General features: G+C 41.2%; 1 long non-coding RNA gene and 3 pseudogenes across 1 annotated transcript; 1 reads left to right on the top strand and 3 right to left on the bottom strand.

Moving 5' to 3' along the window:
* The first annotated feature begins 3,858 nt into the window (after nucleotides 1-3,858).
* Nucleotides 3,859-4,692, top strand: LOC147628380 (uncharacterized). Its single transcript, XR_015268192.1, has 2 exons — nucleotides 3,859-4,027; nucleotides 4,131-4,692. It is a non-coding gene; the product is annotated as an uncharacterized LOC147628380 (long non-coding RNA).
* Nucleotides 4,693-49,366: 44,674 nt separating this feature from the next.
* Nucleotides 49,367-51,435, bottom strand: LOC147628379 (serine/threonine-protein phosphatase PP1 isozyme 3 pseudogene; annotated as a pseudogene).
* A 272-nt stretch (nucleotides 51,436-51,707) lies between these two features.
* On the bottom strand, nucleotides 51,708-52,310 carry LOC147628378 (pentatricopeptide repeat-containing protein At5g15300 pseudogene; annotated as a pseudogene).
* A 2,512-nt stretch (nucleotides 52,311-54,822) lies between these two features.
* On the bottom strand, nucleotides 54,823-55,925 carry LOC147628377 (serine/threonine-protein phosphatase PP1 pseudogene; annotated as a pseudogene).
* Nucleotides 55,926-72,089: the final 16,164 nt, after the last annotated feature.

The following is a 72,089-nucleotide window of genomic DNA, read 5'->3' as shown; positions in this document are numbered from 1 at the left end:
CTCGGATTTCCTTTCGATCCAAGCGGTTACATAGATGCCCTCATCATCGACGGGATCCCTTTATCCTTTCCATTTGACCCTAGGGGTCATATGATTCATGTATGAGTTTCTGCTACATTGACATTCAGTCTCATGGATGTGATTTTTGGTTTTTGTACGTAGCCACTTGTATATGTCTTTTCTTTGGGCATGACCACCCTTTGATTTCGAGGATGAAATCATGTTAGGAGAGGATAGTTTGTAACAAAGTGTTCTTAGGATGCACATGCACATTGGATGGGCCTAGGCACATGGGCTTAGGGTCATTTACATGTGGGATTAGTGCACATGGACCTTGGGACTATAAATGGCATGTGCTCTAGGAGTATTGTACCTTTTTGACATCTTGTGATACTCATTACATTTTACTTTCCATGTTCCTTAGTGCTAATCTCTCTTACTTTTCCTAATCCAAGATAATTAAGATAATCCTAGGCTAATCTAGATGCACCTTTCTTTCAAAAGATTTACCCCATGATGTAGATTTGCTTAAAGAGCCATTGAAGGAGACAACACACATTATTGGTTCCCATCTTAAAGAAACAAATATATTAGAGGAGGAAGCAAGGATAAGAAGTCTAGTGTCAACGCCTTTATATGAAGGAGAAAAAATATCAAAGTTTAAGGAGAATTCATGGGAAGAGGGAGCTTGAATTCAAGCAAACATACATACACACAAGAGAGAGCAAGACATAATAGAGAGGTGGATGGTTGAATTTTCTTCCATCTTCTTCTTTTCTCTACAACCATTTAAAAATAAAGAGATAAGAGTATATATTCTAAGGAAAAGTGTATACTAAAGAATATATACTATAATATATAATGGTCAGTCCATAGTGTGAGCCCCATTATATGAGCTAGCACTATAACTATGCCTTATTGTAGTAATCCAAATATGGCTGTCACACAGTCTATCATCCACCACTGGCGGCATATCAACCATATCTCACCAATCGTGCCAGTGGTATAAGTGTGAAAGCTATAACATATAATAGTCAGTCCATAGTGTGAACCCAATAATATTAGCTAGCACTATAACTATGCCTTATTGTAGTAATTCAAATATGGCTGTCACACAGCCTATAAGAGTATATACTATAATATATAATGGTCAGTCCATAGTGTGAACCCAATTATATGAGCTAGTACTATAACTATGCCTTATTATAGTAATCCAAATATGGCTGTCACACAGCCTATAATCCACCACTGGCAGCATATCAACCATATCTCACTAATCGTGCCAGTGGTATAAGTGTGAAAGCTATCACCTAAGGAGGTCATTAATGTCCACACACTAGTTGAGCTCAATATGTCAACATTACCCCTCGAGCTCAACTCTACACATTCCACTCAAAATCACTCCAAGTAGACTTCTAAACCTATGGAGCTTCTCTATACTAAGTGTCTTCGTGAAGATGTCTACCACCTAATGCTCTATGCTAACACATACCAAATCTACATCACCTACTAGACTTTCTCCCTCACAAAGTGATAATGCACCTCAATGTGCTTCGTCTAGCATGGTTAGTAGCCAAATATATGCTATTCATATTGCCATAATCAATGACAATAGACCTATTGATGAGCTTACCCATATGAGCAAAGTAGCTTCTGAAACTAAGGTACCGCACAAGCTGCCATTAGCAGTGTCCTTGTTGTACTTTGTGCTATACTCAACAAGGCAACTATCGGCTATTTCTTGCTACTCCGACTCACAATAGTACCTCTTTAAAAAACATAAAGCCATTGGTAGATTTCATTTTGGGACACTACCAACCCAATCAGTATCTGTGTACCCATGTAGTTGTACCTCTATGCCAGCCTCATGGAAAAGTCCATAATCAACTGTGAAGTTTATGTCCCTGAGAATCCATCTAGCCATATCCAAGTGTGGCTTCCTAGGGACTTGCATAAACTGGCTCATAAGTCCAACAGCATAGCCTAAATCTGGCCTAGTAATAATCATGTCGATCAAGCTATCCACTATGCACCTATACATAGTGGGGTCCTCCAAAAGCTCACATGTATTTGCAAAAAACTTTGTGTTCTACTCTAATGGCACTGAAATAGGATTATAGCCCGTCATACCATACTTCAACAATCTGGAAGTGATCCAGGTGTACATAGGTCTATGAGGATTAGATACCCTATTGATAGGTTGAGATATGAGAGATATACAGCCCATCATTATGCGTGCATGGTTAAAGAAATATAGAAGATATAGCCCACTTGTATCGAGTAATATGCTCATAGGGTTGCTGTCAGTTTATGTTCCCCGTCCGTTCGACTTTCTTCCAAGGTTTTTGTCAAGATAGTACACACAAAATTTTGTTTGTACTCTCTGCTTGACCATTAGCCTGTGAGAGTAATAAGGTGATATTTCCAATGGACCACTAAGAACCTAGCAAGTAAATGTTCAATCACCTCATTAATAAAATGTGAGCCGCGATCACTAACTAATTCTAATGGGCAGTCGAACCTTGAGATAATTTACTTGTATAAGAATTCTGCTGTTGTTCGTGCATCAGCTCGCTTTGAGGCTCTGGTTCTACCCATTTTGTGAAATAGTCCGTGGCCCCACGATCACATATCGGGCTTGTGATGGATGTGTTGCGAGACTAATAGGTCTAACAAAATCTACTCCCCATTTTTCCAAGGGTTACAAAATAATAGGGATGAGCGGCATCTTGTCTTTTTGTTGTGGGATAGCAAAACGCTGGCATTCTTCGTATCTTTTGACAAATTCTATGGCGTCTCCGAATAACATAGGCCACCATAATCGTGCTTGAAGTACCTTTGCGAGTCGTGATCTCTCCGGCAAAATGCCTACCCTGCTATCCCTGAATGAGCTTCATCCAATATCATGAGACGAACTCATCTTCTCTCACACATCTTCTTAGCACATTATCTTTACCTAGCTTATATAGTTCTCCTGCAATCAATTGATAACATGCAGCAAGCTTGATAAGCCGCCGCATTTTATCTTTGTTCAAGGGTATTCCTTGTGTGGAAAACCATGAGCTAGATAATCAGATATCTCCTTGCTCCATTTGGGTACCATGTCCAGTTTGAACAAACAAGCATCAGGGAGATCATCTTTGACACCAACATTAGGGAAAAAGGGAGCTCATTTTGGGGCCTTTTACGGTTTGGAAAAATAAGCTCTCAACCAATGAACAGAGGGCCAACGTAACGTTGGAAATTCACAAAAATAAAAGAAAATAGATAAAAGAAACAATATTTTATGTAGGTACAAGCGTGCTACATTAATGTGGAGATTGGTTTTTTATTCTCACAAGATCTTTGGACATGAAGATAGAATCTAGTCTGACATTTTCTCTGACAAGGGCCTTCCCGCTTCCACCTCCCTTTGAACTTTGAATTGTTGTGCTGCCTTTCCTTCGAAAGGTCTACCATTCTACACCACTACCTCATTGTGCAGTAACCTCTTCTTTTCCAAAACTGCTCCCTTGATCCAGTTTGGCTTAGAGTAAGATGTTTCTTGTCAACTATCTATCTGCCTACTTTCTCTTACTTGAAACTTCACTTTGTTATCTTGTTTACATTACTTTGCTGTGGTTACAGATTCACAAGGTATCCATGGTGAATAAAAACTATGGTCGTTCTTGTGGAAGACGCTCTGTGGATGATAATGCTATGAAGGCAGAATTATACCACACATCCTTACCCCGTCGACCTGCTTCTTCTATTTCTTCGGTAGAGAATTCAAGTACAGTCAAAACGGAAGGAACTTGGGAAAGGTTTACTGTTTCGAAAGGAGCATGGGTGCTCATGCAACCTAGTAAAAGAAAGAGACCCCAGACAAAAAATATTTTCTTGGCATCATGGAAGGGAAGAGTACGAGATTTTAAAATCACCAGAGGAAAGATATCGGTGAAAGAAGTTTTGATTCAGCATGTGTACATGCATAAAGAACTTGTCTTGCGAGACTATCCAAATGATCTTCCGCAACACAGGCCTAATTGTATATTTTTCTATTGTGGTTTTGTTTTTTATGAGGTGCATGGATTTTTAAGACAAAGCTTTCTTTCTTTGCTTATTGATATTCTTGTGTTATTTTATTCCAGATTTATACCCTTCATCGTATGAGACATGGCAAAACATCGATTGTATTCTGGGATTTATAGATGTTTTGCATGGATCGATAGGAGAACAACAATACGAAGGTCGATGTGCAACAGAGCTAGCTCAATCCGGTATATTTTTTACTGATCATTTTTATCAGTTTTGCTGGACAATGCAAACACACATGGTGTGTTAAGAAAACAAGACCTTCCAGCATGGAATTCAGTGGATTGGCCTCTCCCACATTTTAGTGTTACAGAGGCATATAGAGCCAAGCTTTTCAAAGAAGTACAGAAAGCTCTTAGGCCCAATATTGCCACAAGGATAATAAAAATTTCTTTGTGCATGCCTCTCACAGTTTTTGTAGACTTGTTTAATACCTTTCCAGTGAAGGTTTCAAAAACAATGTTCACAGTTAAAGCAACAAGTCTGGCATGCATGCCACAATTTTTGGATAAAGGTTGGGATAAGAAGACATGTAGTTCAGTGTTTTGTGAGGTTGTCCAACCTTCTATGCAACTGAAGTACATGGTTGCATCACAAAATTTCATTTTTTCTTTTTATTATAAGCGCAGTCGAATTCTAGGTACAAAACTAGTCCCTATGGATCAAGATGAAGATTCTTTTGGTGTAGAAAATAAACTTCTTGATATTGATGTTGTTGAGAATGGTGATGTGCTAGTCAATATCACATTAAGACAATGCTGCTCCCTAGCTCAATTGCGCAATGACATTCTATTTGAGACAGAAGGTTCTATTTCAAAGGACTTTTTATTTATCTACAACAATAAGAAGGTATACCATGTGACTTATCCTAGTCTCATTAAGCACTGCTATTAGTTTACTTTACCCTATTGTTTCATATTGCTTTTTTGCAGGTGCTCAAAAGAAGAGAGAGATCAATAAAATGCAAAGACATTGAAAATTTTAAAATTGAGATAACACAGACTCCATAAACAAAGGTATTATATTCAAAAATGTAAAATTCTGTACAGAAGTGTTTAATTACATATGTAGAACATATTCTTGACAACAATTTTCTATTTATCTACAGGTTGATCTAGAGGCTGCTCTACATGGTCCAAGCTCACCGTATCATCTTTATTTGGAGAATCTACTTTCTGTTGCTCCATCTTGTCGTGTACAGTCTCTTGGTGCTGCTCCATTGTCTCCTCTACTACCCTTGGAGCATCTGTTTGCTGTTGCTCCATCATTTCCTCAATAACATCAGCAGCAACAGGTCCTTGTTCTTGTGGCTTCTCCTCATCAGCACTAGGTCTTTGTTCTTGTGGCACCACATCTGCATCATCTGTGTCATCAAGGTGTATGACACCTTCTCGGACTTTAGAGCTCTCACCTAACTCGACAGTGTAGCTGGTACAATAGGTTTGGGGAAGGCATACTTCAAAAACTTCCAAATTATATCAGCTCTGAAACTATACACATAGCTCGAGTTGAAGCTATCTTCTCTCATCTGCAATGAGATATGATGATTTAGAACACTTTGTACCAATATCAAATTTTTTGAAGCTAAATGAAAATTATTTTTTCTTACAAGCTCTGGCTGTCCTATCTCAAAATAGCTTGAAAGTATATATTTGGCACTAATCAGCACTCTCCAGCCACAGCTACTTGAATCATCTTGTTGTGGTGTCTGGATAGTTGGAAAGATATGTTAGAAACTGTTAATGTCTGAACAAAATAAAAATATTCAATAAGTTCAAAGGCATAGCATGAAATAGACATCAGTAGAGGGAGCAACTTTCTACCTCTAAATCTATTGGCTCTATTGAATCCAAAAGATTGACATTAGGAGGACACTGATCCAATGCATCTAGAAGTCTTCTAATACAACTGCAATACATATAATTCAGTTAGTGTGCATTAAATCCAAATAATGAAGTTTAAAGTTAAAAATAGCACACAAACCACTTACAATTTAACCTCTCTGTGTGTGTTTCTAAGAGAGTTGAATAAAAAGCATTGCTTCTGCTGGATGTCAATAGAAGCAAAGCTCCAGTGGTCACTGCATAAGGAAAAAAGCATTAAAAAATCAAAGGCTACAAGAGTACTCAATCTTGAAGGAAAATCCCAAAAGAAGCAGCCACACACATACTTGTTATGGTATGGAAGTAGCAAAATATCAACATGATCAAAATCACAGTGTCTGAACCAATTGGAAATATCCATGGGAGTTTCCTTTGGATCTCTCAACTTGAAGGAAATTGCAGGATCAATAATATAAACTGTATGCTGTACAGCATGGTTCAGCCAGCTTCTCATCATGCTACATTGGACAAAACAATAATTAAGGTAAGGTGTAAGGGAGGAGGTACAATAAGGATTGTTTTGCAAACAAATGTAAAATAAAAGACACTTACTAGAGCATTGCAAGAATGATAGTATCTGAGCAATACTCATTCTTATGAGCCAATGCTGCCAAGCATGCTCTTGTCAAGTCAAAATTATTCTCTGAAAAATCATCTTCAATATGGACAACTATGTTAGGGCCCAGCTCCTGCAACCTTCTCTGTATCTGTAGCTCCATCTGTACAGTCTCCACATTTATAGCAGACTTGGATTCCTCTATTTGCTGCTTCAGTGACTCCTCATAAGCAGCTTTCCCTCTGGTGCTCATTGAGTGGGTCACTTCAACAACCTTCACCTTGTCTGCCTTCAATTTCCTTGTAGGTGGAATTAATAATATGTCTCTCATTTTTATGTCCTGCCATTCCACAGGATGGACCAGCTTGTCATACCTCCACCTCACTCTGGACAATGTGTTGAAGTCCTTGGCCATCAGAGTTACCCTGTGAGCATGGGCTGCTACAAGCATTGCATCTTCAAAGTACTTCTCCAGGTAATCCTCTGCCATTTCCTGTAAGGAAAGAATGGCAGTCCTGTTCCACCTGAAACCAAGGTGCCAGCTATCACAAATTTCTCTGACTAGCCTCTGGAAAGGTGCCTTGGGGATTGCAAAGCCTATAGCTTTTTGCTGTTTCCTGATCTCCTTTAGCACACCAGCAGAATGCTTTAACCTCTTGGAATTCTGCTGTAGCATGCTCATTGGCTTCCCCTTCCTGCCATGTGCAACTCTTCCTTTTGTAGGCACACTAGATTCCTTGACATCAGGCCCAGCTGCTGCTGCTGCAAGCCCTGGCCCCTTGCCAGTCCTCCTTGCAGTTGCCTTGGTTCTTGCCATCACTCTGAAAAGGTCCATATAAAACAATAGTAAAAGATTAGAAACATAGAGAACATAGAATGATTAAAGAAGGTGATGACAACTTGGATGAAGCAAAATTGAACAATTTGCAACAAAAGGCGATTATGAACATTTGAAATTTGTAACAGCTCAAAATCACGTTTTTCTGCAAATGCTTGAAACAACATGCTTTTGCATTCATATGATGAATTCTCTATCTTTCCAACTATAAACTATATGTATTGTGTCTATAGAAGAACTATGCAGGCTTGAAATGGGTGGATGAAGAAGATTTTTGAAATTTGCAACAAAATGCGATTTGCACTATTTTGAGATTTCTAAAATACCCTCCTCGCGTTTTGCTGCAAATCCTAGAGACAACATACTTTATCATGCATTTAGTCATTTCAGTGTGTATGCAGCTTGGTGCAACATGGATTGAGCATATAGACATCAAGAAGTGATCAAACTCTCATTCAACAGGGCCAAATAAAAAGTCTTCCTACTTCTACATGCAGTGGAGAAAATCTAAAAAATGCATATAGTATTTATCATAATATGTAACCTACATCACATCAATCAATTCCTTTCCCTAATATACTATTAAACAAGAAGAAGAGGAAAAAGATTTTCTTACTAACCTGGAAGCTATCTGCAAGTGTTCTGTGCTGATGATGAGTATCCTGTGCTGGGTATGAATCTCTGCTGCTGGTCTGGATGCTGATGCTGTGGAGTAGAGAGGTAGAGATGCAAGAGAACTGAGTTAGGAGAGTAGATTATTACCAAATACAAATAATGGAGTTATTAATACCACACGTGTGAGATATAGTCGTTTTTTAACACGTGTGGGTCCCACCAAATCTTTTGGGATTTTAAATTTGTGGGTCACTTTTTGCCTTGGAAATTGTGCCAATCATGATTTCATAATTAGATCCATTAACACTTTTCCCTCCCCGTATTCCATCCCTGCCAGCACCCTCCCATCATCCTCTTCTCTCCCACCTTGACCACTTTCTACCCAACACACTCCATCCACTCTGCAACCTGTCTGAAGACTACTACCATTACCAGATCTCCAGGTTACCAGTGCTACAGCTCAGTTTTGGAAGAGAGCAGGACAATCTCCAGGGCTATTTCATCAGTATGGAAGAGGAAAAGAAAGGTCAGAGATATATACCATTTCCAATGTTTTCTGACATATGTTTCTTCCATCTGTAGAATTCTTAAATCTCAGTGCCTAGAAATCTGGCAGATCACCCTAGGATTTGATTAGAGATGGATATGAGTAGGACATAGAATTTTGCAACAAAATGCGATTAGACAGGTTTATATTTTCCAAATGCTCCAAATCGCGTTTTGCTACAAATTCTGATACTTGTTCTAGTTTTTCTTTTTTCTCCTTCTTTTAATCTCTTTTGCACTGGGGAATAGCTCCTTGCATCATTTACTGTCCTGAACATTGTGAGATATCCCTAGCATTAGATTGGAAATGGATGTCAGTAGAAATTCAGAATTTGTAATAAAATGCGAGGAGAACACTTTACATTTTTCAAATGGATCTGCATCGCGTTTTGTTGCAAAGTCTTGTGTCTCTTTTGGTTTTTACTGTTTGCTCATTGTTTTGCTTTCTATGTCCATGGAGATGTCTTTCTTGATGATGAGAAATGTTTCTGCTTTGGAATAGTTGATCCTCAGGCCCATCCTTTCAAGAGGAAGTTGGACTTCTCTGCTGTTGTACTCAGACCACAGCAATCACCAGGTGATTCATGTGTGCTAATGAAGAGTTTTGTTTGGTGATATCCTATACATTATCTGATTGCATATGTGAGCATATAGAATTCATGTTATATAAATTTTGCTTCAGGCAAAAGCAAGAGACTAGAGCAGAAAGCTGAGTCTTCCCTTTCAAAACAAAGGGAACCAGAAGAGGACAAATCTCCAGATTTGCTCCTATTTGACTTTCTTCACAAGTGCAAGGCTCAAAGGAACTTCCACATATACCACAGTATTTTCAACAGGGAGTTCACTATGAGCTCTCTTTTGGACCATCACAGAGATTTCCTTTCAGACCATTGGGATACCTTCAAACAACTGACAGAGGCAGGAAGGATTGTGGAAGGTGAAAAGGTTTTTGTGCATTTAAATCATATTGTCTCCATTGACAAGCTGAGGTACCATGTGAATAGAAGGTTTGACAGCCTGCCTGAGGAATATAAATTCAGTTGTAACTTGCACACCAGAAAGTGTAGAGTGCTTGAGGAAAACATGGCATTCCTTATGTACATTGTCTTCCAACAGCAATCTCTAGAAGAGCAAGGGCAGGAGACTGAAGAAGAAGATATATCTATAGCAGAGGTAAAAGAGGATATTCCTATGGCAACAGATATAGCAGAGCAGGAAGAAGATATCAACCTCGAGGATGAGGGGCTGCAAGTGGCTGCTCTTGACCTTGTTCAGCTAAGGACTGAGACTCTTAGGGCAGCACAGCCAGTTGAAGACTTTGATGTTCAGAGCAGCAACTATGCAGTGCCCATGCTTCCAGGTGTCTTGATTGGTGGTAAAGATTATGTTTTCCTCCATGATATAGAGTGTATGTTCAATTTGAGGGAGGACTATGCCATTTCCCTTATTGCCTAGGCTTCAAGGCTTGACAAGGAGGTTGGCATAGAGGATGACCATTCACTGCTAGCTTTGGAAACAACCTTTGATCCTGCAGAGGCCCTTACTATTTGTTTCAAAGAGGCTGAAAGTTTCCAAGAGCCAGATGAAGCTGCCTTCCAGCTCACCCAGGAAGCTATGAATCTCTCATCACTTCATAAGGAAAAACTTAAAGAAGAGGCTGGACTGGAGGGGAGAGGAATAAATCTTTGGAAAGATGAACTTCTTGTTGCTGATGAAAATGAGAGGGTATGATATTATTACTTCAAATCAAATACTTTATGTTGTGTTTAAATGTTTTGTAGTTATGTATCATTGTCTCACTATAATCTTTTGATACATGGCAGCTACAAATTGAGGATGACACATTCCTCCAGAGATCAAGTGGAAGCAGGCCAGCTGGGTTTGGCAAAATGTCAAGCCTAGCTCATTATATTCATGATCTAGGTAGTGCTAAGATCTTGATTTACCATAGGCAGTTGAGCAACAATGGAGAAGCCATTGTTTACTTCTTTAAATGTTTGTCTAGGGTATTAGGTGGACATGATCTTCCATGGCAAAAGGAAAAGATCATTTTAATAGAGAGGTTGTCCGCCATAGATATATTTGGGGATTATGTGAATAAGCAGGCCTCTCGGGCCTCTTACTTTTTGTCTTACACTTCTTATGCATTAGCATGTGGTGTTAAGGAGCCCAAATGTCTAGAGGGCTATGGAAAACACAAGCTCATAAGGTTTCGAGAGCCACCCATGATTGCATCAGGCCACACAATCCAAGAAGAAGAACATGTGGAGATAGCTGAAGACAAGGATACCCCTCTCAGACAAGCAACAGAGGCAAGCATTGATAAACAGAAAGTCGACATCAAGCCAATAAGGAAGAAAAAGAGTCCAATCAAGTTCAAAAAGAGAGTTCCGACTCGCAAGCCTTGGGAGTAATAGGATTTAGTCATCAAATATAGCACAAACATTATGTTGAAGTTGAACTGATTTGTACAAAGTCTTTGATCCTCATCAGTTCCTTGTCCTTAGACACTTCAGTACTCTTCCCACACTCAAAAGCTTCTAAAAGTGTTTGACACTCAGTATTTTATTGGTAAGGATCAACAGTATGTCTAGCATAATTAAGTAGTATTGATTGAATTTTTTGTGTGTTAATATATGGATGTATTGATGCTTGTTAATATAGATCACATGTTTCACAAAAGACTTACTTTTGATGGAGTCTCAAAACATATAGGCATTACACCAAGAGTCACTTGTTCCACAGAATAAAAATCTATTGATTGAGTTTGAAAACATGTGGACATAACACCAATAAGTTACAAACTGCTATTCATGTTTACTTGTCCATTTATGGTTTCTAAATATCTTCGAATCCCTCCACTGTCTATGTCTCTCTGCTGCCATTGAATTGTCCAAAGTTTGTCTTCGTCTTTGCTTTTGGGCTAGAATAAAAGCAAGCTTGACTTTGGAGCTAGCAACTTTTCTTTTAGCATGCAGCCTTTGTAGAATGCCTCGGTAAAACCATTGGAAGACTTCCTTCAGACTATTTGCCTTTTGACTCCCTCCATAGTGTTGTGTGTGTCTGAAAAATGCATTACGTGCCATGTAGTGAGACTTCTCCATGCCTTGGGTAGACCAAATTGCTGGGCATCCATACTTTTTGACAAAATAGGGAAGGTGGTTGTAGATGATATGCTGTTTTCACAAAGACATAAGAATGCATAGTAAGTTATAAAAGAAAAGAGGATCACACTTAAGTAAAAAAAAGAAGACATCACTTTACCATGTAGTGAGTTATATTGCAGGCTGTCCATGCGTCTTTCATTGACTTCCCAAAATGTTTTATTGCCTCTTCAAAGTTCTTGTAATCACTCTTTGTCCATGTTACATTGTCACAGAACATGAAGAGTTGATCAAGAGACCTCCACACCTCTGCCTTCACATTTCGTGCTTCCCCATCTGCCTCATGATCTTTCACGGCATTATGGACTTGCTTCCACAATCCATAACTAATCCTTGAAACTGTTTTACCTTGCCTTACTTGCTTACTATTGTGTTTGGGTCGAGACAAGAATCTTCTTGCCTTAACACCACCAATAGAGGGCTTGATTGGTACCTCCTTGCCATTGCTAGACTTTTTAAAATCCTTTGTGATATGAACATCACCTCCATGCAGACCTATATCGGATAACACTTTTTCCAATGCATGAAGAGCATCCTTTCTATTTCTTTCGGGACGGAGTTTCCAAGCAAATCCAATATACAAAAATACCAATTTCTCAATAATTCGACATAGAGCGTGCAATGTGCATATGTGAACATTACATAGTGGAATGTCAAGAATGGCCTTGAAGTCAGGGTCAACTTTATCTCTATTAGGTGCTCTCTTCCACCATTTAGAATCCATTACTTGCGCTGATTCTTTGCAGTAAAGACAAGGAGACTTTGAGTTACCTCCTTTACTAACGTTATACATGCACTTAAGTGTTTTAAGATCCCCCGCCATGTGCCACTCTACTTGAAAATCACCTTTTCCTGCAACATGGAGATTCTCTCCCTGCACCTGTCTTTTAATTATTCTTGGTATTTCCGTGTGGTGAAACACCCAATCCAGTGTTTCATGGTCTTCTGTCTTTACCTGTGGTTATACAAAACAAAAGTCTTACTATAAAAGATTTGAAAACATTGACTAAAATCAAGTACGAAATAAAAAATGATCATACCTGGAATGAGCCCAACCACCATATGTGTTTCTCCGACTGCACACTAAAATACTTCGAACTCGCTTCATTCAATGATGTATCAAGTGCTCCATTCATCAATGTGATAGTAATCCTTTCCATTTTCTTTTCCTTTACAACCTCACACTCATCCAGTTTGATAACAAATTTCAAAATGCCTTTGCACTCTTCAAATGTTATTCCATAAAACTCGACCATTCTTCTTTGAAGTTGTTGTAGATCTACAAATATATTGTTCCAAGGGTCATACACGGTGGTTCCTTTAGCACCATGAAATATATCTTCAATATGGATATATGGTCCAATAAACTCATCTATACTTTCATTCAAATGACCTCTTATCTTCCACACTGTTGCTGGATTTGGCAGTAAAACTCGTTTAATCCTTTGATCTCTCAAAGTTGAGGATATCGCATGGAAAATCGAACTATATCCCTTCCTGCTAACTCCACTAACATCAAGAGCCTCTTGGATTGTAGTACCATCAACTTGATTATTGGATATAAAGTCCTCTACAACATTGCGTTTGATTGTTTTGTATTTTTTTTCTTCAATCAAACCTTTTGCTACACCACAAGAAAGCAATCCTTTCATTTGTTTAATTGGAAGAAGGTTGGGATCCATATTTTCTTTTGCAGGCTCCAATAATTTCCTATAGTAACAATATAGTAACAACACAATATGCCTATATTATTCAACACTTCCAATCCTGTTTTGCATTAATGGACAAAATACATAGTCATTTGAGAGTATTTTTGAGTTTAAAAAATAAAAAATTACAAACTAACCTTGCTTCCTGAATTCTTCGCTTGCATCCACCAGTCCCAGCCTTCAAATTTGCAATGTTTTTAATCTTCCTACTTCGTTGTCTGTCTCCAAGCATGGTTCTCTTCCTTCTTGATCTTGTTAACTCTTTTTTACTCTTTGAATGCTCCTCAATTTCATTCTGCAACTGCTGCTCCAATTTTGCACGAATAGCTATCTCTTGAATCCTGGCTCCCTTTTCTTGTAGATACATTGTTTTATATGTTTCTGCAAATGCAGACTGTGCTGAAATATAACCAAGAAGTCCATTTTGTCCATCGCCCGCAAACCTCAATAGTGTGGTTGGATTGACAAATGGAGGTGTAGAGTTTACTACTAGACATTTTGGATATATACTTCCATCACACCATAAGTCAATATGTTGGAGCCCTTCTCTTCTCATATTTTCCTGTTGTTGAGCATTTAGCACCGTATCCTTTCGTCTTTTTTGTGCTGGAGCATATTGTTCTTCTAAGTCGATGTGAAGATGATATAATCGCTTCTTCTGAGATTGTACTTCACTAGTATCGGCCATTTTTGTGCTTCTGAGGTTGCAAAGTTGGCTTGTCAATCTCATAGTCTTTTTGTAACATGAATTGTGGAAGTGTGGCGGTATCCATACAATCATTAAGTTCAGTGATGGATTCTTTATGAGAGGCCTGCACACGTCGTCAAAAGAGATGCGAAATCTTCGAGAAACAAAAAAAATTAAGGAGATATTTAATGCAAAATCGTGTTAGTTAGATAAAAGATTATCTTATTCTTTTCTGAACTGACAGTTCAGTGGTCCTTACTGACAGTTCTGAGCCACGTTTCCATATTTTATTATTTTTGAGATCTTTTAGGAGAGAAATAAATCGAGAAATAGTGAATTTCTTACAGGGCCCCAAAATGAGCTCCGTTTTTCCCTAATGTTACTGGTTCCCCATTTGGAATTCTTGACATATGATCGGCTAACACATGCTGTGTCCCTTTTCTTAGCGTAATTGTAAAGTCAAATTCCAGCAATTAATAGCAACCATTGTGTGATTCTTCCCATGGTGCAAGGCTTATTCACAAGTATAATAAGGCTTGATGGTCCACAAAGAATATGAATTTGTTGGCCCAATAGGTAATGTCGATACTTCTTGAGATAACGTAAACCATTGTCAATCCTTCTGTCACGTAGGTTGTAATGCCTGTGAACCGACGGCAGACCGGATGGCCATGTCCGGGGTTCAGTGGGAGAGGACGCCCATGCGGAGTCATGGGCGGCCAGGCTAGTGTGGACGGTAGGCCACACACTATATAGCCTGGGGGATGAGGGGCAATCCTCATTCTTCCTCTATGGCTGGGTGGTGAGCCAGAGGCCGTCCCCTCTTGTGGTAATGCCCGTAGATAGCGGCGTTACGGATATCTAACACTGGTATCAAAGCGTGGTTCGAGGGGATCATGAGAGTCCGTGCGTGAACGGGGGACCAGAGCCCACTCGATGGTTTTCATCCACAATCTTCTCACCCTTATCTCCTCAAGGGAGTGTGTGGAGGGAGGCGAAAAACACACGTTTTGAAGGGAAGAACTCTTTCTCTCTCTCTCTCACTCTCTCTCCCCGTCACGCACACAGCAAGCAGCATCGCAGGCATTTTTCTCGTGGATCGGAGCATCCCGAAAGCGTCCTTGTAGAGGCTCGCAACGCAACACAAATCCACAGGCAACCGTAAAGGGGGGTGACTATTATTCTCTCTCCAACACTGCTCATTTTTATTAGCATTTTTTTTAGTAATTTCCGAGTTCTCGCATTATTTTTTTGCAAGAATTAAAATGTCTGCTAGGCATAGTGTGTCCCCACCGCCTTCTACTTCTCTAGGTTTTTCCAGTCTCTTGTCCTCGGTCGACCCTGACCGAATTGTCAGGCCGTACACGCCCGACTGTTGTTCGGTCCGGAGCGCGCTCGTCGATCACTCGTGATCCGCCAGTGCCCTCCTCGTTTATTGACCCTGCCTTAGGACCCAGCGAGCCCGCAAAGCGGCCGCATTGGCTGATGACCCCTTTCTGGCCGATGAGCCCAGAGAACATGAATACTGACGTCGCCGAGGGGACCGAGGAGGACCTCTTGGATTATGACGACAACGACTATGACCTATTGGACCCTGCTGATGTCCTGACAGAGACGGAGCTCTCTAGTGGACTGTTTAAATATCTTAATGCCAAATTGAACACTATGGGTAAAGTCCAGGCTGATTTAGTCACAATGCTACAGAGCATCTCCACACGGTTAGATGCACTGACAGCCGCCTCCGCTAGTACTCCAACTCCTCGTGGTAGCCGAGCTCCTACGGCATGGGTGAGCGTAGCCTCACCAGTAATTGCAGGAGTACAGGCCGATGCGCCTGCAGGGCCATCCGTAGTAAGCGACAGCTTCGTCGTTGTTAAAAGACTTAAAGCCGCCTAGTTTTGGTGGCGAGGAAAAGGAGAGAAACAAGGACTCAGTCAATATGTTTCTAGCAAAGTGGTCAGATTTGCACACGCTGCAATAGCAGCCTAGCCGTATACAGCCCGTAAAGGCTAGTCTCTCATTAACCGGCAAAGCGTACAAGTGGTGTGGATGAGTTTGACAACTCGCCGCCCTGCCACTTGGACGGAATTTGAAACAATGTTTCGAAAAGAATTTTTGCCTATTAATGAGACAGAGAGAAGCTAGGAGTTATGGGACAAGTGCTCGATGGAGAACAAATCCCTAACTCAGTACATCTCAAACTACAGGGAGATAGTACTCAAGCTAAAGGGAATCGATGCATTCCAGACATTGCGAGGCTTTAAGAGAGGCCTCAAAGATGATTACCTTGAGTACGTAGAACCCTTACAGCCTAAAGACTTAGCAGAGGCAATTCAATATGCACAGATATTCGATGACATCAAGCACCGTAGTGCGCGTGGTGGTTCTAGTAGGCCGAGGGTAGTGAAAAGAAAAGGTCAGGCCTCAAAAGAAAAGGGTTTCGCAGTGATAAACAAGGGGATAGGACGGACCAGGAAGGATAGGGTGGTCATTGGTCTAAAAAACCGCGACCATCCAGGAAGAGAAGAGACACTGAAATCCAAAAGAAAGAGCAGTATATTAAAGCGCAAAAGGAAAATTGCTGCTTTAATTGCAATGAAGTAGGGCACACGAAGGCTGAGTGTCCAAAGCCTAAAGCCAGCACGAGTGGCAACGAGCCCAAAAAAGATGGTAAATCTTCTAGGCAGTTGCATACAGTGCAGAGACTCCCTCTCAGTTCCGGAGAGTTCAGAGAGGTGACAGTGTGTCATTGTGATGAGCATCACGCTTGTTCAGTGACACCAGCGATGTGGCAGCCTACTGTAGGTCCGCATGACATGGTGCACATATATGGCACCATAGGTGGCCGTAGAGTCATAGTTTTTATTGATGATGGAGCTAACCACAACTTCTTGAACTACTCGTTAGTCAAGAAGTTGGGATTGACTGAGACCCGGAGTGATCATGAGTATACTGTTGGCCTAGCCAACGGATACGACAAAACGGTATGGAATACCGTAGTATTGGGGGTCCCATTATCTATGCAGGACTACGAAGCTCCACTTGACTTTCAGGTCATGCACTTAGCCAGAGCAGATGTATATCTAGGCAGGGAGTGGCTGTATGGCTTGGGCCCTAGTCTAGCTCGGAATTACTTACATAATACGCTATGTTTTGAGCACGGAGGTAGAGTCATCACCCTGCAGGGCGACCGTACTATCCCTGCCATACCACTTATTTCTTCCATGGAGCTATGTACAGCGGTCCGCAGAGACCAGATAGCAGAGGTATATGCTTGTTACCCTCTTTTGAATTCTGTTTCTATAGATGAAACGATAAATGATGTTTGCGTAGACAAACAAGAAAAACAAAATAACCTTGGACGAGACCCACTGTTTGAAAACCCTGTTTGGCATGCATGCAAACAAGAAAAAATCCAAGGTGAATGAGACATTAAAGAAAAAGTACGTAGATACTTTAATGAATTTATTAGAGGAATTTCATGATGTTTTTCCTGATGATTTACCAGATGGTTTACCACCATCTAGAGAAGTAGACCATGGCATCGAAGTTATGCCAGGATCAAAACCTATAAGCAAACCTGCTTATAGATTAAGCCACTCCGAGGCACAGGAGGTGGAAAAACAATTAACGGAATATTTGAACAAAGGCTTTATTTGGCCTAGTTCAAGTCCGTGGGCATCGCCTATTCTTCTGGTAAAGAAGAAAGACAGATCTATGCGGATGTGCATAGACTATAGGGCTCTTAATCAGATAACGATTAAGAACAAGTATCCGATGCCACGCATGGATGAGTTGTTTGATCAACTCTATGGATCGAGATACTTCACAAAAATAGACCTGAGATCTAGGTATCATCAGGTTAGAATTAAACAAGAAGATGTTGCGAAGACAACATTTAGGACCTGTTTCGGGCATTTTGAGTTTTTGGTTATGCCATTTGGGCTAACCAATGCTCCAGCAACGTTTATGACGCTAATGGACAGTATTTTACGTCCATATCTGGGAAAATTCGTAGTAGTTTTCCTAGATGATATTCTTGTGTACAGTAAGACACAGAAAGAACACATAGAGCATTTGCGTCTAGTAATGAGGCCATTGGGGCCGTACTTATGCAAAGGGGACGCCCAATTGCATTTGAGAGTAAAAAGTTAGATCGTGCGCAACGTAACTACTCGGCTTACGAGCGAGAGTTACTAGCGATAGTTCATGCACTGAAAAAGTGGAGACACTATTTATATGGTGCTACTTTTGAGGTCTGGACGGACCATGAAAGTCTGAAATGGCTTTCAAGTCAAAATGAACTGAAGGGTAGAAAAGCTCGGTGGGCGGAGATTCTACATGAGTTTGACCTTCAGATACGTTACCAAAAAGGTAAGTATAACGTGGTGGCAGATGCACTTAGTCGCATGCCACAGATTAATGAACTTAGTTTCACAGTCTTCAAGAATGATTTCTTGGAGTCCCTACGTGGTTTATGTGAGCACGATCCATCTTTTACAGAGGTCTGGCGCGCTGTACGCGTAAACACTTCTTCACAGATGTGACCACCTCCCTCGTTGGCAAGTATTGCTAGTCCGGAGAGACTGGCCGAAGGTGCAACGGGAAGGGAAGCGAGAGTTAGTCCGGAGAGACTAGCCGTGTCTTCTGGGTACAGTTTGGAGCCGGAGAGCTCTGACATAGGCCCTTCATCACCTTTGACTGCCACCACGGCTTCAAAGGGAAGTGATAAACTTCGTCGGGGGGAGAAATATGCTAATTACTCCATTGACGACGGGTACTTACTCTACACGGGTAGAATATGTGTACCAACTATTGGTGACTTTCGGGCCCAAATTCTTAAAGAAAGTCATGATAGTCCAAGTGCGGGTCATCCTGGGATTCAGAAGACCTATGCACTAGTAAAAAGACAGTTTTATTGGCCTAGTTTGTTTAAGGACGTCCAGACTTATGTGTTGAAATGCAATAAGTGCCAGGTCAATAAACATGAACGTCTTAAGGTTGGAGGACTACTCCATCCGCCGCTGGAGATTCCTCAAGGGAAATGGGAAAGCATTTCCATGGATTTTATTACCGGTTTACCCAAGACGAGCCGAGGGAATGACTCGGTGTGGGTGGTAGTGGACAGGTTAACTAAAATGGCAAAGTTTATTGCCACGAAGAAAACTGTTAAAACGCCAGAGTTGGAAAAACTCTTTATTGAACATCTCTACAAGCTATATGGCCCGCTGCCCGCAGATATAGTGTCGGATAGAGATAGAAAGTTCAACAGTCATTTTTGGAGGGAAGTCTTCAAAAAGTTGGATACTACTCTGAGTATGAGTACGGCAGATCATCCGGAGTCTGATGGTCAAACTGAAAGAGTTAACCAAATTCTAGAGGATATGTTGCGTTCTTATGTTAGTAAGAAGCAATCTAATTGGGAAGAGTACTTGCCCTTATTGGAGTTTGCCTATAACAGCTCCAAACACTCACCGACTGGATTTACACCATTCATGTTAATGTATGGATTCCAGTCGAGATCTCCAATGGCTGTAGGCCTAGAAAAGGAGAAGATTCAATCTGTCAAGGATTTCCTTGAAGATATGAATGATATGCTCAGAGCCGCACGTGAGAGCATTCGTAGCGCTCAGGATCGCGCTAAAACTTATGCGGATAAAGGACGAAGAAAGGTGACCTTTGCAAAAGGTGACTTTGTATTCCTCAAGGTTCCTGCGCAGTCAGAAACCATGAAAACGGGAAAGTGTGATAAACTTTCTCCAAGATATTGTGGTCCTTTTAAAATCCTTAAGAAGATTGGGGACGTAGCATATCAACTTGAGTTACCGGAGAGTTCTCAAGTCCATCCTGTCTTCCATGTCAGTAAACTGAAGAAATCAGTTCACGGGTTAGAGAATGCAGTTTCTCCAGAGATTTTGGTGGACTTGATAGAGCCACCAAAGATACCACATGAACCTGAAAAGATTCTACAGTATCATGATAGACAAACCCGACATAAAGTGTACCAGGAGGTACTTGTTAAATGGACAGATAAAGATGAGGAGGTAGCAACCTGGGAACGTCGTAGTGCAATTTCCAAAAGGTTTCCCCAGTTTATTTTCGAGGACAAAAACTCTTCTTAAGGGGGGGTAATGTCACGTAGGCTGTAATGCCTGTGTGACCGACGGGCAGACGGGATGGCCATGTCCGGGGTTCAGTGGGAGAGGACGCCCATGCGGAGTCATGGGCGGCCAGGCTAGTGTGGACAGCAGGCCGCCACACACTATATAGCCTGGGGGATGAGGGGCAATCCTCATTCTTCCTCTATGGCTGGGTGGTGAGCTAGAGGCCATCCCCTCTTGTGGTAACGCCCGTTTTAGCGGTGTTACGGATATCTAACACCTTCTCTCTCTGTGGTGGTGTAGTTCACCTCTGCATCATTTAATTGACGACTAGCAAAGCAGACTGGATAGTCTAATTTGAACTCACCGGACTGGACTAGTATATGCATCCAATAGCAAAGTTTGATGCATCAATATGCACATGAAATATGAGATCCCAATTGGGGGGTCATAGAATTGGCATGCTAACCAATGCTTTCTTCAGTCAATCATATGCTTCCTGGCATTCCTCAGTCCATTCAAAGAAAATGAGTAGCTTGTACAATGGTCTGGTGATTTTAGCATAGAAAATTATGAAGCGGCGGTAATACCCCATGTGGCCCATAAATCTTTACACACCTTTGTAATTAGTGTGTGGTGGCAACTCCAATATCAACTTGACCTTGCTATCATCCGTGGATATACCGTTCTCTGAGACAATGTGTCCCAATATCACACCATGTTTGACCCAAAATTGACACTTTAAAGGGTTGAGGGATATAGGATATAATCGACATTGCTCGAACACTTTCCTTAAGCAAGCCAGATGGTCCGCCCATCGAGAGTGTGCACATAGATCATCAATGAATACCTCCAATCACTTCTGTAAGTAGTCTTTGAAGGCTGTGCACATCAATCGTTGGAATGTTGTTGGGGCATTGGCGAGACCGAAGGGCATAACCTTATATGCAAATGTCCCCCACATTGTATTGAAAGTTGTCTTATGTTGGTCTTCTGGTGCTATGGACACATAATTGTAGCTGGAGAATCCATCCAAGAAGTTATAAGCTTCTTCACCAACCACTCTTTCCAAAACATGTTCCGTAGGGTAATCGATAATGGTCTTTCTTTAGTAGCTGCATTGACCTTTTTAAGATCGACACATACCCTAAGTTTTCCATTATTTTTTGGCACTATTACGATTGGTGACACCAATCCGCATTTTCTATCTCATAGATGAAATCCGCAGGTAATGAGCTTGTCTATTTCCTCATTTATAATTTTTGCATACTTAGGATTCATTTGGTATGGTTTCTGCCTGGTTGGTCTTGATCCTTCCATGATTAGAATCGTATGTTGCACTACCTCAGGCGGTACACCCTTTATCTCCTTGTAATTCTAGGAAAAATACTCCTTAAATTCCTTAAGAAGGGCAACGAGCTCATCTTCTTCAGTCGAAGTCAAGTCCTTAGCAATGTATACAGGTCTGGCTTCCTCCCCTGGTCCCGCAATATCAACTTCCTTGACTTTTGCCAAGCCATCGTATGATGTGGATAGCCCATCCTCCTTAACCCTTATTGCCGTCAGTCGGACCTCTTTCCGTTCGTTCAACAGTGTAGGTTTTGAAGTGGTCGGGTACTAAGAAAAAGTCTGGTTTATCCTCATTTTTACTTTTTTTTTAGTCATGATCTTTCTAGCCTCACGATGTATTGCTTTATGCAAAGATGATTTGGAAGCGATGGCATTAGAATCAAAGTGCTCTGCTCTTTTAGACGGTCACCCGTCCTTGCAAGAGTGGTGTGGTGCAAGTGGCGGCACAAAAAAAGCAAACACTAGATGATGTAGAAAAAGAGAACCTTCAAAATCTTCACATTGACGACCCACCAAGTACAGAGGAGGAAGATGAAGGTGATGATATTGACAACAAAAAAGACACAGATGATGATAAAGAAGTTGGGGATGCTATAGACTTTGAAGATGCAGGGCAAAGGAATGAAGAGGACCAAGGGAATGATGCTCTATTCATCAATGAGGATGCCAAGACAATTTTGAAGATATTGGAAGGCATGAAAATGATGATGAAGGTGGGAATGGTGATGATATATTGGATACTGCAAAAGCCATGGAAGCTACAAATGTTGGGGTTGCTATGGCCATTGAGAAGATTAGGGATACAGATGTCAACAAGGCTTTTCATGCTCATAGCCCATCAAGCTCTCAACCAAAGAAAGGTAGAAAAGTGCATTGATAGTGCTTATTATGAATGTACAACGAATGGTGATCATTGAAAGGAGCTTATCAACAACTAATATTAGCATAGGTTTTGTTCAAAGTGTGGATTTGTTGAAATAATTATTAGTCTTTTGATTAATACATTGGCTTTTTTGGATTCACTTTTAACATTTTTCTATTAAAGTGAATATTTCTATTCTATTTATCCTTTATTTCATGCCACGTCTGGTACAAATGATGATGCACACTTACTATTAAGAAATTACTCCATATTCTAGTGTAGCAGTGAGGCTCAAAATTAAGTTTGAGCCTAATACAAATGATGACGCACACTTACTATTAAGAAATTACACTTACTCCATATCCTAGTGTACCTCCACTTATGTCCAACCTTGGGGATGTCTTCCAACACAAGGTACAATCTCAAGTTGAGCGATCTTTACGTTGCCCTTGTAAGTGAGGCTCAAACTCAAGTTTGACCCTTATGTTATGGTTCCTAATTCATTATGGTACATCACTCGAAGTTGAGTAATCTAAGTTTGGATACAAAGTATATGTGTAGATATAAAAATGACTAGTATTGTATTAGCCTTGGTGTATTATTTAAATCCTAAAAGTAATAGCATTTTATTTTAATCTTACAGATATATACAAAAAGAAGGGAAAGACGAAGATAACATTTCTCAACTAGAACATCATCATGAAAGCCCTACTAGAGAGATCAACTCTCATGATTCAAATGCTAGAAATAATGAAGACAACATGGTGAGGTAGATCACATCGATGATTCAGCTTTGCAAACATCTTCAAGGCCTTCAAGTGATAGGACTAAAGAGACTAAGGACGTTCCTGATTTGCAAGTTAATGTTGAGGTTAGTGAGAATAAAGATAAAGTTAATGAAGAGCTTCAAGAGACTTTTGCAACCAAGGAGAGACAAGAAGAGATTGTCGAACAAATTGATGAGGCTACATATGCTACGAATAAAGGAAAAATAGTTGAAATCAAGGACTCTGTGTGGCAAAGGGTGTTGAAGAAATTGAAATTGATGAGGCTACATTTGCTATGAATAAAGAGAGAATAGTTGAAATCAAGGACTATGTGGCACAGGGTGCCAAGAAAACTAAAGGTAGATCTTTTTCAATAGGATGTTATTATTTAAGATGATTTATTCAGCAATTTTGTGTGTTAAAAAGTATGTTTCTCAGAGCAAGAGTTGTTTTTGCAAGTACAGCTGCTTCTAACAATCACAAGTTAAGTGCGCAAGAAATAGAGCAACGTGTTGAGGAGCTATGTTCTGATACACAAAAGAGTAGGCCTCTAGGAAGTTTATATTCTTTTGAGAGAGATGGAGATAGATTAGTATTTCAATCTTCACCAATCAATAGGGAAATGCAATCAAGTCTAGGAGTCAAGTCTAGGAGCCATCGTCTCATAGATGAGTATGGGAGCATGAAACAAAAGTAAACTTGTGGATGTTTTGTTGTAATTAGCTCTCATTGATAATATAGGATCACTTGTTTTAATATTGTTAAGTATGTAAACACATTAAAGTGTTATCATTCTTCTGTATTGTATGCAGAAAATATTCCTCGTGCAATCACCATAAAGAAACATGCACTTATACTTGATCTTAATGGAGTTTTACTCAACAAGGAAGAGAAGAGACATCCACAAACAAATTGTATTCGAATTGATATTGGTCGCACCATAGTTGTTATTCACCCGGGTGTTTTGAATTTTTGGATGAGATTTGCCAGTACTTTCACGTTGGTATTTTGTCCACCATGCTACACAAGAATGTTTGTGCCTATGTAAACACTCTTGAACAGTATGCACATAAGAAATATCATTTCTTTATGGTGTGGGGACAAGAAGAATGTTATATCCATAATCTTCGAAAAGTGTGTAGGCTAGATAAGCCTACTATTGAGGCTATGTTTAAACCTTTACTCAAGGTTTGGAATCAGTGCCAAGATATTTGCAATAAGAAGAATACATTGCTTATTGATGATAGCCCTTTCAAAGGGATGTGTTAATCCAGAAGACAACTGTCTCTTTCCTGAAAGTTTTCAAGGAGGGCACGACTACGTACTGTGCAATGACCTTCTACCCTACCTTTTAAATCTAAATAATACAAATGACATTAGGTCTATTATTTTGCTTAATCGGCTAGGTCAATCTCCTATCACATATGGTCATAATTTATTTATCGATTTTCAAGATGTACTGGAAGAATGGCTCCAATTCACCTCCCTATTTTTGTGAGAAGAGCTCAATGAATATTCAAATGAAGTGGAAAACTCATCTTCTGCATCTTCACACTTACCATTGTATGGTGATAAGCTAAAGTATGTCCAATCAAGAGGGGAAAAAAGAGAAGTAGAATCCATAAGCAAGGATCTAGCAATGTTGGCATCCAAAGCTGGAGTACCATTACTATCCAAAGACCAGCTAAGCTTGTTAAAAGTGTGTTACAAAAGAAGGATTTTGAGTGATCAACACGCTATTGCTTATGCTACTCGCTTGGGATATGATCGTGGTCATCTCATAAGTGGAGTTGCAGCAGCAAAAGCATACATATCAAGACTACAAAAGGCCTACTTGAGCTTATGGGTAGGATAATGTCTGGTTTCATTAAACATTGAGTGATAGTATAATCAGATTCCAACCTAACCCATGCTAGTTGTTGCTGCTCTACTGCTGCAGGTCGAAGGAAACCATTTCTGAGGTCTAAACATGCAGTTTGAAGTATGGGATCTGCACAAATGTCAAGACTTGTTGGGTGCAAAATGTTTGGAGCCATTTTGTACTAAAAGCCCATAAGATAGACTTAGGCTTTGGCCAAAACAATGTGCTTAGATGGGTGTAATTTTTGGATTGTATGAGCCAAATCTTTACACTATTGTATCAAGAAATCAAATGCCTCCAAACTTACTGTCATTTGATTATCTCTTTTGTCAATATTTGCAATTCGATTGCAAATGAAGATGTGTTTGTTTTTTATTGAAGATATTACCTTGTCAAGGTGTAAGGCTATGAACATAATTTAATTTGGATAGACTCAAGTACCTCAACAGTGAAAATCTTTTATACATCATATTCAATAAATTTGATGAAATTTAGCATTGACAATATACTCGCTCTTTTATTTTTTTGGTTGAACTAATGAGGTATTGGAGCATTTGTCTATGAAGGTTTAAGACCATCCATATCATGGATAAATTTATGTTAATGGCACATAATATATTTATTTAAAATTTTGAATGTCCATTAACCATACATTTTGTTTTTAACAGGATATGTTGAAGCATATAGCTTTGATTTCAAGTGTACAAAAAACTTACTATTGAGGTGGCACCAATCATTGGTGACTCATGTACCTAGAAGAAAAAGATTTCCACCACCCCCAGATACAATAAGGAAACAAAGAAGAGTATTGATACTTGAACTCAATGGTGTTTTACTTAAGACCATTGAGATGCAACATGGTGATGTATGTCGAGACTGGGCTAAACATATGCATCTTGTGGAAGAGAATACAAGTGTTTGGCATTTGATTCACAAAGATGCATTCACTTTCCTTGTTTTTTGTATACAATGGTTTGAGGTATGGATCTGGAGTACTAATAGACTACAAAGGACTCGACCCTTTCTTGAGTTGTGCTTTCCTTGGCACCATCAAAAGTTTAAGGTCATAGCAGGGCAGGCAGCATGTCAAAAGACGGATCTTCTAATTGGATATCGATTTGTATACCACAAAAACTTGGATGTAGCATGGAGAATTTTTCATGACCTGGATGGAAATAACACGCTAATTTTTTATGATACCCTCTACAATGTAATGTGGAATATGCCCGGAACCTACTTGATTTTTCCAAAGATGTGGAATCAAAATATAGAGGAGCTTCAAAGTTTTTTGGAGACAACAATCAGTGCATGGTTACTTGGTTGGATTTATGCAAAGAACAAACGGGAGTATTCTTGCAACACTTTAGTAAATGAAGCAGCTTATGATAGAGAAACTTTGTATGTATTGGAGCAATACATGAGAAAACGCTATGTTTGAGATACAATTTGTACTCAATTATTATCTTGACAAAGTGTGTCTAACGAAGGGTTTTTGTCTTCGGATGAATTGTAAACTTGAATGTAACAATCTCATTGAAATTTGATTGCTTCTGGTGTTTCTAAACACCACACTCTTTGGAGATCCCTCAATTCTAAGGTTCCTTTTCCAAGTGTTCTTTGGCATTATTATCCCATGTTTTTACTTCAATGTCCCTCAAATTTGAGCATATATATCATGATTTATAATCTTGATATAGTGTCTCAGATGGGTTTTTATCTGTGGATCAATTGTAAACTTAGCACATTGTTACTGTCATTGAGATTTACTTTTTGTTTTGTTGTTTCTAACACCACACCCTTTAGAGATCTCTCATTTCTAAGCTTCCTTTTTTAATGATATTTAGAATTATTTTGGCAAATTAAATAAACCCCATGTTTTCACTTCAATGTCTCAAAGTGGTGGAGATAGTATTTAACATTATCTTCTTCATATGAAAGGTGTTGTATAATCTCAATTAAGTTTAGTGTCATGTTTCCCTTGTCCTTCCAATATTGTTGCATTGACGTATGTATCTATACAACTACAAACAAATATGCCAAATAGTTGTGTCAAAATATAATCTAATGGCACAAAGAGTGCACTAGCAAATAGATGTTAGCTCAAACTACACAAAAATACCGAGTTTCCAACCAATCCTATAAGAAATGGGACTCCAATAATTTCCAAAATTCCTAAGTTTGTCTTATCATGCATCTTGTGGTCTCTAACCCCTCTCCAAAAGCAAGGCAATAATTGATCATCAGTTAACCTCTCTCGTAGTTTGCACCTTGAATTTAAGTGCTTAAGTTGAAACACATAGTCTCTGATCGACTCCGTTTCCTTTTGTTTGATATTGTGCAACTGTGCCACAAGGCTCCATCTATCACCACTTCTGGCAAAGCTGGGCACAAACACATTCTTGAGTCATGTGAAGTTAACCTTATCCTCAAGTTTGAGGGTTCAGAACCATTCATGCACTTTTTCTTCCACGATCAATGAGAAAGCATGAATCATTATCACATCATTGACAGGTCTGCAGGTTTCGCATGTGGATTCAAAAATCTCTACATGTTGGATAGGATCTCCATCCCCAAAGAATTTTTGGATGGGTTTGGAAATGTTATGTGGCTTCATCTAGGAGAGTCGGGATTCTAGATGAGTGCATAGTTCCCTGACCATTTCTTGGCCCATCTCTGTCGCCATATTCAACGGATATGTCCTTGTGGCTACATTAAGGTCAGTGGTTGGATCCACCCTTGGTCTTTGAAAAAATGGTTCCCCCCCTTCCTAGACCTCGTCCTCTTCTTGTGTTGGCTCTTCTAGGTATCTTCGGTACATGGGATGGTCCTGCCACTGTACCTTGGAGTGTCTCATTAGTTACCTCTGTACGCCTTTGCAAAATTAAAAGTTCCATGTCCTATAGGAATGTAGGATGATTGATTATTTGCTCAATACCTTTTTTGGTGTACAGATAGTCCTCCACTTCACCTGCCACTATCCTCTTCTTCTAGGGTTACAAAACCTTCCTCAGCTCTGGGCTCCTCATTTATGGGTTCTAAGTTTGGAATTTCTCCCTCACTGCTTCCCATGACTAATTTCGGCTCCTTACCCCGTGATTGGAGTAGGTTTAAACTTCCTATCTCCTTTTGTTCAGCTCTTTCCCTCGAGTATCGATCCCCAACTCTCGTAGAGCTATCGTTGATGGCACGGAAGCGATAAAGCTGTTTACGCCCTTATAGGGTGCCACACTTCCACACACTCATGCAAACACACCAGAACACCAGACCAAAGAGCATGAACAAGACTATATTCCAGATCTGGCTGTCACACAAGTTGTACCCAAACAAACAAAGAAACAAAAAAACTCTCTGGCATCACCAGACACCAACCACAGCTAATCAAGAGAATTTACAACTCTGGCCTGAGTCTCCAGAAGAGGATAATTTACCAGAGAAACCACTCTCTCCTACACCACCTGTTAGTTCCCAAAGCAAGACCACAGCTATACTTCTAAACCTCCCTCTCTCTGGTCGCTAACCACACCTCACCAGAGAAGCATCCCTCCAATTGCTGTTAACATCTGCAGCCAGCCCAACATCCAGTCCAAGCCACACAGTACCAAGGCGGCTCCTTCCACAGCCGGAACCATTAGTCACCATAGTAGCCTCCACCTTTCTCTTTCTCTGTCGCCAGCAGCAGCAGCTGTCTTCACTGGTGCTAAGGCACTTTGCCTTCCACTCTCTTTGCTACCAACTTCTCTCGGCTACAAGCAAACCAAGTCATATGTTTCTGTCACCGCCAGCAGCAGCTGTGCAGCTCCAACGTTGATAGTCATCACACACGTTCTCCATCTTTTCCTCTAGAGGCGGCAACCCCCAGACCCTGCTTGCAGCCCTCAGGCTCCCCTTCACAATCCATGCTCCTTCCTTTCTGGCGACCTCTTTCTCCTCTATCGCCAGCTACCGGCGGCGACCCCCATCAACCCGAGCCTCTCGACTCTGTTTCCGGCTGCCGTCTGCTAAAAAAACACCACCTAGCATGTCCAGCTTCTCTGCTTCAAAAAAAACAACAAACCAAGGCCGCCTTCCACAGCCAGCAGCCCTTGAAACTATCATTGCTTGCAACCACGAACACATGAACTGTCTTCGCTGCTCTCGGCTCCCACACACGCTTCTCTCCTGTGCCTGCAGCTCCTTCGCTTCCCTTGGCTCTGTCCTGTGGCCACGTCAGAGAGCCCCCCCCATTGCAACAACACGGCCTCTTAGTCCACGCTTCTCTGCGCCTATGTTTGCAGCTAGCCGCACAAAAAACACCTTCCTGTCTTGCCCTCCCCACTTTCAAAAGCGGCTACTCCACAAGGCGTCTTCGCCAGCTTCTCGAACGTCGTGCTGTCAGCCGCATTAACTTCCACATGGTCATGCTTGCTAGTGGCCACATCAACATTATATATATATATATATATATATATTCTTGTAAGGCCTACAAGATGGCCGCAATCACCCTTATGATTTTCACCCAATGCTCAAGCTATATTGGCCACACCAATATTTAATTGCCCATGCCTTCATACACTTCAAACACAACCCATGATGCCCACTCATTTTTTTGGACGCGCACACAATTCAAATGGCAGAACAGCTGAAACCATCTCCAGCAGACCAGTAGACCGCGTCTGGATAGGCCTGTACATGCTCACATCAAAACCATCTACTCTGTACACCTGGCAATGCTCTCAAAAGCAAAACCTTCACACACGCCATGCACACGTATGTACACATTACCAACTCCTATTTTGTCCACACATATTTAGCAACCCCCTACTTCTGCTGAGACATTCATGTCCAGCAGCTATATAAACAGGGATGAAATATTCAGATTTTCCTCTGTATCTTTCACATCCTCCTGACATGGATCATAAGCTTCCTGATCTTCTTCTTTCACGACTAACATCAATCGAGCAAAATATTTCTTCAGTCGTAAACCATTCACTCTCCTTTTATGCTTCTTTCCATTCAAATCAGCAAGCTGATAACTCCCATTATCAAATTTTCTCTCAACTTTATACGGACCTTCCCACTTTGTCTGGAATGCAGTATGAAAAGTACTATCCAGCTTGCTATTATACCTGAGAACCAGATCACCCTCTTCAATTTCTTTCCGGTCCACCTTCTCATTCTCTCTCTCTTGTCTTTTCAATTGCATAGCCGCATAGTGATCAAATGCTAGCTCTCTGTCCAATTGGACTATTTGCAAGGCCAGTAATCTTTCTTTGTAACAATTAATAGGCTCATGCCCTTCTTCAATCAAAAGCTTCCGAGTTGGAATTTCCACAATAATAGGCATGAGTGCTTCTTTCCCATAAACTAAATGAAAGGGTGAGTGAGAATTGTGTACCAGATTTTACTGCAACCCTGTATGCCCATAATACACGATTCATCTCTATATCCCAATTCCTGATATGACCTTCTGCCATTTTGGTTATCATCAGCTTAAATTCACCATTGAATTTTTCATTCAAACCATTACATTGAGGATGATAAGGAGTGGAGTACTTGTGGTTGATATTCAATCTTCTGCATAAATGGTCAACTACCTCTCCTCGAAATTCAAGACCATTATCTGATAATATCTCTAGAGGAATACCAAATCTGCAGCATATATATTCATACACAACCTCTTTACTATCCACTCTCTTCACTGCCTTCACTTCTGCCCATTTTGAAGGTAATCCACTGCAGTAAGCACATAACACTTTCCTCTGGCTGTCCTGGGAAGTGGTCCAACTGCATCCACTCCCCATCTTTCAAAAATGTCATATACCAGCATGATATTTCTCGGCTCCATTTTTAAGATTCTCTTCCCCATTCTTCTGTACATATACCTAGACACTTCACTTTTGCATGATTTGCCAGACGGAGTCTAAAATCTGAACTAGCATTCAGCTTTAACCCCAATCTCTCCATACAGGACTGTCATCACACTGATTTGTGCACCGCCATCAACATATGCTTCTCCAACACTCACACTTCCACACCAAGCATCAACTGATGGACAAATATCAGGAAGGTCTTCCACAGACATCAGCTCCATTTCGCCTTGTGTGGGCTCCTGCTCATTTACTTTCGGATTTGCCAACTTCTTCCACTCTCTCTTAAGCTTCGGACACAATCCAAGCAATTGGGCAAAAGTTATATTGGCTACCCTTCCCTTTAAATCTCCCATCAATGTATACTCCTCCTGACCATGACCAATATGCAAATCTGAAGTTTTATAATGTCTTCTTGGCTTCCTCTTCTTCTTCTCTGGTTGAAGGCTTATATCAAATTGGACATGCTTACCTTTCTTAGAAGATGGTTCAGGTTCTGCCATTGTACTCCTTGTCCTCTTGGCCACAGGCATGATCTCTGGAATGGTCTCCACTCCTATCAAGCTGAGAGCTGGTCCCTTTCCTTCATCCTCCCATTTAACTCCACTGGTAGAGGGTTGATTTGGATCTTTTACTTCAACACTATGATCCCCCGATCTATCATTAGTCCTCTGCATCACAGGATACATTCCACCACCTGCTCTGGGTGGTTTGTCACATTGAGGGCTGATATGTCCTCGCTCCCCACAGTTCCAGCATTGGACATTGCTCAAATAGTAGCCCCGTCCTCTCCCTATTCCTCCCATATTCCCTTCACCTGCTGCTGTTGACATATTGTCTCTTCTATTATTTGGTGCACCTCGACTTCTTCCCTTTCCACCTGCTTCCATCCAATTCAAACTTAAAGACTTCATGAGCTCCACTGCATCATGTATGTCCCTCTTCAAAGTGTCCTATTCTAGAACAACAGCAGCTTCCCTTTCAGGATGTATACTCTCAATCTCTGGTATCTTCACAAACTTCTTCGGCTCTTCCTGTATTCCCATCTGCCTCAGACGCTTCACCTTCCACTCCTTCTCTCTAAAGCTATCCAGGTTCTTCAGCTTCAGACGGAGGGTTGGCTCCAGACCAGCCACAACCGGTCTCTCTTTATCATCTGCGGGGGTACTTCAGGAATTAGAGCCTCACACCATAGACTCCACAGTCTACCAAACTCTATCAGATACTGATCCACATCCTGATCGTCCTTCTGCTGAATGTTACATAACTCCTTTCGCACTTCATTCGAACTCCTCACACGAGCAAACTGTGCCAAAAATGCAGCTCTGACTACACGGTACTTAGGATCCTGTTGATGAATGTTCCTGTGTGTAGTCACAAACATCTGTAACCATGTTTTTGCATCACCTTGCAAGCAATAAGTCAAAATCTGAGAGAGGATCTCCGGGGTTGCCCTGTCCTTCATCAAGGCTGTAAACTGTGGCAATCCCCAATACTCCGGAAAATCCTGAGCCATTTTTCCAAATCTTGCTTCACACAGCCCTTGTCTTCTTTCACAAACCAGAGGAAATCTGCTCCTCTGTGGAGGCACCAAAAAGTGATGGCACGGAAGCGGTAAAGCTGTTTACGCCCTTATAGGGAGCCACACTTCCACACACGGATGCAAACACACCAGAACACCAGACCAAAGAGCATGAACAAGACTGTATTCCAGATCTAGCTGTCACACAAGAACCCAAACAAACAAAGAAACAAAAAAACTCTCTGGCATCACCAGACACCAACCACAGCTAATCAAGAGAATTTACAACTCTGGCCTGAGTCTCCAGAAGAGGATAATTTACCAGAGAAACCACTCTCTCCTACACCACCAGCACACTGCCATTTCCCAAAGCAAGACCACAGCTATACTTCTAAACCTCCCTCTCTCTGGTCGCTAACCACACCTCACCAGAGAAGCATCCCTCCAATTGCTGTTAACATCTGTAGCCAGCCCAACATCAAGTCCAAGCCACACAGTACCAAGGCGGCTCCTTCCACAGCCAAAACCATTAGTCACCATAGCAGCCTCCACCTTTCTCTTTCTCTGTCGCGCCAACAACTGTCTTCGCTGGCGCCAAGGCACTTTGCCTTCCACTCTCTTTGCTACCAACTTCTCTCGGCTACAAGCAAACCAAGTCATATGTTTCTGTCATCGCCAGTATAGCTGCAGCTCCAATGTTGCTAATCATCACACACGTTCTCCATCTTTTCCTCCAGAGGTGGCAACCCCCACCAGACCCTGCTTGCAGCCCTCAGGCTCCCCTTCACAGTCCACGCTCCTTCCTTTCTGGCGACCTCTTTCTCCTCTATCGCCAGCTACCGACGACCCCCATCAACCCGAGCCTCTCGACTCTGTGTCCAGCTGCTGTCGTCTGCTAAAAAAACACCACCTAGCATGTCCAGCTTCTTTGCTTCAAAAAAAACAACGAACCAAGGCCGCCTTCCACACAGCCAGCAGCCCTTGAAACTATCATTGCCTGCAACCACAAACACATGAACTGTCTTCGCTGCTCTCGGCTCCCACACGCGCTTCTCTCCTGCGCCTGCAGCTCCTTCGCTTCCCTTGGCTCTGTCCTGTGGCCACGTCAGAGAGCCCCCCCCACTGCAACAACACAGCCTCTTAGTCCACGCTTCTCTGCGCCTATGTCTGCAGCTAGCCACACAAAAAACACCTTCTTGTCTTGCCCTCCCCACTTTCAAAAGCGGCTACTCCACAAGGCGTCTTCGCCAGCTTCTCGAACGTCGTGCTATCAGCCGCGTTAACTTCCACATGGTCATGCTTGCTAGTGGCCACATCAACATTATATATATATATATATATATATATATATATATATATATATATATATATATATATATATATATATATACATATATATATATTCTTGTAAGGCCTACAAGATGGCCGCAATCACCCTTATGATTTTCACCCAATGCTCAAGCTATATTGGCCACACCAATATTTAATTGCCCATGCCTTCATACACTTCAAACACAACCCATGATGCCCACTCATTTTTTTGGACGCGCACACAATTCAAATGGCGGAACAGCTGAAGCCATCTCTAGCAGACCTCCAGTAGACCGCGTCCGGACAGGCCTGTACATGCTCACATCAAAACCATCTACTCTGTACACCTGGCAATGCTCTCAAAAGCAAAACCTTCACACATGCCATGCACACGTATGTACACATTACCAACTCCTATTTTGTCCACACATCGTTCCACCTCGCTCCTTCTGATATCCAACTCTACTTCCTCTGAGGTGGGGAAGAATACTTGACCCGTCCTGGCCACACTTCCCCCCCACAGTGGATCAAGTTAAGTGATGTCAAATTAAAAATCTGTATAATTGAAAATTTCCATGAAGGACTGTTCAGATGGAAATTTCGATCTATTGGACCATTATTGTGATAAGGAGTTAAATGATATGATCTGAGTGAACTGTTATATCTGATGAGATGAGTTCTATATAAAGGATCTTTATCCAAGGATTCTGTTCGGTTCACCAGACTATAAGGAGCCCCAGAATTAGTTGGATCTTAAGGGAAAGAGTTGTCCTCCAATTAGGACATCTCGCGTTTTTTAAGTGGGGTAGGATGTAAGATTCCTCCCTCCAGCTTTTGAGGTGTGTAGGTATAAGAACCTCCCCTTCTGATCTTATAGGGGGTTGCCAGTGTGTTTGACAGCCTTGAATTTGATGTTTAGATGGGCATTTCTTGTCTTGGGCGGCCAAGTCCAACGTTGGTAGACAGACCCATGCCCGAAGATTGCGCTTCTTCGTCTCATGAATGGTTTGGAGACCAGAAAATCCTTGGGCGATATCAATGATACCACTGGATCTAATTAGGGAGGGTGGTTTCTCCTCTTCCCCAAACCCAAAGTACCTTAGCCCTTCTTCCATGGACTCCTTACTACTAGTTTCAATGGTGGTTAGCTTCCAGCACTTAGGTGAGTGCTTACTGAGTAACCTGAACCCACACTTTTTTTATAGGAAGATCCTGGGTGTTTCGATTCACTATCATTAGGTGTAACCTGAACCCGCACTTTTTTTATAGGAAGATCCTGGGTGTTTCGATTCACTATCATTAGGTGTAAGATCGTCTCTGCCCACTACAGGAGCTATACAGAAAGTATGTGTTTATATATTTTTGGTTGTTAGAAGCAAAGACGTCTAATAACATGAACTAGATTGTCAGAAGCTCTACAAGAACAACTTCCATGCGTGAAAGTTCAGAATGACAAATTTCTTGATGGGAAAAGGATTTTGGAACTATGTTGAAGGAGATAATGAGGAGCCTCCAAAATTGCCTGAAGAGAATGCAACTCTAGATGAGATAAAGGCATTCAAAGATAGGAACTAGGATGCAAGGAAAGTCATGTAGTATTGACTTTTAATTAGTGTTATAGACACTATGATATGGCATATACAGGATGTCAATACTCCAATAGTTGCATGGCAAAAGTCATGTAATATTGACTTTTAATTAGTGTTATAGACACTATGATATGGCATATACAGGATGTCAATACATAGTTGCATGGCAAAACCTAGTGAAGATGTTCCATATAAACACAAAGGTAAGGAAGTTGTAGCTAAAATAGGAGATGCATATAATGGAGAAGAAGAACATATCCATCAATGAGTATGCATTTAAGATCAAGAGTATTGTTGAATCCCTTGGATTTTATTAATGTCTCAGTGGAAGACAAATGACTAGGTTAGTGTCTATTTGAATAGGCTTGGCAAAGAATGCAAGCCATTCAAGACCTCTATTGTTATAAGAGAGAATGTTTCCAACTTTTGAGATTCGGTGTCTATGTAAATCATAGAAGATGATGACTTGGTTAGTGTCTATTTGAATAGGCTTGGGAAAGAATATAAGCCATCCAAGACCTCTATTGTTGTAAGATAGAATGTTTTCAACTTTAGGGATTTGGTATCTATGTAAATCATAGAAGAGAAGTCTTTGGGTGAATACTTTTCCTCCCAAAGTAAGAATACTTCTGTTATGGGCTACCACACCTCCAAGAGGGAACTCTATGCATTCACTTAAAGGATGAGAAATAGATCACAACCGTCTCGTAGCGCACTTACCAATGCTTCGAACTTGAGTCCCTTGAGGCCTCCAAGCTCACTTGTTAAGCTCCACCTCCGCGCTGTCACCATAGAGTCACTCACACCGTCGCATAGGGCAATCACTCTCTCTCACTCCCCCACACAAGTATGAATCATACAAGCATAAAAGAGGCACAATGCTAGAATGCTCTCTCTCTCAATCTCTCTCAAGACACAAAGAAGAGCTCTCTATGGTACAAAGGGGGATTGTGTCTTTTCATTATATACATTTGGCCCTTATTCACACTTGGGCACCCAAAACTTACTTAACTAGGCCTTAGATTATGAGAAAATGCCTTATATACATTTGGCCCTTATTCACACTTGGGCACCCAAAACGTACTTAACTAGGCCTTGGGTGGCCAATATCTCATAATGTACAACTTTTATAGTGCCGTTACATGACACTTATTAATGTCCTCCATTGGAGGAGATTGCTTGTTAATCCAAAATGGGATTAACATCCCCCCCTTCCTAATGTAGGTTCTGTTCTCAAAACCTGTTACCCGAGGTCTAAGAACCTGGTCACCGAACTCATGTCAGTAAAAATTCCTTCGTGATTAAAGCTTCCTAAGTGTGCATCTGAACGTTGAGTGAGAGTGCCAGAACCCTATGTCCACCATGTCCTTGAACGTGACATGCATGTAAGCCGAAAGACACCTTAGGTGATAGTAATACAGTATCATGCCCCGATCAGATAGGCCTTGATTCATGTTGAACTATAGGTGCTTAGCATCATGGCCATCATAGGGCTCTTTAGGTTGGTTAATCAAGACCACCAACAATTTCAAAAATCTAACACTTGCCACGATCCTTGGATCCGGAATACGGTGCCATGCTTGTATCCAAGTGAGCATTTGCTTCCTTTGCTCTCGTATGTCTGGAAAGGTTGCTAGTATAAGAAGATCAAAAAGTTATAGCATACATGGGAGTCGCGCCCTTTGGCCTCCTGAAAGTCCAGTGAAGTCCATCTTCTCTTAATTGGCAGGTATAACCCATTGTGTTAGTGGCACGCACATATAGGCTTGGCTGTACTCTGGAATTGTTAAGTACTCTTTCCATCAGTTTGGCTGTATTCCAAAATCTTCTAGTTTGGGCTGCACCTCATCTATGACAATGGTGACATAGCCACCTCTTTTGGGTACAGGGTGAGCCTTTCTCCACTTGTAGAAGCATTAGCTGATCATGAAGGTGACAATCTTGATTTCCAGCAGGTCAACTAATTGGGGATTGGCTAATTTTGTGTGCTTTGCCATATTTTCCCATAATGTGCCTTCTCCAACCAAGGGAAGTAATTCTTCTAAATCAAGGCGAGGTGCTCGTAGAGGGTATGGCACATATAATGCTACTTTGTTGGTGTGACCTCGGAGTAGGCTTTTGGCATAATCCATCGAGTTGGTTCAAATGGAGTTACTTGCATGAGCACCTTAAGCATCAACTTGGGCTTTAAGAGAGGATTGCTAGCACAAATGAAGCCCTCGTATTCTGCACCAGATAATGATTCCAAAATTGTGTCTTTAGTGAAGGCTTCAATATTGTCCTCGGGAATAGGATAGCGTATCTCTTGAAGTCAGGGATTTCCTCGAGATTTATAGTAGGATATTAAATAAGGGTGGCATCAAAATTGTATTGTACATTGGTTAACATGGATTCTAAGTGTTTGTAGATATTAGAGTATAGCTTTAGAATTCCAAAAGGATGATAGAAGGTAGACTCACATAGGTTGAGACGCTGGTTAGTATTATAAACTTCGAGCCACCCATGACTTATAATCCACTGATAGCTATGTGCTACCACCTCATAGTTGGCGTCATAGTTGGCCTGTGTTTCGGGAATGTCATCTGGAACAAACAAGTCTAATTTTTTGACACTGTTGTCCAGAATTTTAGAACTTTGGAGTACCCGACACCAACTATGAAGGTTTAACACAATAGGATGTAATGGGTAAAAGAAGATATCTTGTGGATTAGTTAAGACTATGTCCCCCACAAAATTCCCATTATTTCTTGTACGGTCAGCATCATGTTCAGTATTCTGCTTTAATAAGGGTTAGTTCACCTAGGCCTAGGTCTTCAAATAGATTTATATTGTATTGAAGTAAAGAGAGGGTTAGTGTAGACAAAAACAGAGAAAGAGTTTGAGGAGGGGCCCAAGGAGTTACTCGCAAAACTGACCCAACTTCGAGGCACACTCAAGGAGTAGGCGTAGGTCATCTGTAGGCTCCGACCGTTGACTTCGGTCTTGTATCGCCAACTGGCATTCCAACTCTTGTAAGCAAGAGTCATTGTTGTTGAGGAGGTTTGATATTGTAGTTTCACGAGCCATCCTTGCAGCATCCAATTCCTCGAATCTCCAGGTTGCTTCCTCTTAGGCACGCCTGGCTGTTACATTGCTTTCTTGAGCTTCTGTGATTCTTTAGAGCCTTTCAGCAGTAGCCAGCCTCTGACTATCTTTTGGCACTCATGGTGTCGTTAAGTGCTCTTACCTTCTCTGCATGTGCCTTGTTTGATTGTTCTCTCTCTTACTACTATAAGTGAGTAGCTTTTTCCTCTACTTCCTTCAGATTTGAGGATAGCTATTGGATTTGTCATTGCAGCTCCTCTTCTTTGGCCCTAGATTTGTGCTGTAGGTCTTGTACTTACTGGGCACGAAGGACTGTGAGCTCGTGGTTGTGGGTGACCTTCTTTTGAAGTTGCTCTTTAGCTTCTTCTAACTTTTCCTTGAGGTTTGTATTTTCCTTGATCCTTTGTATAATGGTTTGGCTAAGGACCACATTATTACTCTCCCAGTGCTTTATATATGGTCTCTTGCTCCTCTATGGCCTTCAAGCTTCTCATTATGACATCCCTATGTGTGGCCTTAGCTGCTGCCAAGTGGTCCGTTAAGGTCTGCACTTGTGTGTTTGACTTGTTAACTTGCTTCCAAAGGGCAGCATTACGATCATGGAGCATGTGTGTTGTGAGGAGGTGGCAATGCCAAACTTTCTACTCTTGCTCCCATGGTGCACTTGTGGTTTCTCTTTCTTCTAGTCCCACATGTGGTAGGTTTAACAATACATCTAGACACTTCATTGTTTCTTGCATGAATTATTAATAGTCGACTTTTTGTAGGGAGGCTAACTAGGGTATTCTTTCCTCATCTTCCGAATGCCTTCTTTTAATTGGGCTTGATGGTTCTGCACTTCTTGGTCTTTTGCTAGTATCATTATGGGCTGTTGGTTCATGCACTTGAGCCGTTGCTCCCTCAATGGCTTGTGTTTCCTTAGCATGTACTAGAATTGATGCTGGCTCTATCTCTGTCAGTGTGTTTCCTTAGCATGTACTAGAATTGATGCTGGCTCTATCTCTATCAGTGTGTTTGCTAAAGATGAATCCTTAAGTGGGGATAGGTCCGTGAAAATCAGCTGTGCCGAGCTCGTTGGGGGAGTAACTTGCTGTGTGTGCTCTTGTGTGGCCTAGTTGACTATGGCCTCATGCATTGTCAATGCTTCTTATGTGTTCTGATTTCCTGTGCCACCTCAGCCCTCTAGTCTTTTTGATTCTGCAACTATGTCTAGGATGATGCCCCTCATTTTCTTTTATGTCTTCTTCTTTCTCCCTTTCCTTATCTCCTTTATAATGGCCTGGGTCTCCACTAGGACAGCTTGCACCTCTTGCATTTCTTCAGCTATTAGTGTTGGTTGCTCTGGCAGCATGCCAGTTGCAGTTGCTCTGGTGGTTCGAGCTCTGGGAGGAGAGGCCTTTTTGCCACATGATTTCGCACTTGGGTTAGTAGGTACGGGTTGCATATTTTGGACTGGTGGGCCTTTGGTGGATAGTTCTTCATCTCTCCTATGAATATTATACGCCCAGTCCTCCTCCTTCTCTTCATGTACCTTAGCGATCCTGTTCAACGGGACCCTGTTGTACTGATCCACTGGCTTGACCTACATTATCAGTGACATAGCTCTACAGGCTTTCTCTGTAGCCTCATCCTAGATATTCTCGTACTCTGCCCCATTGGAGTTATAAGAACTCTTCTTTAGCATTACGTCTCTAGAGGCATTTTGTCGAATGCATCAAGTGATGATTGACCCAACTAACCAATACAAGGTAGTATTTTATATGGAGTGGTGGATGCTTATCACATCACATCAAGTGATGATTGACCCAACTAACCAATACAAGGTAGTATTTTATATGGAGTGGGGGATGCTTATCACATCACATGCCATTCAGTTTAACCAATTCCCATGCCACCTTCCAATTCTTAATGTGTACATCCTTCAAGGATCTCCTTCGAAAGATCCTAGAGATATTCATTAATGACATTTGCATGCACTCAAAGTGGAAGGAGCGTCTTACTCATCTTAGGGTGGTTTTTGAGAGATACTGACTCTATGGCATCTCATATTCTGGGTTAATTATGGTGTCATCCTTGGACGCATTATATCCAAGAATGACATCTCTATACATGAGAACAAGGTCCTCGTGATCTTGGAATTACCACCACCCTCCAATCAACTACTACAAGGGAGCGTAGAGATTCATGGGACATGTAGGGTATTATATAAGATTTATCTTCTTATATACCATATATGCTAGAACCTTGTATAAGCTACATTGTCTTTAAAAGAATAGACAATGCTAATAGGCATATGAAATGCTATAGAAGGCATTAAGTGCACCCATCTTGAGATCCCCCAAATCAGATTTAATTTTCCATGTGCATATCAATGCTTTAAAATTTTCTATTGGATGCATGTTAGCATAGTCAAGGGGGAAAAACATTTGCTATTCGATTGTGCTATATAGCATCTACACAAAGAATATAATCCACATGTTATGTTGTGCTATATAGCATAGACAAACAACATGAAAAGATAACAATTGAACATATGTTGAGCTATATCATAGACTAATATACATTTGAGACATAAATATAAACTTTTATCATTTATATATGAAAAAAATGTATGTAGGTACATAGAAATTCAGAATTCATACAAGCATAGTAGCTCCTGTCCCGATAGAGATATTACATTTTACATACACCAAAATGTGGCCATATTCCTCTGAGATAGGATTGGAACTTGTACTCCAAGGTGGCAAAGTAGGTGAAAACATATAAAGCAGAATACATGTACATAAAGATTACAAACCACAAGGCCTATCATGTCCACTACGTGATCATCATCATGAACGTGATGAATGTGCAATGGTGGTAATGGGTTGTAAAACACCACATCCTTATGATTTCTCATCTTATTTAGTTTGCAATATTGTATATAATCTATGGTGTTCCACAATGAATGAGCCAATATATCAAAACCGTTGTAAAAAAATATGGATCCTAAGAGTTGTCCTCTAGGTCAAACATCTCGAGAACAAAGGCATATATCTGGGTCATTCTCAAGGCACTTGTACCACATGTCATCAATGATGAGCAGTGTGTTGTCCACGATTCTACTCTATGTAGTACCTCCAAATGTCAAATAGGCTCTTCAAGAAAATTGGTATGTTTTAATAATCTTTAATCACCCCAAGCACATCTCTAAATTGAAATAGTGCCTAGTCACAATCATTTTGACATAACTTAGCCAGCGAGTATTGTCTTTTCCTGCAAGGGTTGGGAAATGTATGTTGCCTTATGTCGATCATGTTAACGAGTGCACCATAGATTAAGTTCGAACAAGTGTTTGAACATTCCAAAAAATAATAATTTAATTTATTTTTTCCCTAAATGATGTTGAATCACTCTTGATGCTCAATATTATGGTGACTTCTGCCCTTATAAGTCCTTTATCCATGTTAAGTACCAATACTTGAAGTGGCATGACATTGGCTGGTGAATGTGCATCCTCAATATCAACCTGCCTTGCCTTTCCATTATCAACTTACCCTGCCTCATCTATGTTCCCTACCTCTACATCATGAGCTTGCCCTGCCCATGCATCATTAGTATGCACTACCTCATTGTGCTACCTATGCATCATTAGCATACCTTGCCTCATCAATGTTTTCTACCTCTGTCTCATCAACCTACCCTACCTTATCAAGGTTCCCTTTGCCTATGCATCATCAACTTGCCGTGCCTCATCAAGGTTCCATGCATGTGCATCATTAGCCTCCTGCCGCCCTACCTCATCAAGGTTCCCTCTGCCTATGCATCATCAGCCTACCTTGCCTCATCTGGCAATCCCTACTTGTGTATCATCATTCTACCTTGCCTTATCAAGCTTTCTTGGCTATGCCTTATCAAGCTTTCATCTAGCAATCCCTACCTATGCATCATCAGTTTGCCTTGCCTCATTAAGCTTTCTTGCCTATGCATCATCATCCTACCCAACGGGTGCATCATCAACCTACCCTACCTATGCATCATTAGTAATCCCTCCCTATGCATCATTAACGTGCCCCACCTGATCAAGATTCCCTACCTGTGTGTGCATCATCAACCCGCCCAGCCTATGTATCATCACCATCGAGCTTCCGTTCCTATGAACTATCACATCAGCATGTCCTACATGTGCATTATCACATCAACCTATCTTGCTTGTGCATCATCATCTTGTCCTATATAGGCATCATCATCATTTGCATGTTTCATAATACCTACATTACCATTATATTCCTTAGGAAACTTATAACTACTATAAAATATTTACAAAACAACTTAAACAATAGTAAACATGGAAAGGATGAAAAACATGGCACAACATGATTGTGAATGCAAGAATATATTTTCATTATATTATAAAACCCTCACTAAAGGCTACATGGTAAGATGCTGAGCTATGTTACAAATAGCGACTCGACTACAATCCACTTTGTTATATAAGATAGGAGATCTACCATTGACTTTATGTTTTCTTTTGTGAGTGTTCCTATGAGTTGGAGTAGCAAGAAACAATCAATAGCTACCTTGTCAAGTATAGAGGCGGAGTACAAGGGTGTTGCTATAGCAGCTTGTGAGGTAGCTATTGGAAATTGGGGACCACTTCCTGGGAGGTCACTCATCCCAGTAGTGTTCACGCCACTATGCAGCACTATAACCTCCACCACTTTAATCCCTTCCAAACCATGAAAACTAGTGGAGGAGGGATGAGAATGGCCCTAGTCTTCTATTACTTATAGATGATCCCATTGCTTGGGACTCTATGCATGTGGGATGTAGGCACCAGGCCATGACCTTCCAACACCCTCCCTCAGTGGCTTGGACGTAGGGTACCCAGAGGCTCTGATGATATGAGGCTCAGAGGCCTCTCACACTATCAGTGATACCACAATTGGTACCCTTAGGATTTACCCACACAGCCTTCTTTTTGGCTCGTGATTACACCTGGCATGTCAGCACAACAAGCTTGTCCATCATCTCATACACGCATTTGTCCTTTGTTCAACTCCATCAAGAGGAATTGGCAAGTCGACCAATTCTACTAACAACATCCCAACATGCCCTCCCTAGCTCTGATACCATCTTGGAAATTAGGGGCCACTTCTTGGGAGATCACCCATCCCAGTAGTGTTCATGCCACTGCGTGCTTAACCTCCACTACTCTAATCTCTTCCAAGCCACAAAAATTGGTGGAGGAGGGATGAGAATGGACCTAGTCTTCTATTGCTTATAAATGATCCCATTTCTTGGGACTCTATGCATGTGGGATGTAAGCGATCGAGCCATGACCTTCCAATAGTAGCTTAGTTTTAGAAGCTGCTTTGGTGATATGGGAGAGCCCATAAATAGGACCGTTGTCATTTATTATGACAACATGAGTAGCATACATTTGGCTAATAACTTATTATACCATCCTAGGATGAAGCACATTGAGGTACATTATCACTTTGTGAGGGAGAAGGTTCTAGTAGTAAGTGATGTAGATTTGGTATATATCAGCACAAAGGATCAAGTGGCTGATATCTTCATAAAGGAACTTGATACAGAGAAGCTCCACAGGTTTAGGAGCTTACTTGGAGTGTAGTATGTGGAGTTCAGCTAGAGGGGGAGTATAGAAATATCAAGCTCAATTAGTGCTATAGACATTAATAACCCATGTAGGTGATAGCCTCCACACTTATGCCACTGGAACGATTTGTGAGATTATGGTTAACATGCTGCCAGTGGATGACAAGCTATGTAACAGCCATATTTGGATTTCTAAAGTATGGCTATGTACTCTTATCTCTTTAGTTCTTGGTTGTAGAGAAGAGAATAAGACAGAAGGAAATTCAGCCATCCATCTCTCTCTCATACCTTGCTCTCTCTCTCTTGTGTATGTGTATGTGTTTGCTTGTTTGCAAGGGAACTAAAGCTCTCCCTCTTCCTACATTCTCTTTATCCCATAGGGCAAGAGGTCATGTACCCTAAAACAGAGGGTATGTGTATGTGTTTGCTTGTTTGCAAGGGAACTAAAGCTCTCCCTCTTCCTACATTCTCTTTACCCCATAGGGCAAGAGGTCATGTACCCTAAAACAGAGGGTTTCAACTTTCACACAACCACCACCTCCTTATATTCCATTGCTAATATGCAAAAGACATGCATATTCACATGGCAGTTGAAAACATGCTAAGGATGGCATTTGAAATGGGAAGGGAGTCACAAAAAAATAATACTTAGAGGCTCAGATTTGGGCAAAACAAAGCTAATCCATATCTCAAGGATGATGACAAAATTTTATAAAACTAGAGATCCCATTTAGTACTTAGAGAAGTTTGATTAGATTTGCGATTCCATGGGATGGATTGATAATCCCACCAAGATGTATTCATTTGGACTTTCCCAAGCCAGTGGTTTAGATCACTAAACCCACTTGAAAAGGCCACCTATGAGGTCTTACAACACACCTTCATTATGAGACCCTCACCCAGTTGCACTAATTTATGACCTCAACCAAGAGGAGGATGAAACATTATAAGACTATATTGCGAAAACCAAGTATCTCCACATGAGTTACAGCACCCATGAGAGACTAGATGACTTATCACTCATTTATGATCGGTCTTAAGAGAAAGAGGCTTTATGACCATCTCTACAAGTCTAGACACTACATCTTTGATGAGTGTTGTCGCATGAGGCAATAGACCCAGTAGACAATCTTGAAGACAAGGATGTAGAAGTCATCAACCCAAACCAAGAGATAGGGGGCATATATTATCTAAAGCCTCAATAGCTAAAGGTGCCCCACCATCACCATCTAGAGTCCTAATCATCAGTTCTTGCCAAAGGACTTAATCAAAGCCATAACCATCTCAAGAGGCTACAAAAAGATCTAGTTATAGAGCCTCTACTTTTGGAACCAATCTAACCAAATATTACATTACTAGATAGGCGATAAAAGTCAGACTTCCATGGGTCATGATAGTCACCAAAATATTTTCTCTAATTTGATAGGTGATGACTTCATTTTGACCCATCAAAGTTCCGTCTCTTAGGGAAGGATCAATGCACATTACCTATACATTGATAGATCCTAACCCACATTTGAGTGAGTACGAGCTCAGTGTGAGCATGAATATCATACAAGGGACATAGTAGGCCTCATAGCCTTCTCATTCTCAAAGTTTGAATCTTGATAAGTTCTCTTTTATATGGAAATTATCAAGCTTGGAGAGGCTTATCCAACTAGGTGAATGGGCTAACATAAATGAACCTAAACATGAAGAGGAGAAGGATGAGTTGGGCTACAATTTAAGGGGCAAAGTAGACCTCATAGCCTTCTCACTCTCGAAAGTATGAGTCTCGATAAGTTCTTTTTTAACAAGGAAATTATCAAATTTGAAAAGGCTTATCCAATTGAATGAATGGGAATTTGAGGACCCACACAAATGAACCTAGACCTGAAGAGGAGGATGAGTTGGTCTGCTATAATGAGTGCTCTCCTTCCATACCTAAGTCAAAAGAACAACCAAAAGTGCCCATAAACAAGCTAGGACACTATTTTGCAAGCATTGAGATGATCGCCATAATGTCCTTTATAAAAGAACAATGATCTCCAATCTTGGATGGTGGTGCTTTAGCATAATCACCAAGGATTACTAGGAGGCCGGGGGAAGCCCCACTTATAGGCAATTAACAATAGGAACATTGCTAAACCTTTGGACATCCTACAAGATGCGAAAATCAAAACCTTGAGACTAAGCTTCCACCACACATTTGTAATGATATATTTTTACAGAAGAGGGTCATACACAATCATCCTCAAAAGGCCTTACACGAGGAGAGATGCAAGGTTGGTTCGATTGGAAAACCAATCACATTTACATACGCAAAGGTAACCAGTCCTCCTTGAAAATAAACTTACAAATAGGAAAGACTTATTTCATGGGTGGAGACATTCTCGCCAATGAGTTTGACACAACTGCTTCATTTGTACCACATTAATTTTTGATATCTATAGATCTTGACAAGATCTTGGATGGTGAAGCTAAAGACCAAGAATATGAGCCCCTCCCAAAGCATGCAACTCTAAGGAGTAGATTCATGCTCTGGTAACCATAGACACTCTTCCCTAGAAGGTTGGGATAAGGTTTACACAATTGGATGGAGCCAAAATCACATTCACATTTGAAATAGAACCAACGGTGAAACTCGCTTGAGTTAGAGTTTTCCCAAAAACAACATCTAGCTATGTGTCCCGCCTTGGTTTACATAGAGGCTAGCCACCACAAAGACTTATCATGGGAGATGTGGACCTCACTAGCCTGATATTAGGCCATTGACCCCTCGCACCATTGACCCCTAGCCTGATATTAGGCCATTGACCCCTCGCACCATTTGCAACAACCATTACCATGGTAAATAATTCCCAATCTATAACCGTTGTTGATTGTTTTGAAGCGAAGTTTCTTATTGGATCTAAATCTACATCTTGCAAGTTTTGACCCCTACAGGTACATTGAAAGAGAGAATCATCCTTGGGAGGGATTGGGATTGTGGCTATGGATTGCATTGTCACCTCTAGCAAAGAAAAATCATAATGCTTGAGGTTCCCTACTACAAAATGGTTATTGTGTACCCTTGGTGTGGATGAGGACACAATCAACATTTGCTTACATGCCATCAACCTATTTGTGGAATGATTACTATGCCCTTGGTGGATGAGGAAACCCTGAACCTATCAACATCCCAATCCTCATCCTCCATTGATAGGCCATCACCTTAGGTAACCTCTAACACTACAAAACATCCCAAGCCTTGTCCTCCCCAACTGATAGTCCATCACCTTAGGTAACCTACCTCTAACACTACACAACATCCCAAGCCTTGTCTTCCACTAAGGCCATCACCTTAGGTAACCTCTAACACTACACAACATTCTAACCTCGTTATATGTACGGCCACCCCCTCCAACTCTATGGAAACCTCACCCACAGAGACAAAGATCGCCCCCCTAAATCTCAACCTCAGCAACCCTTTTGAGAGGTCACACCAAGAAGAAATGGGTACCCAAGAGAACTCTGGCTAGCTAGGGAAAGTACAACACCCATGCAAAGACCTAGTAGCCACCACCATTTGGCCCAAAGCTCAACAACAAGCAAAGATTGCCCCATGTAATAGTGTTCAACCTAAACCTTGAGCTTAGTTGGATCCCCATCTGAAACGTTGGAGGCCCAAGACTTCTACAAAGAGAACATGTCTATTTAATTCCCAAAAATCCCACTGTTAGTATAATCCCCACAGCCAAAAAGATCTAAGCACGATGGCTATAGCACCTAGTACCACCCAAGAAGTCAATATTTTGTTGGATCCCAACAAAACTACTAGAAGCCCAAGGATTCTACAAAGAATCCCCATAGCCAAAAAGATCTAAACACGATGGCTATAACAGCTAGTACCACACCCAAGAAGTCAATGCTTCGTTGGATCCCAACGAAACTACTAAAAGCACAAGGATTCTACAAAGGAAACCCCCATATCTAGGTGCCAAAATCAAAGAAACCTATACTTGCACACTCGAACGTCAAATCCAAGTGGCTATGGAGACACAAGTCCTACCCTCGATGTGCATGCCAGACCCACCAATGAAGAAGAACCCCTAGACATGCCATATCCATTTTGTGCATAGAGTGGTTGCATCCCAAATAGTTCCACTTCTTGATTAGCCACCCAAGGTACCAATTGTTCCATTATGCCCCCCCAAAATTGATCCCCATGACATCCCCATGCGTCATGCCACAACACCAACTTGCTAGCTAGAAGGCCAAATTTAAGAGAAACACGCCAATTAAGCTAACTATGTGGTGCTGCCCATGCTTTCATCGTGGATCAATAAATAATTCTCCACCCTCCCCCATTGAGCGCACACACAGTATGCCTCGAACTGTAAGCCCATGAGTACATATGTAATGTAGTTTCACACCTGTGTATAGTCACAACTTTCACTGGGAATGATAAAAAACTAGAAAAGTCAAACCAACTAAAAACATGCACATTTGTACCATGTGCATGCATATTGGGATGTATGCCCATTCACACATTTTCATACACAGGCATGTACGTGCATCTTTGCATGTACATGCATGTGCATGCATATTGGGATGTATGCACCCATTCACGTATTTGCATGCATAGGCATATCCGTGCACCTTTGCACTTCATGCACACATGTGCACCCACTCTTGCACACACCCATGTATACACATTTACACAATTGCACATATGCATCCACATGCATTGTGTACCCATTTGCATAGCATGCATGCACACGTACATTCACTTGCATTCATGCATGTCTAGCACCTCACACATTTTCATGCTTGCACATTCACTTGCATTCATGCATGTGCATCTCACACATTTGCTTATGCACACACTTTCACACCCTCGGGTGCACACGCCTTTATTCTCGTATGCACATAGGCCCGCACCCTGTGTGTGCACCCACATTTACACTTGCACATGCACCCCATTCACCCATGCATACACACGTGTACACACTTTTACTAACACACATGTACACATGCCCCTACCCTCATGTACTCCCTCTCTAACACACATGTGCACATGCATTCACACCTTTATACACTGGTTGTGCATGCATATGCACGTGTATCCCACGCACATTCACTTACCCATGCACCCACTTGCATGCATCCACATGTGCACATACACTTAAACCCCATTCACATTTGCTCCTACATGTATACACATATGATCCCCACATGCACACATGCACACACACTTGCATGTATACACATATGATCCCCACATGTGCACACACCTGCATCCCCTGGACATGCACATTCATTCACTCACACACACAACCATGCACACTCCTTTTCTCATGCGCTTGCACCCCACATTTACACATCACTCATGCACTGGGAAAGTGCGAGACTTCTGGCTGTGAGAGTATGTGGTTGAACTTCAAAGGGCATCACATTTATATAAACATCATCACAATAAAAACCATGAGCAAAGAGAGCTCATAATCCCATAAACACCTTAAACCATAGCCAACAGGCCCACAAAATTTGTCCATGATTACTTCCAGCTCCCTGGACTACTTCACCTGCAGATTTAAGTGGAAAGCTGCTGCTAGTAACGGAATGCACATAAGGGATTCATCCACGCTCATCATGGCCCCAGCATTGTCAAACTCGCTGCAATAATTTGGTGCAGAAGAGATGGTCACCAGATGCCTCTCTGCAAAGAACTCATAGCCTTCCTCTACAACCTGATGTGCCCGGTAAATGAGATCCAGGTCATGCTTCTGCAGGAACTCATTTACTCTATCAGTCCCAAAAGTGTAAGAAACCCCTCTGTTATTCTCACCCCAACCTGAGATGTCTTTGTCTGGGTCAGACCATAGTAAATCGCACAACAATCCCTGATCTGGAACATCTGTGGGACGTGGAATACTCTTTATTTAATCCAAACTACTCAAATCAGGAGAAAGCCCACCATGCATGCACAGTATCTTCTCATCAATGAGAGCTGCCATGGGTAGGCAGTTAAAACATTCAGTGAATGCCTTCCGCAGCCTTACATTGAATCACCTCTTGCATTCATCATAGAAACCATAGATTCGGTTGATTGAAGCACATTCATGGTTACCCCTCAGCAGGAAGAAGTTCTCTGGGTACTTGATTTTATAAGCAAGGAGGAGGCATATTGTTTCAAGGCTTTGCTTGCCTCGATCAACATAATCTCCTAAAAATAGATAACTGGCCTGTGGCGGAAAATCTCCATATTCAAAAAGCCTCAACAGATCAGAGTATTGTCCATGAACGTCACCTCAAATCTTGATCGGGGCTTCGAGCTCGAGTAGGTTGGTCTTGGAGGTAGAGCAGAGCTGCCGGATCTCATTCTCTGAGAGCTGCACCTGCTTGCCGGGGCGGGGGCTTCCACTTTGAGTAGGCGAGCCTCCCTTTCACCTGGCTCTCTACGCCCACCCGCCTTCAGAGCCCCTCTCTGCTGCAGCCAACGCGGCTCTGTCCGCCTAGCTGCCCTGTCGCTCCAGAGCCTCTGCCCCCCGTCGACGTCCCCCGCCAACTCTAGTTATTTCTGGATCCTCCGGCAAATCGGGCCTCCCCACACCTTTTTCAGCTGAAAACACGTTTATTCCGTTTTGAAATTCCACACTGCCCTCATTTTTCTCCCATTTTTCTTGGATTGATAAGTATCACATTCTTTATGGCTCCTTTACACCATATCTTTGCTTAGGGGCTGTTCCCATGCATAACATCAAAAAGACTCATTTGGCCTCATTTAACATTTGCTATCCCCGCATTATTTTCACTGCCATCAATACTCATTTAGTCAAGACCATGGCCATGACCTTGACTAATCATACTGCCTTCATGCCCATGCATCTGAGTTCATATGGGATGGTCTGTGAGCTTCTTTCACTACATGGATGTGCCACAGCACGACATCGACCCCCTCTAAACCTGCACATCCTCCGGTATGTGCCACCAAGTTGCTATATAGGCTAATCTTCATTCAAATTTATACTGATTTGCCTTCATCTTTATCAAATTTTGGCACGTTATCTTCAGCTTTTTCATCCTCTGAACCCACATTCTCATCAAGGCTTTCCTGACTGGTTGAATTTCCTGTATTGATCATCCTGCTCATAAGAAGCCTATTTTCAAGGGTTGTTAAAACTCCATCTCCATTCTCTTTGCCAGCTAATGCAACTTGCACAAGTGTTGGTTTGGCATCCCCCTAGTTGAAATTCTCACAGCTTTTACTTTCATAAAATACAGTTTGATTGTTCTCAGAGCAGTCCACAACTGTGTTTCTAGATTCCCCATGCGTGTCGAGAATATCTGCAAAAGATAGCATTGCATCGTAGTATTGCCCATCTTGCATGGTTAAGCCAACATCATCCTCGTTCAAACCTTCTAGTGATAATGGGGTTGAACCCCCATTGACATTAACCTTCCCTGTTGTCTCAGAGGCTGGTGCCTTACGCTCAGGGTAGTCCATATCTCTTATCTTTGATATGCCAAGTTTTGAACACCCTGGCTGCACTCTCCAAACTCCCACATTTCGTATACATATTGATAAGGGCAATCCCAACCACTGCATCTAACTCAAAGCCACTAGCCATCAAGCGAGCATGGACTTTTTTACCAGTTTCTAGAGCTGCTGTTCTGCCACATGCTTTCAGAATGCTTACTAAGGTCACAGTATTTGGTAAGAAACCTTGCTCTTGCATTTGCGCATACAGTGAAAAAGCCATTTCACTTTCCCCACGCTCAGCATTTTTTTAAGTTAACTCCCACAGTCTTTACCATCTGTGTATTCTCAAACATGTACACATCAGCATAGATGTTTGACAATAAGATAAATGTTGTAGCATGTGTTTCATTCATGCTCACCGCACGACCAAATGCTTGTGTACCAAGCTCTAAATTACCCCACTTTTGACAAGAAGATAACAAGGTGTTCCATACCGCAAGATCAAGTTGAAAAGGCACCTTCTCTAACATTACAACAGCCTCATCAAGTTGGCCTGCGCGACAGAGAAGATCAACCATGCAAGTATAGTGCTGAATAGTTGCACAAATGTGATGATTGTTGATCATATCCTCAAAACACTTCTGGCCCTTGTCCTTAAGACCTGCATGGCTGCATGCTGCAAGAACACTAAGAAATGTGACCTCATTTGGTTGAATGCCTTCCTTCATCATTCTTTCAAACAGATGAAATACAAGCTCAGTCTCTCCTTGGCAGGCACATCCTGCAATCAATGCATTCCATCTCACAAGGTCCCTTGTACATATTGCATTGAATAGCCTATGAGCATCCACCATGCTTCCACATTTGCCATACATGTCAATAAGTGCAGTTCTCAACATTGTATCAGAAGCTTCAAGCCCATTAGTTACGCAACTTTGAGCATGGACCTAGCTTGCCTTGGGAAAGGGCAGCTATACTTGAACATGCATTCAAGGCACTGATAAGAGTAACATTATTGGGCATTTGCCTCTCCTGTTGCATTTTGTTCAAAAAGTCCTGCTTGTCCATGTCCATGTTGAGAATATCCTGCAATCATAGTAGTCCATGGCACCACACCTTCTTGTCCTAAACTGTCAAACACTCTCCGAGCTTCCTCAAGAGACCCAAGTTTTGCAAGCATATCAATTAGCATGCTACTGACGCATGCATCCAAATCATAACCACTTTCGACAACATATCCATGAATGAAATTACCCCTATGATCAGCTGATGTACTGGCGCAAGCTTTCAAAGCACTAACAAAAATGGTATCCTTTGGCTCCATCCCTTCCCGCAGCATTTGCTCAAAAAGATGGAGAGCCTCCTCACCCCGCCCATGCTGAACATACCCTGCAACCATTGTACTCCATGTCACCCGGTCATGTTTTGGTAGCTTTTCAAACACACTCTGTACATCTGCAGGCCTTCCACATCTGGCATACATGCCAATAAGGATACTCCCTACAAATACATCAGTTTCAAACCCACTCTCAGCTACATAGGCATGAGTAAGCTACCATATCCAAGCTTGCTTGCGACCGCACCCTTTGCACCAGCGGCACTATCCTGCAGCCTCTGCAAGACAGATTTGGAAGACTGATCACGTACATTCTCTTGATTACTAGCTTTATCAGTCTCCATAGGCATGGCTTCACCTTGTGCTGTCCCATCACTTGTTGGGATCTTAGCACCATAGCCAAGCTTTGAAGCAACAGTATCTTTAAGGCTTACAACAGTACCAACAACTCTGCCAGCGACCGTTGGCTTGCTTTCACAAGCCTTCAACTGCTCATCTCCTGCTGCTGAAAATTGTTCAGACCCTTCATTCATTGATTTAGAGGAGCCAAATATTCTCTCCTTAGCTTTCTCTAGCATGCTCTTCTTGCCCCCACTCATGTCTCTGTTCTCACATTCACCTGAGACAGATTTTACACCCATAGCACCACCACCTGCTGCTGCTGCACCAGTGACAGCAGTGTCTTTGGTGGCAGCCATCCCTTCAGAGGCGCTCTCTTTCAATGACTTCTGCTGGGCCTGCTCAGTTTCAGAAACATTTTCTGATGGAGTTGGTGTGTGCCAAGCTGCAGCATTGTCTGTAGTTTTGGGAACATTATCAGTTTCATCAGATGATGGCTTATCATAATCCATTGCCATAGCACCCTCATAACCAGATGATCCTGGTGTGACAAGTAAGTCCTTGCCCTCTGCTTTTTTACTCTCTTCCACCGGGATAGCTTGAGATTCGATGGGTTTAATGTAGGGGCTCTGACCAAAACCATGAACTGCAAGATAAGGTGTCACTCCTGCAGAGATTTGTCCGGGGCTGATGGAATTTCTTCCTGTAGCTTATTATCAGTTTGCCTCCCCTTCCACAGATGCCCTGTACTGCTTCAAATCACCATGAGCTTCTTTTCAAAGACTCTAACTGGTTGCAGCCATTAACTGGCACATAGTTTATTCATGTATTACAAATGAGCATCCATGTGTACATATAATGCCATCATATATGGCTTTCCTGAACAACGAGTAGAGCTTTAATCTCCATGTTCATACACTCAATTCTACAGCATTCTGCATTGGCATTCCTTTTATCCTTCTGATGTTTTGGGCTTTCTCTATGTCGAACCATTCATTCAGATTATCATTGCATACATTTAGCCCTGTTTTTCAAAGAGTTTCTTTCAGATATTCCGACAATTAGAGTACAAAGAAGTGTCCACCTTTCCGGCATTCATAAGTTCTTGAGCATTCTAACTGTTTTGCAACTTGTAGGGAAGACATCAAGTCAATACAAGCTCCTCACCTTCCTCAGCTATCAAAAAGGTCGAGTGTCGTAAGCCCTTGAGACAAAGGGTTAGCTTCAAGTCACTACAAGCTCCTCTCTATCCTTGGTTATTGGAATAGATGAGTGTCATAGGCCCTTGAAGTGGCAGGAATGGATCAAGTCATTGCAAGCTCCTCTCCTTCCTCAGCTGTCGAGAAGGATGAGTGTCACAAGCCCTTGTTGCCCATTCTACAGTCCTAAGAGAGAACTACAAGTCTATACAAGCTCTTTGTTACCCCCTTCTCTTGAGGTGAACAAGTGTCATAAGCCCTTGTAATCCTTCTTCTTCCCTAATCCACCTGGGTCAAATGGTACCAACAAATCATACAGGCTCTGCTGCCTGTACCCTTAAGGAATACCCTCTAGATCATAGGCCATCAAGGTTTTCTGCCTCATACATATGTTGAAATCATCACATACATAGTTCACGGGGATTTCACCACACTCTCACCCCAGCAATTTCACGTCGGGTTCACCAAAGAATGTCGTGACGTGGGCGGTGTCGCTGGGAAAGTGCGAGACTTCTGGCTGTGAGAGTATGTGGTTGAACTTCAAAGGGCATCACATTTATATAAACATCATCACAATAAAAACCATGAGCAAAGAGAGCTCATAATCCCATAAACACCTTAAACCATAGCCAACAGGCCCACAAAATTTGTCCATGATTACTTCCAGCTCCCTGGACTACTTCACCTGCAGATTTAAGTGGAAAGCTGCTGCTAGTAACGGAATGCACATAAGGGATTCATCCACGCTCATCATGGCCCCAGCATTGTCAAACTCGCTGCAATAATTTGGTGCAGAAGAGATGGTCACCAGATGCCTCTCTGCAAAGAACTCATAGCCTTCCTCTACAACCTGATGTGCCCGGTAAATGAGATCCAGGTCATGCTTCTGCAGGAACTCATTTACTCTATCAGTCCCAAAAGTGTAAGAAACCCCTCTGTTATTCTCACCCCAACCTGAGATGTCTTTGTCTGGGTCAGACCATAGTAAATCGCACAACAATCCCTGATCCGGAACATCTGTGGGACGTGGAATACTCTTTATTTAATCCAAACTACTCAAATCAGGAGAAAGCCCACCATGCATGCACAATATCTTCTCATCAATGAGAGCTGCCACGGGTAGGCAGTTAAAACATTCAGTGAATGCCTTCCGCAGCCTTACATTGAATCACCTCTTGCATTCATCATAGAAACCATAGATTCGGTTGATTGAAGCACATTCATGGTTACCCCTCAGCAGGAAGAAGTTCTCTGGGTACTTGATTTTATAAGCAAGGAGGAGGCATATTGTTTCAAGGCTTTGCTTGCCTCGATCAACATAATCTCCTAAAAATAGATAACTGGCCTGTGGGCGGAAAATCTCCATATTCAAAAAGCCTCAACAGATCAGAGTATTGTCCATGAACGTCACCTCAAATCTTGATCGGGGCTTTGAGCTCGAGCAGGTTGGGCTGCTGCATGAAGATGGTCTTGGAGGTAGAGCAGAGCTGCCGGATCTCATTCTCTGAGAGCTGCACCTGCTTGCCGGGGCGGGGGCTTCCACTTCGAGTAGGCGAGCCTCCCTTTCACCTGGCTCTCTACGCCCACCCGAGTTGCCTTCAGAGCCCCTCTCCTGCAGCCAACGCGGCTCTGTCCGCCTAGCTGCCTTGTCGCTCCAGAGCCTCTGCCCCCCGTCGACGTCCCCCGCCAACTCTAGTTATTTCTGGATCCTCCGGCAAATCGGGCCTCCCCACACCTTTTTCAGCTGAAAACACGTTTATTCCGTTTTGAAATTCCACACTGCCCTCATTTTTCTCCCATTTTTCTTGGATTGATAAGTATCACATTCTTTATGGCTCCTTCACACCATATCTTTGCTTAGGGGCTGTTCCCATGCATAACATCAAAAAGACTCATTTGGCCTCATTTAACATTTGCTATCCCCGCATTATTTTCACTGCCATCAATACTCATTTAGTCAGGACCATGGCCATGACCTTGACTAATCATACTGCCTTCAAGCCCATGCATCTGAGTTCATATGGGATGGTCTGTGAGCTTCTTTCACTACATGGATGTGCCATAGCACGACAACGTGCACATGCAGAGATGCACATGTGCACACACGTTTACACTTTACATGTGCACACCCACCCACCCTCACATATGCATGCTCTAACTCCCCTGGCATGCACATTCATTCACCTACACATTTGCACGTACACCCACATGCGTGTACATCCAACCATGCATGTACGCTCATATATCTACACATGTAGCACCCACTCACGTGCATGCCCCTTCACTCCCACATGCACACATATCTCGTGCACCCCACACATATGCACACATATTTGAATGTACGCACACCCCTCTCTCTCTCTTTAGCAAATCAAAAGTGCCCTATAGAATTAATAATCTCTCCCCAATTTATATATAGAGAGAGATACACATACATACATACATGTATATGTATGTGTATATGTATATGTATATGTTGTATATGTATATGTATATGTATATGTATATGTATATGTATATATAACCCAAATAAACCCTTATTTTTCTTTCTTCCCTTTATTATATATATAGGGGTAATAATAATAACAATAATAAAAGGGGTTTAATTAATCAATTAGTTAGTAATTAAATAATTTTTTTAACGAACTGGTGCCTCCCATTTCATTTTATTTTTCCAAAATTATTAATTACACATTTGAAAATAACTTGCACCCCTCCCATGCAGCTCCCCCCTTCCTCCTATCCACGGCCATCATTATGGATGATGGGAGGAAGGTAGCATGTGAACTAGCCCTTATGTGGGACATGGTGGCTCAGCATCTTGCCGCAATTAATGATGTCTCAAAGCGTATTTCACACACGCCTACACCATCAAGCTCACCCTTCCCGTGTGACCAGTCTCAAAGAATGACCAAATCACTGGGATACTAGACTGCACATGCCACCTATAAACCCATAAAAAAAAGTCTTGGTTATTTTTTTCTTTAAGATGTTTTAGTGAATTTAGTTTATTTATGAATCTTTGAGAACTATAAGTACTACCTGTCGAGCCAATAGAATTGTTGTGCCTGACTTGAACTATGCACCACAACCATCCAACCAAACCCATCTACGACGCCATGTGACTCCACAATCTCATAAAAAATCATCATAGAGACGGAAGCAGTGTTACATAAAATGTGCAACATGTGAGTGATCTTTACTAATGTAGAAATAATACTCTTAAACAATGGCATGGACCTTGGGGCTACTCACTATCCCATCTACATGTGGCTCTGCATGCTGATATAACTAATGTGGAGCATAATAGCAACATGGTGAGGTTAGGGGGAGAGACGATTAGGACACAAAAATTCAATTAAGTAATATAGCTCAAACATGAAAAAAAAATATAAAATATAACCATTACCTACTCTGAGAAGTAATACTCAGATTGTATCTCATAAAAACGTGTGGAGGTGTAGTTCTCTGCAAAATTGACCACAGAGACCACCACACTAATAGGAAACTCTACCAGGCATGCTCGGAACTGAAAATCCAGCCACTTGGCACAATGAATGTGCCGTATATATGGGTAGATTTTCTCCCTAAATGTGGTTGTAACATGACAACGTGGTGTATGTTGGTCCATGAGCTGCAACTTCCTGGACTACCCACCATCACTCCATAGCTGATGTGTCACATACTCATAATGTTACCATGTCACTATCTCTTGGTCACTTGCATCAAGATCTACCATCTGTGGCTATGCAAGTGAACCATATGATGTGCAATTTCTCTCCACACAAGGTATTATACAAACAGTAATCCACATCCTCCATGTGTGCACACAAAAGAGAGTGGATGAAATCACGAGGACTGCGAAGTAACTCTCTATGCCCACTAAGAGAATGGAACACATCATAAAAAAGTTGAAACTCAACATGGTAGCAAGACGAACAACATGTGTCGCATCCGTGAGTACCTCACAAACCAAGGCTTACACCCCTCAAATAACCTTTGCCCAATTTTAAGGTCTAGAAATGATACCACAAACTGAGAATACAACTCTGTTTGGTTCATTTTGAAGAAAGCAAGCACCGTGCTCAATGAACACTCCTCTTGTGGCTCTCTTGCCCAAAGCTTTCTTGAAAACTAATAAGGCTCAATAATTTTCCTCCTAAAACCATTCTATCAAGGCGCTAGTTGTGTCATCTGTGTGAGAAAATGAGAGTGAGTCCAATAGAAGAGCAAGAGGATAAGGATAATGTGGAGAGAGAGAGAGAGAGATAGAGAGAGAGAGAGAGAGAGAGAGAGAGAGAGAGAGAGAGCGATGTAACAAAAACTTATCAAATGCTTTAGCTAAAAATCAAGACTTACAAATGCCTTTCTCCTCTCACACGATATTGGGAGAGAGTTGACCTTATTATAGCAAGGTATTCCTAACTAGCGCTAGGGTTTACTACACACACACACACCTTATCTCTTACATGAGAGAGTTTTCTACACACACACCTTATCTCTAACATGAGTATATAATTTGAACACCCCCCCTCAATGCTAACCATGGGACATGGAGAGGCATTGGACATACTCATACCAAAAATAAAAATAAAATCCTTTATAACTTAGGCTTGTACAATAATTGGCTTGTGAGTTATAATGTGTACTTATTACAACACTCCTTTATCATAGGAGTCCATCATTTGGAGTAGGGGTATTGGATAAAAAGTTCCCTGCCTTTTGTTTAGAAGCATGGTGGGGACACCTTAAAGTAGTGTGACCTTGCTCTCCATACTTACTACATTTGAGCTTATGGGGATACCTTTTGAAGCATTGATTAGCCGTATGCCCTTTCTTGTTACAATGTGAGCATTTAACTTTATGCTTCATAACAAGAGCCTCACCCGATGTAGGAGGAGAAGTCGATGTAGATCCTCCATTCTTCTTGTGTAGTCATTGATCTTCTTCAAGGAGAGCCACCACGATACCTTCAAAGGTAGGGTTGGGAAGGAGCTTTAGGGTGGTGACAAGGTTGGAGAACTCATTGGGTATTGCCTTGCGAAAGAACCGCTGTGGAGTCCTCTTCGATTCTTGCATCAATGCTCGCAAGTTGTCCCATTATGCTTTTCGTGTTGCTTATGATGAAAAGATGCAGGGAGGAAGAGAGCTTGAGCTCTTGCAAGCACACACACACTGTTCACAAACCCTAGAAGAGAACACACAAGATGAGAGGCTGAAAATTATTCTTCTTCTTCACAACAAAAAGGGTTCTAAAACAAAGATAAGGAAAATACAACATAAGTACTATGTACATGCGGTCCATAATGTGAACACGCTAAGTGGAGTGGGTAGGTCTGGACTAGTCGGTGTAGTCCAACTGTAGAATCTCTAGTGAAGATATGTTGGTGCCAGCTACCAAACCCGCCAGTGATGTAAATGTCGAACGGTTACACATGCGCCTTGCCAGCTCATGTTGAGATTGACATCTCAAAATCTACGGAGCCTCTCAACTCCTGAGGCCTTCATGAAGATGTTTGCGACCTGATCCTATGTGCTAATGTAGGCCAAGTCGATGTCACCTACCAAGACTCTTTCCCTGATGAAGTGGTAGTGTACCTCAATGTGTTTCATCCGCGCATGGAAAACTGGGTTCCTAGCCAACTATATATTGCTAAGATTTTCACAATATATGACAAAATTTCTCTCCACATGCAACCCCAAATCAACAACAAGTAGCTTGCATAACCAAGCTACCTCACACCACTACCACCGTAGCTCCTTGGTACGCTGCCTCTGTTCTTGACAAGGCAACTGTGGGATGCTTCTTATTGCTCCATGTCATAGCACCACTCCTGTCTGCGATGCTACCTATCCAAACTTCATATGTGTACCCATATAGTTCCAATGGTACACTTACTGCATATAAAACAATGCATAATCAACAGTGGCCCTCAAATACCGAAGTGTGTGTCACACAGTGTCAAGATGTGGTTTGCACGGAACCTGCATATACTAGCTCTCTAAGCTAATAATGTAACTCAAATGTGGCCTGTTGATCGTGACATAGATCAAACTCCCCATAATCTTCATGTACATAATAGTGGGATCCTCCAACACATAACCTGCATCCACACTAAGCTTTTTTGACCTAATGGCACCGAGATTGGCTTATAACCAGCCATCCCATACTTGGACAGCATGTCCAATATATACTATCTCTGTTGACAGCCAAATACCATCAAGTGTGTGAATGACCTCAATGCCCAAAAAGTAGTGCAGATCTCCCAAAGCCTTCATGTCAAACTTTCCATGTAAACTGTCTCTGAATGCCACTATTCCACAAGAAATCAGAGAACTCATTGGATAAGTACTCTCCCCCTCCATCTAACCTTAGGCACGTCACATGCTTCCCTGTTTACTTTTCATCCATCACTCTGAAATTTTAAAAATGAGTGAAAACTTCACTCTTCTCCTTCATGAAATACACCCACACTTTCCTCATGTGGTCATCAATGAATGTTACATAATACCTGCAGCCACCCATGGATGTAGTTTTTGCAGGACCCCATACATCTGAATGCACATCTAATACATTCCTACTCACATTTCTATCATGTGGAAATACATGCTTTGTTTGCTTTCCAAATTGACATGCTTCACATACTTTCTACATACCATCAATCTTAAACTTAGGCAGTCCTATCACAATTTCTTTAGTCTGAGCATAAACTTCATTCTTTGCACATTTACATGCCCAATTCTCTTATGCCAAATGTTTGTATCTGCAACAACTCTTGATCTATTTACAAACATTGCAGCACTCACTTCAGGAATATTTACATTCAGTGTAAACATTATGCACACTCTATTGCCTTTTCCAGCCAACCTGTATTTATCTTTAAAGTGTTCTACATAATAACCATCAGGGTTAAACCGCACCTGCAAACCTTGCTCAATCATATGGCCAACAAAAACCAAATTCTTTGTAATGTTCAGAATATGAAGTACATTGCAAGGTACTTCACCTTACCATCTTTCATAGACAATGGCACATCTCCAACATGGGCAACTGGATGAGTAGTATCATCCCTTGTTTTAACAAAACTTAGCTTTTCAAGATTTTTCATATCCTTGAACCACTCGCCATGACTGGTCATGTGGTTCAAAGCACTTGAATCCACATACCAGACATCATCATTGCATGTGAATACATCATTTTTTGACACAGCATATAGCAAACAACCTTTCACTGTCCTCTCATTACTTCGGCTAGAGGATGCATAAATATTTTGCTCCACTTTTTCACTTCTCATGTCATTTTTCTTCTTATAGCAATTTGTCTACACATGCCCAGATTTGTCACAAATAAAAACAGCATCGTGTATCATTTTGCTACCTTTGCCAATTTCCACGACCTCTTCGACTCCCCCTATCTCTAAATTGACCTCTTCCACCTATGTGTTGTTACTTTGATTCATGGGACTATTGTTGCTACCATAATTTTGATTACCTATTCGGCCACCACCTTAGCCATGGCCTCAGCCTCTACCAGCACTTGTGTAGTAGAAGGCATGTTGCTCCGAACTACCTTTGTTTTGTGAAGATTGGTCTTCACCCAAACTCTTTTCTTCAATGATCAGCATTAACACCAAATCTGTAAAGTTGGAAATGTTCTCCTGAGTCTGAATAGACGTCTTGAATGCCTTGTATAATGGCCCGAGAACACGTAAACATACTTCCACCTTATCAGCATTAACAGAAACACCAATAGATGCAGGGGATTCCACAATGCCCTTGATCGTCAAGGCATAATCATTCACAGACATGTTTTTCTTCTCCATAGTATGAAGCTCATTTTTCAACTGAATCTTTCATCGTGCCTTGGTGTTAGTTTCATAAAACTTCACCGTGTCCCATGCCTCCTTGGTTGACTTAGCATCATGTATATGCCCAATCATGGTGTCTTGTATACTAATAGAAAGCTAATACATGACTTTTCTTGCTCCTTGATTCCAATCCTTGTATTCTTTTACATGTGCAACAGTTGGATTAATCTCTGGTATCTCTGGTGCCTCCTCATGTTCACCTTCAATGTAGTCTCAATAGCCTTGTATTCTTTTACATGTGCAACAGTTGGATTAATCTCTGGTAGCTCTGGTGCCTCCTCATGTTCACCTTCAATGTAGTCTCAATAGCCTTTTTCCATTAGGAAATTTGTTAATCTAAACCTACAAGCATGGAAATTGTTCTTGTCAAGCTTTTCTACAACCATCTAGTTGTTGAGATTTCCTGGTGCTCATGCTAGATTCAAAAATGTGGAGGAGAGAGACCCAAAATACAAGAAGAGATCTTGCTTATTAAGTTGCTTAGACATACAACTTGGCATCAAACACTTTCTAGCTCTTTCCTTTAAGTAGGTGAGCTAGTGGACCATAGGTCCATTCACACACACACCCTTCTCCCACCCTTTTACTTGACCTTAGTCTCTTAATACCCCTGCTCAATACCAACTATGAAAAAAATTGAAATAGGTGGTATTGGACATGGGTTACCTTTATAACATTAGGCTTACAAGGCTAGGAATATAGATGTTGTTACATTGAGATTTAAAACAATTTCTCAGTGGAGTTAGAGGTTGATGCAAAGTTAGCCCTCTGACTCTCTATTAGGAAATTTAGAAGTGATATGCCCCGTTTGTTTACACTTGTTGCATTTCATCTTATTAGGATATTTGATCCAACAATTATTTGACAAATGACCCACCTTTTTGCAATGGGCACACCTCACTTTGCTCACTTGATGAGACAAAGCTTGTTCGATATTCGATGAAGTGGTTGTACTTGAAGATTCAGTCCCTCCCTTTGGCCTCCTTTTTTCATCAAGACAAGATTGAATGACTCCTTCAAGGGTGGGATTAGGTATGTTCTTCAGGGTGGTGACTAAGGTGGGGTACACTTTCTTGACTTCTTTTAACAAAATAGCCACTGCATCATCTTCATCCACTCTTGCATTCACTGATGCAAGTTGAGCTATAAGGCACTTAAAAAATGAGAGATGAAAGCTCCAATGCCATCTCCTTCTTTGAGCTCCAAGCTGAAAATTTCAATTTTAAGAGAGATCTTGGAGTTCTTACCACAAGCTCCATAGAGCTTGTCAAGCTCATCCCATTTCTCCTTTTTTGCAGTCGGAAGCTAGTCCACGTGATGAATAAGAGCCTCATCAAGATGGAGAATAATGATGGCTTGTTCCCTCTCATTATCTTCAATGTCTTCAGCCTTAGTGCAATCAATAACCTTAGTGCCAGAAATGAATGGCCAAAAACCTTTGGACATCATCTTGTACTTTGACAAGAACTTGCCAAGTGTGTGGAAGCCCTCTCCTGGAGAACTTCTTAATTTGGGTGTTTTCCTTTGACATTGGGTATTGAAGAGGGATTATAGGATTATTAATGGGCTAATTTATGAAGAAGAAAACCAAAAAGTTTTTGAGATTTTGGCTTAAGTACAAAAGGAATGGCTTATGAGAGTGCACCAACCCTTAATCAAGTCAAGGATGTTGCATAAAAGATGATTATGTTAGTGAAGCTTATAGTGTGTGCCCATCCTCAAATTCTGATGAAGATGTGCTTCATTAGTATCAAAGCACACTTTCTTCGGTGATTATGATCACCATTAGTGTTTAAGAAGCACTAATGGTGTTTAAGAAACACTACTAATGCTTAAGAGCACCCCTTTTTAGTATCAAATGACACTTTCATTGGGGTGATTAGCTTGTTGATGTCGAGGCTTATGAACTAAGGTGAATGCCCCATCACTTTAAAACACTGACCAAAAGCTTAGAAAGGCTTGATGTGCTGATTAAGAAGAAGATTAGTGTTAAACAACACTATTTTGAAGCTTACAAATAGCTTCAATGGCGTACACACCGGGATTTGTTTGATCCACTTCTTCTTGGCTTGAAGAAGTTCTACTCCTCAGCCTCAAAAAGAATGCCTTTGAAGATTAATGCATAGAGGTAGTGTTTAATAACACTTTAATGCTTTGAAAACATTAATTTTGGAGCTTTTATAAAAGTTACCATGGAATGCACAGACCCAGGCTTGGTCTTTTGGCTCTAGCACTCACGTCGGTGGATCATTAGGGCTGAGACTTGAGTAGAAGGGCCTTCAGACCATGGGCTTCAAAAGCCCTAAGGTCTTGGGGCTTATGCTTCCACGCACAGGAGGAATGACAGTACGGATTCGGAGGCAGGCTGAAAACTGCTGCCTCCGAAAACAACGCCGGTTTGAACCAGTCACAATGGCATAGCTTTGAGTGACAAAACCCACTAATTAGTGGTACGAATCAGAGTGCCATGATGTCCTTGACATTTCCTCTATTGAAAGCTCGCCACGATTTGGCCTCCATAGGATGCTAGAGCTCCTCCACTGGCAGGGGGTTCAGCTCCACAAAAAAGGGATAGAAGGTGACCTAGTCTACACCACACAATATGAGGCCCAATCTACCCAAGCTTTAGATACCATGTTGAGACTTTGTGGTGCTCATGCTGGATTCAAAAATGTGGAGAAGAGAGACCCAAAATACAAGAAGAGATCTTGCTTATTAAGTTGCTTAGACATACAACTTGGCATCAAATGCCTTCTAGCTCTTTCCTTTAAACAGGTGAGCTAGTGGACCATAGGTCCATTCACACACACACCCTTTTCCTACCCTTTTACTTGACCTTAGTCTCTTAATACTAGTTAATTCCATCATTCAACATCTTGTCTGCAACACAAACTCACAAAAAACAATACCTTGTTTGACCTACACAAATTATTGTATTCTCTGCAGCGGTACTATAGTGCACCCAAATTGTCACAACCAGTGACCTCAATTCACATACATACACCCAATGGCAACTGTAAGACCTCATAGTACACATAGTGTTTGCACAACCAATTTCCCTTCCTGGAGTTCCAAAAATAAAAATCTACAGAGAATCAAAACTTACCCGCACAGCAGTGCACCCGCGAACGCCTACGAATTAAAAAACGGAGGTCAAGACGTGCTTGAAATGCTTTTTCAACCCTAAAAAGTAAGTCCAAAGGACAATATAATTACCCTACAGCTTCACTCCCGCGAAGACAACTCCTCAGAGTTCGTTTTTTCGGTGCCTCTTGAAGAGCTCCCAACAAGGGTATAGTAACCAACACAAAGGGGAAGAGTAAATGAAGCTCTTACTCTCGAAGAGCTCCCAACAAGGGTATAGTAACCAACACAAAGGGGAAGAGTAAATGAAGCTCTTACTCTCGTATCGCTTCCTGTGCTTCTTGTTAAAACCCTAAGATCTCTCTAGATAATTGTTATGCATAAACATGCATAAATCAGGCATAAACTCAACCACCCAACCACCCCCGAGCCCAAGAGATGCACACATGAATAATAAATGAAATACATCATACCTCTACCTTGATGTCCCATACCATCAAGAGGTATAACACCATCCAATAGCATGTAGCTATAGTGTGAAATGGTAGATGAATAGATATGGATCTCTACACAAGAGACCATAGCATAAGCCTCAAGCTTCCTAGCCTCCAAGCCCCCTTGAGTGTGCCCCATGCCCCTATTATATAGGAGGGCCCTCAAGTGACTCTTGACTTTCCATTCCTCATGTGTGACCCTTGGATGCCTGACCCTAACCTTAACCCTTAAGGTTAGTCCTAACCCATGCTCCACTAGAGCTTGTTCCCATGCTCCCATGCTCACAAGCCTAATGTGGGTTAGCCTCCTAGTATATGCACACATAATGTGTATATAACATAGCACACATAATGTACATATAACATACTTCCCCTCTCTCAAAACATTGCACTCTTGCAATGAAAAGAAGGAGAACTGCGCTGAACAATCTCAACCAACTCCCAAGTCGAATTCTCAATTTCCCTATCTTTCCACCTAATTTTAACCTCAGGGATTAGTCAACTAGAAAGTTTCCTTTCCCTGAATTCAAGTACCTTATCAGGTTCATGTGGAACATAGGATAATTCATCGACTTCAACGAGTTCTTGAGGAGTAACTGTGTTATCCTCACCTCCCAATTTCCCTTTCAATCTATGGATATGAAAGACTGGATAAACTCTAACAATTGGAGATAGTTTTAGTTCATACGCAACCGTGCCAATCCGATGTATAACTCGAAATGGACCACAATATCTAGGAGATAAATTCGAGCATTTTCCCATTGACAAAGTCTGAGAATCTTTAAGAACATTAAAATAAACCAACGCTCCTGGTTCAAAAGACCGAGATGAGCGTCTCCTATCAGCATAAAACCGTGCCCTATCATGAGCACTCCTGATAGAATCATGAGCTTCGGTCAGAAGGTCCTGCATATCTCGCAAGAAATCCCTTGATGCATCAAGCTCGATGTCCTTAAGACTGACATCAATAGGTGCTCTGGGTTAATACCCATACATAAGTATGCACGGACTAAAAACCAATAGCCGTATATTTAAAACTGTTATAGGCAAATTCCATCATTGGAATATTTTTCAATATGATGATTTTCTAGAGACATGCACGAAGCATATACTCTACAATCTGATTCATACACTCTGTTTGCCCACCCATCAGACTACTGCGGATGATCAGAACAATTCACATTCAAAGTAACTTCCTTGTTGTAAACCTTTCGGAATAAAGTAGGAAAGCATGGCATTATAACAGCAGAAACCAGAGATTCATCGACGCCCCGACATACCCACATCTGCATATGGAATAATCGACGTCTCGAGTTACCCATATCAACATAGAGAGTCATCAACGTCTCGATGAGTCACATATGTCCATCCGTAAACCTATCAGGTTGATTGTGTAAATCACCTAAAGTACGGAACTAGAGAAAGAAATGCCAGTTACAAAGGAAGAATCCAAATTTCCTTATCCGAACACAACAAGATAAACTTGTTTGAACTCTAAAGAAAGAGATTTCAACAAGTGAAAATGCCGATGAGATTACCCTCATCAAAACATGCAGGCTATAGATAAAAGAAGTTTATCTAGAGAATGCCCACACTATAACTTCTAGTGAATTTAGAAAATAAGATTGTCTTTGAATGTTGAGGTCAACATGCTAAGTGATGTAAGCAAAGCAACAATCTTGAGCCCAAATTATCCCATAAGATAATATATGTGAGGGATCCCTAGCGTCCCATTCCACCATGATACCACCCATACATACCTTAACAATTTGAAACTCCCTAGTATGCCGTCTAGGAAAATATGAATAAAATCCTGTATAAAAGGAATAAAATGGCCTTATCCAGACTTTCACATACTAAACCTGTCTCTATATACTTGAGACTACATCAAGGAATAACTCCTTCTGAGTATATCATTTAGAAAAGAAATTGAATTATTGGCGCCTTTCTAATGATAACTACCCAAAACACAATAAAGTTAGGGTAGAAAAATAACTCACCTAGATATATAAGCAACTAGGTATCCGAGTATACAAGAGTATAAGAAATATACTCCAAAATTATGTGCAAAAAACGAAGGCATATGCTACCTTCAAAGCACATGTAATTATTCAAAAGATCCTTATAAAACCATGGATAAAAGCATAGAAGCTCCTTGAATCCATGAAAACCATAGTTGATCATAAGAATCAATGCATACCATCTAATGGACATTAATCATGCCAAAAGAAGCATTAAAATTGGTGGCCAACTCATCAATCCGGAGTATATGAACATTGTGTTGTTCAAATAAAACTCCAAAGTAAGAAAGTGAAACATATGTGTGTAGCACTCTCAATAAGAAAACCCTAGACATAAGTGATCTAGGCAGAACCTGATGAGTCCATATAAAACTTGGAAAATATCCAATAAAAATCCACCAAAACAAACCGATCAACTAACCCATGATAGACTTTGTCTTAGGCTTAAGAAATTAAGCACAATCCACACTTTAATAAGTGCAAAATAAATTATCATGGAAAAATGTCAAAGGTGAAACACACTTTGAACGAAAATTATAGCCATCAAAAGAAATTAAGGAACATGTCCAAAAAGAATGGCTAAACAATGGTAAAAAATCATGAATACATCGTTTAGAATTAATCCAAACATAAATATCCATTAATATGAGATATAATCATATTAATAATATGCGAATAACCCGCATCTATCTAATGTCAGTACGAGGAAACGTACTTCAACATTAAATAACCCTCGAAAATATTAAATTCTCGAGAAAAAGAATTATCATGATTTTTTTCTAATTTTCCCAAATTTTACAGGGCCTCAAAATATAATAATTTTGAATTCCACCAAACCTATCCTATGGCATTCCAAACCTATATTTTTCCAGAAAATTTTTAGCAATTAAATTTGCCAAAATACCATTGATATTTAAAAAATACCAATTTTTAGGATTTCTAAAAATAATTTCTAGAAATTTCTTAATTTTTCTCGAGAATCCCATTGTTCACGAAATTTCCAATTCCGCTCGACAATTCTCAAATCCAATGAAAATTTTCAATTTTAATGGATTTTTTTAATTTTCTAGGTCAAAAAATATAATTTAAAAGGAATTTGAATGGTCACGGGCACCCGAATGGACACACCACATGCCAAACACTAACCCCACATTTTTTCGAAATTTAAAATAACCTTTGTCTAATTTTCCACTAATTTTCAGGAATTTTTTAAAATTTTTAATCAATCCCGAACGCATTTAGAATACGAACGGTCAAAAAATTTCAGAATTCCAACGGTTTTCCCGGAATACGGAAAGCCAAAAGTTTTGGGAAAATTAAAAAACAAAAAAAATTCGGAATGTGAAAGGTCAAAGGTTTCCGGAATACGGAAGGTCAAAAGTTTTTCCGGAATTCGGAAAGCCAAAAGGTTTCTGGAAAACGGAAAGCCAAAGGTTTTCCCGAAGATGAAAAGCCAAAATTTTTCAATAAGAAATTTCCAAGAATTTTTCAGAGATTTTTTAACCTCAAATTCCAATTTTCCTGAATTTCCAGGCTTTTTCCAAGCTTTTTTTTGAAATAAATTCAAAAAGCTTTTTTTTTAAAAAAACTCATTTTGTTAAAAAAATAAAAATAAAAATAAGCTTTTTAGCTTATATATGGGAATTTGATTTTTTAAGGGGGGGCGTTTTTTTCCGCCAGCTGCTGTGCGCAGCCCCCCCTCCCGTCGCCTGCGTATGGAGAAGTGAGAGAGTCAAAGACTCTCTCTTCTCCCCTCTCTCCTCCCTTTCCTCTCCATATCAATCATTCTCCTCCAATCTCTTCTCTCTCTCTCTGTTAATCAAGAGATTAGCTTAATCTTTAATTAAGCTTTTTAATTAAACCTTTAATCATAATTAACATTAATTATGATTAATGTTTTTAAAAAATTCATTTTTAAGAGAATTTTCACCCGGAAAAGAGAAAGAAAAATCAGATTTGAGAGGCAGAGAGAACCCCACGTACACGGGAGAGCATCTCATGCATCAGCACGCTGTCCCCTACTGAATTTCAGTAGAAATTGATAGAAATTTGATCTCATTCCCGCGAAAAAACCCGCAAAAAATGTATAAAAATACATTTTTAATCATAAAAATGCTCAAAAAATTCCTTAAAAAATAGGAAAAAATTTCTAAAAATTCTAGAAATTCAGGGAATACATCCTACAAAAATATCCACCATAAACTTTATGGTATTTTTGAAAAAAAAAATCCATTAATGCTTGATTTTAACCATAAAAAATAGGGAAAAATAGCATTAACTCCCGATATTCCCCCGCAACGTCGATTCGTCCATTGAATTGTAGTTACACACGTTCCAATCACCATATCGATGATCCACGTGCAATTCATCAACACAAATCAACAAAAGATAACATTTTATTAGTAAATATTAAAATTTACTAAAAAAATCAATAATTAAATAGAGGTTGCTCTGATACCACTGTTAAAACCCTAAGATTTCTTCATTTCATATACACATTGTACAATGCAATTACTTGTTGATCATGTGCAGCACCAACAAGAACTCCGCCTCCTCTTCCTCAAGGAACCAAACCACTCTGCAATTCACCTTGGGAATCCTCTCTTTTTTGACTCGATTGGTATTCACCCATTCTTGCCAAGCTTTGAGTCGATGGTTGCCATCCGAAACAATGAACATCTTGCCAACCATGTGTTTCCATCCTTCGGTCTCCTCTAATATCGTGTCAAATTCACCTGACAATGATAGATCGTGGCCGGCTTCACTTTGACGGTCAAATGGAATGGGGGATTTGCATGGGAATCCCTCTGAGACAATGAATGCCACCATTATCGATTGGTACTTGCTCTCCTCGATGCTTCTAATCAGCCTCTTGACAGAATCCTTGTTCGTGCGGATTGTTGGGTTTGCAAGGAGGTGACAAAGTGGCACTTTAGGAAGGCACTTTAGGAAGGCAGTTTTGGTTGTCGACCAAGTGGTCCTCCACCCAATTTGTAGAGATGTGTCGATCAACCATTGGGCCGAAACTCTCTTTCATAGACTCCTCTTCTTCTACAATTGTGGCACTACTAGTGGCCACACGATTGTCGCGGCCTTGAAGAACCAACTTCCATAGCCAGCTGCAATTGTGAGGTGTTTGTCACCTCGCTTGATGTGGCCACTTGTGATATGCCCATATCTTACGAGAGAATAATCTCATCTTGCGATCCGGTGAAACCTTTCGATTTGCAGACGAGTCCGTGGAGGCATTTTGTCTTGAATACGCATCCATATTACCATCAATACTTCTTAAATTAGTCTTTTATCATTCAACATGTGATGTAATTATCTTAAATTAGTATTTAAACTGCATTAATTTTTTATTCCAATTACATGTGATGCTATTGGAATTATTATGCTATCCATATGAAGTCTACCTGGAGAAGTTTGATGATTGAGAACTCTTCCTTCGACGTTGAGAGGACCGTTATTGCTTGAGAGTGTTCCAACCATTGAGATCGTTTCCAACTGTTGAGGCGCGCTTGTTGAGAGAGAAAACACGTCTCTTTGTGGTGGAGAGAGAGATCTCGACTTTGTGGGAGGAGTTGAGAGAGAGAGAGAATCGGCGCAACTGTTGAGGGGTTAAGAGAGAGAGGGGAGCAAGGGGAAGAGGAGGGCGAACAAGAGAGGGGGACAAGGGGGGGAGAGAGGGAGAGAGAGAGAGGGGGGGGAGCGAGGGGGAGCGAGGGGAAGAAGAGCGTGAGCAAGAGAGGGGGACAAGAGGGGGAGCAAGGGAGAGAGAGAGAGCGAGCGAGTGAGGGGGACAAGAGGGAGAGAGAGAGAGAGAGAGCGAGTGAGGGGGACAAGAGTGAGAGAGAGGGAGAGAGAGAGAGAGAGAGCGAGTGAGGGGGACAAGAGTGAGAGAGAGAGGGCGAGTGAGGGGGACAAGAGTGAGAGAGAGAGGGCGAGTGAGGGGGAGCGAGTTATGTGCAGAGGAGGGGGGGAGCGAGAGAGGCTCACCATGGAGTGTATCATCTTGCAAGGATACATGGCACTTGATGAGATGTACAAGAATGACTCAGTCAATCCCGACTTGTACCAAGCTAGAGAGATTTCAGGGAGTTTATTATTGGAATTGAACCAAATAATCCAAGGTAATGAGAACGACTTGGCAACAATACATATGTTTGAGCTCAAAATATCAAGTGCAGTTGCTTATTGGAGGACATACATAGTCATTAACAATGAGAACAAGAAATTAATTAGGAATACGGCCCAATCATTGTTGGTTGCCTGTCTCGTAGAAACTTATCAGTGTCTTTCCTACTAAGTTTTGAGGTTTGTAATAATGTTGGCAT

The sequence above is a fragment of the Cibotium barometz genome, chromosome 19 (genome assembly GCF_041138505.1).
Source record: "Cibotium barometz isolate CiBa-2024 chromosome 19, ASM4113850v1, whole genome shotgun sequence".
NCBI lineage: Eukaryota > Viridiplantae > Streptophyta > Polypodiopsida > Cyatheales > Cibotiaceae > Cibotium > Cibotium barometz.
The sequence above is the reverse complement of the archived record's forward strand: the minus strand, read 5'-3'. Positions and strand labels throughout refer to the sequence as shown.